The 61,872-nt window shown below is 35.6% G+C and overlaps 8 protein-coding genes across 11 annotated transcripts; 3 read left to right on the forward strand and 5 right to left on the reverse strand.

Annotated features, from left to right (window-relative positions):
- Positions 1–5,497: 5,497 nt before the first annotated feature.
- On the reverse strand, positions 5,498–14,699 carry LOC116108489 (monocopper oxidase-like protein SKS1). The gene is made up of 12 exons (XM_031394734.1): positions 14,547–14,699; positions 14,326–14,435; positions 12,858–13,128; positions 12,629–12,758; positions 12,202–12,562; positions 11,757–12,125; positions 11,599–11,677; positions 11,345–11,522; positions 11,132–11,231; positions 10,975–11,028; positions 6,543–6,681; positions 5,498–5,884 (listed from the first exon to the last, which is right to left on the reverse strand). The coding sequence occupies exons 1-12, from the start codon at positions 14,697–14,699 to the stop codon at positions 5,498–5,500; spliced, it is 2,331 nt and encodes a 776-aa protein (XP_031250594.1).
- Positions 14,700–16,243: 1,544 nt separating this feature from the next.
- Positions 16,244–18,841, reverse strand: LOC116108582 (monocopper oxidase-like protein SKU5). The gene is made up of 8 exons (XM_031394826.1): positions 18,660–18,841; positions 18,469–18,578; positions 18,087–18,357; positions 17,861–17,990; positions 17,414–17,780; positions 16,953–17,321; positions 16,583–16,839; positions 16,244–16,472 (listed from the first exon to the last, which is right to left on the reverse strand). The coding sequence occupies exons 1-8, from the start codon at positions 18,804–18,806 to the stop codon at positions 16,408–16,410; spliced, it is 1,716 nt and encodes a 571-aa protein (XP_031250686.1). The 5' UTR covers positions 18,807–18,841; the 3' UTR covers positions 16,244–16,407.
- A 968-nt stretch (positions 18,842–19,809) lies between these two features.
- On the reverse strand, positions 19,810–22,913 carry LOC116108559 (ras-related protein RABC2a-like). 2 transcript variants are annotated; one of them, XM_031394798.1, is made up of 6 exons: positions 22,594–22,913; positions 22,101–22,169; positions 21,577–21,621; positions 21,022–21,143; positions 20,710–20,838; positions 19,810–20,353 (listed from the first exon to the last, which is right to left on the reverse strand). In XM_031394798.1, exons 1-6 carry the CDS (start codon positions 22,733–22,735, stop codon positions 20,240–20,242), a joined length of 621 nt encoding a protein of 206 aa, XP_031250658.1. In that variant the 5' UTR covers positions 22,736–22,913; the 3' UTR covers positions 19,810–20,239. The 2 variants fall into 2 exon arrangements, with proteins under 2 accessions (XP_031250658.1, XP_031250657.1); XM_031394797.1 differs by having other exon boundaries at positions 21,556–21,621.
- A 6,441-nt stretch (positions 22,914–29,354) lies between these two features.
- Positions 29,355–37,133, forward strand: LOC116108549 (NAC domain containing protein 50-like). The gene is made up of 4 exons (XM_031394786.1): positions 29,355–29,760; positions 30,282–30,559; positions 30,897–31,094; positions 36,237–37,133. Exons 1-4 carry the CDS (start codon positions 29,541–29,543, stop codon positions 36,597–36,599), a joined length of 1,059 nt encoding a protein of 352 aa, XP_031250646.1. The 5' UTR covers positions 29,355–29,540; the 3' UTR covers positions 36,600–37,133.
- A 1,207-nt stretch (positions 37,134–38,340) lies between these two features.
- Positions 38,341–42,668, forward strand: LOC116108532 (NAC domain-containing protein 78). Of its 2 annotated transcripts, none has more exons than XM_031394769.1 (6): positions 38,341–38,625; positions 39,596–39,873; positions 40,072–40,272; positions 41,050–41,562; positions 41,665–41,779; positions 42,008–42,668. In XM_031394769.1, the coding sequence occupies exons 1-6, from the start codon at positions 38,457–38,459 to the stop codon at positions 42,403–42,405; spliced, it is 1,674 nt and encodes a 557-aa protein (XP_031250629.1). In that variant the 5' UTR covers positions 38,341–38,456; the 3' UTR covers positions 42,406–42,668. The 2 variants fall into 2 exon arrangements, with proteins under 2 accessions (XP_031250629.1, XP_031250630.1); XM_031394770.1 differs by having other exon boundaries at positions 38,344–38,625; positions 41,668–41,779.
- A 757-nt stretch (positions 42,669–43,425) lies between these two features.
- Positions 43,426–47,952, reverse strand: LOC116108587 (malate dehydrogenase [NADP], chloroplastic). Its single transcript, XM_031394832.1, has 14 exons — positions 47,827–47,952; positions 47,590–47,683; positions 46,919–47,005; positions 46,215–46,299; positions 45,555–45,736; positions 45,400–45,470; positions 45,206–45,296; positions 45,034–45,108; positions 44,840–44,941; positions 44,627–44,749; positions 44,167–44,235; positions 43,982–44,050; positions 43,780–43,833; positions 43,426–43,680 (listed from the first exon to the last, which is right to left on the reverse strand). Exons 3-14 carry the CDS (start codon positions 46,943–46,945, stop codon positions 43,627–43,629), a joined length of 1,002 nt encoding a protein of 333 aa, XP_031250692.1. The 5' UTR covers positions 46,946–47,005; positions 47,590–47,683; positions 47,827–47,952; the 3' UTR covers positions 43,426–43,626.
- A 3,147-nt stretch (positions 47,953–51,099) lies between these two features.
- On the forward strand, positions 51,100–54,151 carry LOC116108585 (4-coumarate--CoA ligase-like 5). The gene is made up of 4 exons (XM_031394829.1): positions 51,100–52,653; positions 53,335–53,402; positions 53,499–53,601; positions 53,700–54,151. Exons 1-4 carry the CDS (start codon positions 51,268–51,270, stop codon positions 53,823–53,825), a joined length of 1,683 nt encoding a protein of 560 aa, XP_031250689.1. The 5' UTR covers positions 51,100–51,267; the 3' UTR covers positions 53,826–54,151.
- A 63-nt stretch (positions 54,152–54,214) lies between these two features.
- On the reverse strand, positions 54,215–60,458 carry LOC116108586 (acyl-CoA-binding domain-containing protein 4). Of its 2 annotated transcripts, none has more exons than XM_031394831.1 (14): positions 60,098–60,458; positions 58,078–58,199; positions 57,850–57,927; positions 57,652–57,771; positions 57,447–57,513; positions 57,262–57,323; positions 56,896–57,035; positions 56,688–56,814; positions 56,373–56,487; positions 56,176–56,264; positions 55,396–55,479; positions 54,932–55,252; positions 54,758–54,817; positions 54,215–54,589 (listed from the first exon to the last, which is right to left on the reverse strand). In XM_031394831.1, the coding sequence occupies exons 2-14, from the start codon at positions 58,165–58,167 to the stop codon at positions 54,419–54,421; spliced, it is 1,524 nt and encodes a 507-aa protein (XP_031250691.1). In that variant the 5' UTR covers positions 58,168–58,199; positions 60,098–60,458; the 3' UTR covers positions 54,215–54,418. The 2 variants fall into 2 exon arrangements, with proteins under 2 accessions (XP_031250691.1, XP_031250690.1); XM_031394830.1 differs by having other exon boundaries at positions 58,078–58,202.
- Positions 60,459–61,872: the final 1,414 nt, after the last annotated feature.

A 61,872-nucleotide genomic window follows, 5' to 3' on the forward strand; every position in this document is an offset into this window, starting at 1 on the left:
ATACTTATTTTCTCTTGTATGAGTGTGTATCAAATCATAGGGTAAATATATTTATTGTATCGAGAGATGGGAGACATTATTTTAATAATATTTGACTTTGTTGGATGTAGCCTATTAATTAGGTAAACCAGGGGAAACGAACGTATTTTTTCTTTCTCTTTACTAGTTTGATATTTGTATGTGTTTGGTTGTTTGATTTTGTATTACTCTAAATTGTTTCAAAATTTAAGATCAAAATATTAAAACATAACTCTTATTATTCTTTTCCCTCGTAATCGAATTACTTTAACCACAGGAAAAATAGTCTATTTTAATGCACAGATCACAATAGATGACCACTGCGTTGCTATACATCAATTACAATATCAAAAGCGATATCGTCAACCCGTCACTTAAGGCTCATTGTTAAACAGTTTTTCCAACATAAACTTGGCGTCGAAATATTAATTTTACATACTTCTGGGCACCAAAAAGCTTATTGCGATGTGATGCAGAAAAAGACTTATTCAAACACTTAACTCATTCGAAAAACACATTTTTCTTGTCGTGTTTCCACTTGATTGAACAAAAATGTTCTCCATTTATCTACTAACACAGTGCAAGAATGCTTGAACAGAACATCGCTTAAAACCCTATAGGTTAAGCACATTTTTCTTGAGGAATTAGAAAACTTTAGTATAAGAACTCTCGATTCTCTTATTCTAGCACTGCTAGAATGTTTGAACCTTATGGTTCTACAACTTTTTTTTTTCATTGAAACATTGAGATAGGTGGAATTGGTACTTGAACCACACGTGATCATTATAATATGATTTGTAAGTGTTATAAAACCGAGTCTACCTAACCAAAATCAAGATTCTAACCAACCAAATAAAGATCAAAAACATGAAAGAACAACACACGATCTTTTACTGTGGTTCACTTGTTCAGGATTGAACAAGCTACGTCCACGTTGAGCTCCAGAATATGGAGGCTCGCTGCACTATTATTACTGTCACCAAAAATTACAGATCACACACTCAATCTTCCCTTCAAACCCTCACTTACAAGAATCATGATAGCACCACTCCTATACACATAAATCTATAATCCTAAAGAGAATTCTAATCCTGATTCTCTACCCACAAAGAAACACAACTTTTGGGGTGGATCTACGACTGATTTACACAAGAGTAAACTGTTCTACAAGGAACCACAACAAAGAGTTTACAGATTGAGATATTCGATTGAAAGGGACTGTACAATTTGGAAAGCTTCAGCTTTCATATGGTTGACTAGCATGTGAGTCTTCAGTCGTTGGATTGCTTGGAGATCAAAGGCCATAAATGCAAGACAGATTAGCTGAAACGGCAGCGTATCAATAAAGCCCAATATGACACTGTTTTAACAGCTTCACATGTTAACAATCTCCACCTTGAAGTCGTTATTCCAAACAGCAAACCATTAGTGCAGCAAGCTTCTCACATACTCATTCTCAGCTTTATTTAGATTAGTTGATGTGCAATAAGTTCAAGCAATGCTTGAACTTTGCAGGAATCACCACTTTTGTCCCCATATCAGCTGGATTTTCTTCAATTGGTATTTTCAGCAGGTTCAACTTCCCTTTTGAGATTTGGTTTCACACAAAATGATACTTCATGTCCACATGCTTCGTCCTCTCATGATATACAGGGTTCTTGCTTAGGTGAATGGCACTTTGACTGTCAAAATGCAAAGTCACAAGTCCATCCATCAAACTTGCTTCTTTCAAGATCCCTTGCAACCATATAGCCTCCTTAAAAGCATCAACCACTGCCATATACTCAGCTTCTGTTGTGGATAGTGCAACTAATGGTTGCAATTGTGATTTTCAACTAATGCAGTTGCCTCCTAAAGTGAAGTAGTAGGCTATAGTGGACTTCCTTGAGTCTTGATCACCTATAAAATCAGAGTCTACATACCCAACAAGATCAAGTGTAGTGCTTCTCTTGTAAAAATCTAATCCAATATGCACTGTAATACACTGTATAGCTAGTAACTCTTTGAAAAATATATGATAAAATCCATTAAATAACTTTTATAAACATATATACATAATGTAAAATCCGAAAATTCTAATTTTAATTCGTATAAATATATACACAAAATACTGATATACATTAGTAAGCACAAGGTAATCTTGAACAGTGCCGCCAAACTCCTGCCATTTCTTGACGTCCCACCCGATTGCAAATCATCTAGTACCTGCAAAACAGTAAAATAACGGAGTGAGCACTAATTGCTCAGTAAGTAAACCAAACTGCACGACTGTTTTTCCTCCGTTACTCATGTTCTGATTTTCCTTTTCTCACTTATTCTTTGCTAATATTATTCATTCCTTTCTGTTATTCTTCATTCTTTTCTGATACTCTAATTTGCTACTTACCAATGTGCAAAGACAATGAATAAAACTGTACATCGTCGAGCACATAAAAATACTGAATCATGTAAGTAGCATAATACATATGCAGAATAATAAAACTTTCCTGAGAAAACAACTTTCTTTTCTTTTCTGTTTCTGTTTCTCTTATGTTGTATCTCTTTCTTTTTTTCTCTGTTTCTGTTTCGTTTTTCTTTTCTTTCTTCTTTCTAGTTTGCCGATCGAACTAGGTTGATGCATGAATTTGGAACCCTGGCCATGTGAGTGAGTACAATCCTCATCTACATGCACTACTCACAGACTGTACAAGTAATGTATCTCTCTGATGTGGCCGCTCGCTCGTGGCGGCGTGCATGTAGGTATACTCTACTGGGTACAGTCCTCATCCACATACACTACTCACAGACTATACAAATACTATATCTCTCTGCTGATGCCGCTCGCTCGTGGCGGCGTGTATGTGGGCATCTCTATCACTCACGGGTTCCCCATCACAAAAACCTTATATCATAGTATAGAATAGAAAGAGATACTATGCACATTTCAACATGAATTTCCAAGCTATGGAAATTGTACACTTGCATTCTTTAAAAAACATAAACTTCCATATATGAACATATCATTTCATCATGGCCATTTTGTGGATGCATAATAAATTCATAGAAATATATCATCCTTAGGCTTGTTTATACATGCACAAGCTCATACTTAGGTGATATATAACATATTACACATAGCCTCCATGGTCATTCATTACATCAAATATATATGTTCATACAATCATTAAATAATCATAAATACCTCTTATTCAAACATGCTTCACAACCCTTTAAGCATCATTTTCATACTTGAAATCAATTATAGATTATTAGACTACAAATAAACTAATAAAGTGGAAGTACTTTTGAGATAGTCATTCTGCACATGTCATATACAAGAAGGCATATCTTGAGTTATACACCTCCGATTGCTATGATCTTGGTCTCTTTTTAAAGCTTAGAGAAAGGGCTACAACTTTTATGTTTATGACTCAACCCAGTTTGATAGCTAAGATGCCCAAAAATCACTCAGGAGGTCACGGATTTGACAGGGCAACCTTGGTAACATGCCTACTTTGAGGCTTTTCCATGCCTATTTACCTCCACTTACTCCCTAACCTTTCCTAACCATTCTCCCCAGTGAAAACAGGTTAAAAGATCAATAATATACATTCAAACTTCAAGTCTTGCCTTTCTCTAACATTTTCCTCATTAGGGTTTATCCAACTCATGAATGCACTTTCTCTTTGGATTTTCATCAAACACTTCATATGCACATGCAACTACCTTGTTGGCTACACTTCCACAACTCTCTAATTCAACCAAATTGTGAGCCAAAAACTCACTAATTATACCATCAAACCTGTCCATTTTCAATAATTTTCTTCACTTCAAAAATCTCAACACCAAATCTTCCACAACTTCACCAAATCTTCATATAACCATACACTACTTCTCATGGCTAGAATTAATACATCAATAAACATAAAAAACAGCCCACAATTCTCTTATACCATCACATAAAAACATGCAAAAATTCATTCAACACAAGTTTTGCTCAAATTAAGGTTCAAATTAGGTTTACTTACCTTGAATATGTGAGAACATTTCCCTTTTGCTCTAAATCTCTTCCTCTTGGACCTAGATCATATAAAAACCATAAAAATTTAAAACTTTAAAGTTTAATCACATTCCTTTTGCTAGAATCTTACCTTAGGATGCTTTAGGATTGAAAATCTCCAAAAATCCAAACCAAATCCTATGATTTTCCTTTGAAATTTAGTGAAGGAAATTAAGAGAAAATGGGGTATAGGTGGTGTTAACAAGGGTTGAAGTATGTTAGGGTTTCTTCAAATAAAGCCTTATATCAAATAATATATGCATGTATTCCCATTTTGCCCTTGCACTTTCGCTAAAATTCTATCTATGTCCCTTAGTCAATTACCATAATGCCCTCATTTTTATTGCATTCTCCATGAAATTTTATCTCTTTTCACTCCCCACAATTTCAACTAATTTTGAGTGAAAAGACCATTTTACCCTTAATGAACTTTTAGGGAATTTTCTTCACATTTGTCTAAGGTAACTTCAAAGAAATCCAACGAAGGATATTAGGGCATAAGTAAAATTATGTATCTTGATGTGGGTGTTATATGCACTGTACTATTAATATATCTAAGTAGCCATTTTAATGCAACCCAATGTTCTATTCCTGATTTTGACATAAACCTATCTAATAATGATATGACAAATGACAAATCAGGTCTGGTACTTATCATGGCATACATCATAGATCCTATGGCACTTGAGTAAGGAATATTTTCCATTTTTAACACTTCAACATTTGTTTTTAGGCACTGCAATTTACTGAAGGTAAAGTGACCAACTAAGGGTATGTTTACAGGTTTAGATTCAGCCATTCCAAACCTAGAAGTCAGTTTTTGTAGGTATGGCAGCTTCTCGTTTCTATCAATTATCATCCCCCAAATCCTTTTTGCAGAACCTAAATCTTTCATGTTAAATCAGCACTTAGTTTTGCTTTTAGTTCATCTATGTGTGACTTAGATTTGTATATTAATAACATATCATCTACGTACAACAGCAGGTATATAGGCATGTTGTTTATGCAAGCAAAATAGAAACAATTATCATATTCACTTCTAGTAAACCCAACTCCTATTATGAACAAGTCAAATCTCTTATACCACTGCCTAGGGGATTTTTTAAGGCCATAAAGAGACTCATGCAATAGGAAAACATGTTCAGGCAGGTTCCTATCCCTAAACCCAATAGGTTGACTCATAAATATATTTTCTTCCAATTCACCATGCAAAAATGTTGTCTTAACATCCAATTGTTTCAATTCTAAATCATAATAAGTCACAATTGATAGCATTAGCCTAATAGTTTTAAACTTAACTACAGGTGAAAAGATTTCAGTAAAGTCAATACTTGCCCTCTGTGTGAAGCCCTTAGCCATAAGTCTGGCTTTGTATCTTGGCGGGTCTGAGCTTGTTATGCTTTCCTTTAACTTGTAAAGCCATTTGCACTCTACCAGTTTCTAGTCAGTTTGTTTTGGGACCAAGGACCATGTCTTATTCAGCTTCAAAGACTTCATTTCTTCCTTGATGGCTGAAAGCCATTTATCTCTGTCTCTAGAACTCATGGCTTCTTCATAGGTTTCAGGCTCAACGTTTTGGATCTCTGCACTAACAACCAAGGCTGTGTAGATTAGGTCAGCATAGCTGAACCTGGTAGGGGGCCTTATCTCCCTCCTAACTCTATCTCTTGCTATCTGATATTCTGCCAAGTTGTCATTTTGGGCTTCTTCAATGTTTTCAGACAATTCCCCTTCTTCATCTTGGTCCTCATTGTTAGGCAGTGGGTAATTTTCTAGTTTAGCAGCTTCTGGTTGTTCAAGGTGCTCAACCAAGCTTGCTGGCTCCACCTCAAATTGAGATTTCTCAGCTTAATCAGACCTCTCAGAATCACTCATTGACTTACCTGCATTGTTATTAGAAAGCTTGTAAGCAAACATGATCTCATTAAAGACTACATCACGACTGATTATTATCTTGACCCCTGGAGCATCCCTTTCCTATAACCTATAACCTTTGGTCCCTTCTTGATATCCTAAGAATACACATTTTAGGGACCTAGGCTCTAACTTCCCATCTCGGGTGTGTGCATAAGCAGCACACCCAAACACCTTTAAATGGCTCAGATTTGGCCTCCTCCCTGACCATATCTCTTTAGGGCACTTAAACTATATTGCACTTCAAGGACTCCTATTGATTAGATAAGCTGCAGTGGTTAAGGCTTCACCCTAGAAGGTTTTGGGCAAACCAGTAGTGAATAAGAGACATCTAACCCTTTCTAGAAGTGTTCTATTCATTCTCTCTGCAACCCCATTTTGTTGTGGGGTTCCCTTAACTATCCTATGCCTTAATACTCCCTGATTGCTACAGTAAGTGAACTTTAGGTTGCAGAACTCCAACCCATTATCTGTCTTAAAAGCCTCTGCCTATTTGGTTTTCTACCAAGATTTTCCAGCCTTTGAACTTAGTCAAGGCTTCATCCTTAGTCTTGAGAAGGTATACCTATACCTTCCTGCTATAATCGTCTACAATAGAGAGGAAATATGTGTTCCCTCCATGTGACTTGACACTTTCTGGACCCCAAAGGTCTGCATGCACATAGTCTAAACAATTTACAACAAGATGAGTTCCTTTTTGGAAACTCATCCTGTGCTATTTACCAAGAACACATGTCTCACAAAAATTTAAATCAGAAACAAAATCATTACCAAAATAGCCCTGTTGTTTAAGTGCATTCGTGCCATTTTGGCCTATGTGGCCCAGTCTCAAATGTCATTTCTCTGTAGCAGACATGTTAGTAGACAGTAAAGCAGTATTGAAAACATCAGGATAATAGTGTCCACATAAGATATACAGACCATTCTTTTTAACACCCTTAAGCAAAACATTACCATTCTTGTACACTTCTAGGTTGGGCTTTATAAGAACAGCCAGATTCATCTAATGTTCCTAGTGAAATCAAATTTTGCTTAAGCTCGGGTATATATCTAACCCTAGTTAGTAATATTACCTTACCATTGTTTAGTTTAATGGCTATATCACCCATACCTTGGACCTCATAGGAATGGTTGTTTCCCATGAACACTGTTTCTTGTTCACCGATTTTAAGTCTTTGAAACCAATTTCTGTTTGGACTCATATGGAAAGTACAACCAAAATCTAACGCCTACTCATTAACCCTAGCAGTATTTGAAATAGTAAGTGCTTTAGAGATTTCAATGTTACTGCTTGTGCTAGCTAGGTTGCTCTCAGTACTGGTTTGTTTGTGCTTTTTAATCCATTCATAACAGTTTTTCTTAAGATGTCCTGGTTTATTACAAAAGAAGAACTTTCTAGATTCTCCCTTAGGTTTCTCATTCCCCTTACCTTTCTTTCTGGTTTTAGTGCCTAAGTTACTTTGAGAATTCTTTTTAGCTTCTTTATTATACTGCCCAATATCACACCTACCTTTACCAAACAGATTACTACCATTTCTTTTCTGAATTTTTAGTTCTAGTTCCCTCGATTTTAAGCCGAAAACTATCCAATCCACACTAGGGACTGTGCCACTATATTATAAGGCATTCTTTACAACTAGATACTCTTCTGGCTGGGAGTTTAACAGAATCATGGCAAGACCAGAGTCTCCTAGTTCTTGGTCAGTACCTTTTAGAGTTAGGCTCATCTTTAGAAATTCATCCAAGTTTTCATCTAAACATTTAGCTATGTCCATTTTATATGAGAACAATGCACCTTTTAAGAAAGCTAAATTAGGTGCTGACTGAAGAGCATATAAAGATTCGAGTTTACCTTAGAGAGTGATTGGAGATTCCAAGCCATCCACATTCTGCAGCACGGTGTTAGACAGGTTCATGATAATCGAATTATACGCTTCTTCATCTACTTCTACCTTCTTCTTCAGCTTTTCTTCAGGCCATTTGGTGGTGTCCTTTTCCAGAGCAATTCCCACCTTATTGTGTGATAAGAAGCCTTTATCTTATTTTTCCAGGTGTTAAAATCAATATTCCCATCATATTGGGAGATTTCCAGGCGCGTGATGCTCATGGTTTGGGTTCAGAAGCAAACCCTAAAGAATCAAGATTTTGATGATGGACTCGACTCACTGAGATTTTGCAAATTCTTGTTGTGTTTGCAACCCTAAGACTCTAGGAACTACTTAATTGAAAAAGCCCCAATTTTTTTTCAAACCCTAGAAAATTTCCCAAATCAAGAAAACCCTAGAATGTAAAATTTGAGGAACCCTAAACTCAGCTTTGATACCATTGTTATAAAACCGAGTCTACCTAACCAAAATCAAGATTCTAACCAACCAAACAAAGATCAAAAACAGGAAAGAACAACACACGATCTTTTACCGTGGTTCACTTGTTCAGGATTGAACAAGCTACGTCCACATTGAGCTCCAAAATATGGAGGCTCGCTGCACTATTATTACTGTCACCAAAGATTACAGATCACACACTCAATCTTCCCTTCAAACCCTCACTTACAAGAATCGCGATAGCACCACTCCTATACACGTAAATCTATAATCGTAAAGAGAATTCTAATCCTGATTCTCTACCCACAAAGAAACACAACTTTTGGGGTGGATATGCGACTGATTTACACAAGAGTAAATTGTTCTACAAGGAACCACAACAGAGAGTTTACAGATTGAGATATTCGTTTGAAAGGGACTGTACAATTTGGAAAGCTTTAGCTTTTATATGGTTGACCAGCATGTGAGTCTTCAGCCATTGGATTGCTTGGAGATCAAAGGCCAGAAATGCAAGACAAGTTAGCTGAAACGGCAGCGTATCAATAAAGCCCAATACAACACAGTTTTAACGGCTTCACATATTAACAGTAAGATTTTGAAATATGAAATTATCTAGTTTTACTTGGTTTCTTTTCAAATTTCTTGATTTTTATCCCTATATGGTTTTTCCCAATATATATTTTTTTTTTTTATCACTAGGAGTGTTCGGGCCAGCTTGCGTGTACCTCAACTAATATTTCGAGACTCTGAAAGTTCGACCGAATAATTCTTAAGTGGTCATCCCTATTAGCAATGGTGGGACTCGAACTCAAGAGCATGAGGATCTTTTTCCCAATATGTTAGAGATTGAGTCTTCTAGGATTTTCTTCCATCGTTGGAGGTTGATTTTATTTTAATTTTTTTTTTTTTCTCTCCTTTGTTTGAGTTGTCAAAATAAAGGTGTTAAAGACAAGAACAATTTTTTATTTTTATTTTTTTGGGGGGGGGTATAAATTAACTGACTATATATGGTACATGAAATAAATTCATTTATAAAAATTAAATATTTTAAATTTTAAAACAAACAATAAACCCCTAATTTTTTTTTTTTTTTTTTTTCATAGTAAGATCATTCCATGAGTATAAAGTTGACTTAGGTAAATTACCAAATATGTGAGGATCATATGTAGCTCGGAATAAGTTTAATAGTAGATTAAAAAAAAAAAAAAAAAATTGTTCTCCTCCTAGATAGACATGTTAAAATTCACATTTTTTTCCCCGACTATATTATAGTTAGAGAAAATATGTTCCCATATCATTTTATCGCATAATTCAATTAAGGATTTTTGTTAATTATAGAAAAATTAAATAGCAAAATATATATATATATATATATATTGAAAATGCAAAGGTACTTGTTGAATCATAAAATATAAATACCAAAAATTAGATATGTGAATTTAATGCTTCATGGAACATATATACATATATGTATACAATGAGGCAAATATTTGAATTAATAATTATTTATTTATTATGGTGATTTGATTTAAATTATTGATATAAATTAACACTAGTGATTCATTATAATCTAATTATTTTAAAAAGGGAAATCATAGGTAGTCGTTTTTAATACTAATTATTAATTTTTTATGATTTAATTACCTTAAACCATTGTTAAATGTTTAAAATACAAAAAAAAAAAAAAAAAAATGTCAAAATGTATACAGTCACATCTTTTAAAACTTAATTAAATAGTCCTCTATTACACTGTCGATTCTAAATATATTTCAGATTTCAAATCCAAGCCAGGCCCATGACTTAACTCTACTCTAAACAGCCCAGTATTATTGTGGTTACTATCTTTAACTATTGGCCCAATTTTAACTTCCATTGCTCTTTCTAAATCGATCAATTATGATTTTTATTTATTTATTTAGATACATTCACTCGTTATTTAAGATATACAAAATACAAATCAATCAAACTTTTCATGCTTCAACTGATTTTCATCAATTATTCTTTCCAAGCGCAAGAAACGATTAAAATAGGGAATAAATACATAGAACTATTGGGATGGGGGCGGGCCTAGGATCCCATTCCCTGATCTCAATTCCCACCCCCATACCTAGCCCAACCTCAATTGGTAAGACGCGGCAGGGCGGGGATTGCACAATCCTTGGGGTTGGGGAGTTTTCAAATTTCAATGGACCATCCCTGGCCCCAACTTTGCCTTTTCGAGGATTATCCGTCCCATTTGGGTCGGGTTAGGGGAAACGCCTATCCCTATATAGCAATGAGTAAATTATTTTTTTTGCTTAATTTTTAAACAAGTTAATTATATTTACCGATACACCCATTTTGTAAATAGTATAATTTTAAATGGTTAATTATGGATTCAACTAATTTAAATTTAAGTCTGTTAATTATAATATTTCAATTTTTAGATTGTATCTGATTTAGGTAAATTAGATTGAACATGAGGCATTCAAAGAAGACAATAAATAGTCATACTTATAGTTTTTGGGAAATCGCAATTTCAATTTCATCTGGGTATTATGCATGGATCTTCTTTACCATTAATACAATGGTCATAAGATCATGATTCCATTACTGAGAAATTAATTGTACAAGTTCCCAAATTTGTTTAATAATTTCCCTTTGTAAACGAATCAAATAAAAAATCGGAAACACGTTTACCGCCAACCAATGAGCAGAACTGTAACAATGTAGACGGCCAATATATGAAGAAACCTACAAACAAGTAAAAAATTAACTCAGAATAAACTAAATTCCTGAAAAATTATAGCAACTCTTACGGCATAAAGAATAACCATCAACTCAATTTTGTGATTACCATAATTTTTGTTGAGGTGGTGCACTATTTCCAGGAGGTGAAGCTTTGGGTGGAGGACCTGCAGATGGTCCAGGTGGTCCGGCTGGAGGTTGAAATTTTCCTGAAAATTAAAATAAAAAGTCTGAGAATCCGTTAAAATTTCCAGGGACCTTCCCTGGAAACTGAAATTTCGTAAATTCATTGGAGGAAAGAGTAAAGAAATATAACACAAACCACAGTAAATGAGATTTTCTGGAGGAAGCCGTTCTTTGGCTGGGTTAGGATCAGGATCATAAACTCTCAAGTAGAGTTCTTGACCCAGATACCAATTTTTCAGGAGTTGTGATCTCAAGTTCCACATTCCAGGATTGTCGAGAAACGCATAAACGGCAGTCCATCCTCCAGGATAAACCTGAAAATGTAACATCCTCAATAGTTTTAGCATATGTATAAAAATGTTATCTAAGATTGACATATCAGAAAATCACCTGAGCGGTGGATCGAACCACAGGATTATAAGTATTGTAACTAGAACGAAATTCAGGTCTCCATTCTCCATCCCCAAAGCTAAAACTCAAACGTTAAATTTGATGAGTTAAAAAATCATATCAAGAGAGAATCCTGACGAATGTAATAATATACTTACCCGACCACATAAAATCCAAAACCATCCAAGTGCCAGGAATCAATCACTTGTAATTTATTCTGGAACACAATTTCTATCCACCCTTTGTGGATTCCGGAGGCGACAAAAACCCCACGAACAGGATCGAGAATGGAGGAGTTAACGGGGAATTTGTCGAGTTCATAAACTCCAGAGCCATTGGCAAATTGATCAGCTAGTTTTAATGGAGTGTCTGGTGTAAGATAGGAGACATTGTTGACGGTGTAGAAAGGCGCACCATCAATAAAAGAGCTAGAGCCCCGGAGAAGAAAACTCTGAGATAGTGTCACATTTGATACATTGAAGGTTCCCTGGGGATTTGGCCTTGCAGCTCCTGTGGTCAGGTTCCACCTGATTTCGTAAAAATGTAATTAAATTTTATGACTTGTTTTAAATGTTAAGCAAATTCCTGTACGATTGAATTTACCTGATGGACTTAGCTTGATCCCGTGAGAAATTTATATCAAACGGATCAGGCTTTCCTGGGAGAAGGCCAGTTGCAGGAGTGGTGGAAGTATCATAATGAAGAACTGCTACACCAATAAGACTGTTATTTCCAGTGGCATTGGACATTTTCGGACTAGCCACGATGTAATAATCAGCCGGATCTTGATCTGCTGTAACAAGAACAGAGTAAGACTGGCCAACGTGCACGTCGAGAGAATCCAAGGTAATTTTTTCAGTGTATGATCCTTCTGTTTCAACCAAAACCATTCGATGATTTTGAATCTGGAAATTGAAACTCCACGCTGTCCCCACGTTCAATATCCTGAATCGATAAGTTTTTCCTGCATAACATATGATTAATAATCTGTTCTCCAATTTTAACTATATGGAATCTCTTCTGATTATACCATTTGTGACGGTGAAAGACTCGTGCTGTGTCGCGTTCGGATCCAAATAAGAGCCTTTTCCATTCATTAGCATCACATTTGGTAGGTTTTGGTAAGCCCAAAGCTCATTGTTCATCATAGACTTAATTTCCTGTAACAGTTAAAAACCAAATAAAGCTTTCAGGATCTTAAAACTCTTCTGTATTAATATTTAACTATTCATATAATCAATTTATGTTTCTTCATTTACCTTGTAACTTTTGTTGTACCAATCACCAATGAGAAGATCAAATTCGGCCTCAGGTTTAGGGAAAGGTACAGGGATGACAATGCGATTGTTAACCCGAAATGGGCCATACCCTCCTCCAGCTTTTTGGAAATTGAGAGAGGGGAAGTAAAAGAAGCTCCCAATTTGATCCTTCGTTTGAAACACATAAGTCCAATTTGTTCCAGGTTGAATTGCACAATTTGTTCCTGAAACTCCATCTTGCCATGAGTTTAGTCTCTGTTGTATGCCATTCCTGTAACATTCACCCCTGAATAATCAGGCAAATATTCATTCAGAGAGTTTTGATACTTTCCTGAAACTTTAAATGGGGGTGAGTTTAACATAGCTCATTCTGAATTTATCAAAAACTTTCCTTAAAGTTCCATAAGAACTAGGGTTATTCAGTTCCGGGTACCCTGCACTTTTTGAAGGAATCGAAACCGATGGTTCCTTGCAATTTGGAACCAGAACCGGAACCGACGGTTCCGGTTCCTAGGTACCCAAAACCAGAACCTGTAACAACGGTTCCGGTTCCGGTTCTGGGTACCCTATAAAATTACAATGACCCCCCAAAAGTTTTTAAAATGGCAAAAAAAACCCTTAAACACTTACAAATACCCCCCAACATGGCACTTGTTAACAAAAATAAAATTACAAATTATAAATTCAAAATTCAAAATTACAAACACCATTACTTTATAAAGGTAGATTCTCAAAAGTCAAACCAACTTACTTTAAATATTATGAAATATAAATATAAATGTATTCACATTACTTTTTTTACAAAAGTTTTTATTAACCCCCCAAATATTTAATTTTATTTTATATTAGTCTTGGTTCCTGGTTCCTAGTTCCGGTTCCGATTCCTATACTACCGTACAGTAACGGTTCCAAAAATTTGAAACCGGAACCTACTCATTGACAATTGATTTTGGGTAGAAATCAGAACCAGAACCAAACCCAGGGTATCCATCGGTTCCAGTTCCAACCGATTCTTTTGAACACCCCTAATAAGAACATAAAGCAGCCCAGAATCTGAACACACTAGTAAACTACATTATTAGAATCAGGCCAAAAGTAATAACTGTTAACAGGCGCATCCAAACCATTAGCCCCATACCCACGGTTCGAGGTGACTCGGCCTCTTGGTATCCCCCATAGCGGGATGTTGGTCCATCTAACCAACAATTCCCCCTCAGCACCTGCCCGCAAGGACATGCTCTTTAAGGGATTCAAACCGTGACATACCACTTGTCAGGATCAGGCGTTGCTGATCCCGACATTCACATCTTAATTTATGATTTCATTCAATTGAAAGGAAAGCTTGGCCTAAATATCCTAAGATAGGCTTGAGATGTAAGCAATAGTTTGATTAGCAATAAGAAAGTTCTTCAGCTTTGCTTCATCAACACTTCTGTATGATTACAACTAGAGCTAGAGAGAGACATACCAAGTAAAAAGTAGAGGTTCATCCATGTCGTTAAACACATTGACCTGAACAAGATCGTTGGTTGTGGCATTGATAAGAGGCCCTGGAAACATCCCATTGATGGTAATAACCTGTCAACAAAACAATACAAACATTCATTCATTCCGAAAATCAGAACTACAAAATTTTCAATCCCAACATTAAAAAGCATTGAAATAACATTTTCGGATTATCAAACTCACTGGCTGGTCTGCAAAAGCTGGCCGGATACTCGAGTCGATTGCGACGTGCCACTCCAGGAAAATGTTCTCGCCATTTGCAATTGTCACCAGCACTAGACCGATGACAAAGGCAAAGATAATTAGCCAAGGACGGTTGCTGCCGAAAACTGCCATTTGCATGGAGTTTTTGTGGTGGTTTTTAGCACTGTCTCATGCTAGGAAAACAAGAAATTAATGTTGAGAAACATTGTTATTTATAGCTGTTAAGTCTCTATAATGGTCAAGTACTTGAAGACAAAAAAGACAATAATTTTTTATACAGGGAACTTCAAAATGAGCAGGAAGAGCCAGGTGGATAAAGATGAAGACAAAAAAACTTAGAAATTTGAGGCAACTAAGAGCATTTAGAATAAATAATTCTGAATAATCATTGAAATGTGCTTTGCTTGTTAATTAAGCTTCGGTTTCTCAGCCTAATGACTAATTATGTTCCAATTAAGACATCAAAGCTTCCTTAATTTTGCCTTGTTTATGATCGTAACAATGTATTACTGAATTGTTTGATTTCATTTTCAAATAATATAATATATGCTTGCTTTACATTTTTAATTATATCTAGTTATAAATACCGTGCAATAATGGGAACGCCATCCTTTTAGAACGGACCCTTAAATTATACTCTTTTTGTTTCGAAATAAAAGTCATTTTAAGTAATTGTACACTTTTTAATAAACTAATTTTTTAATGTAAATTTTTTTTCTCTCTCCTACTCCATCTCTTATTCGCTCCTTTCTTGAAAATGCGTAAAAAATGTAATGAAGAAAAAACAATGATGAAAAAGTTGTGTTAAATGACGTTTGAAAGAGAGAGAGAGGAGAGGAGATGTCATAGACAAGACAATGACACTTAATTTGAAAAAAATTTAAACCTTTAAAACGTCATTTATTAAAAAACAAAGGGAGTGTAAACAAATTTTTCAAGGTCAAAAAAAAAAAAAAAAAAAGAACAGCCGTGGACAGTAATAACCGAGGCTGCTAAGTTCATGAATGTTTATATTTTCTTGAATATAAATAAATAGCTTCCCATTATGCGTAAACAAATACCGAAGAAACTATTTTTCGATTAAAAAGTACGGATTTCTACAGTTTATCATAAAGAACAAGAAATTAAATCACAAAGCATGTATGAAAATAAATATGAATGGAGAAAGAACATACAAAAGAAAACTTAGCCTGCAGGTTGATAAATATCTTACCAATATGAAGCCCTACAATATAAGCCATTATCACCGTCAAAAATTAGCCCAAGAAACAACAGTATTTCTTTATTATTGTGTGAACGAAAGACAGATTTTAACGAAAAAAAAAAAATGGTTAAGTTTTTTCTCTTTTTATACTAGTAGAATTTCACCTGACTACTTCTACTACTGGGCACGAGTTTATATTAGAATGGAATTGCTTTTACCATAAAATTAAGAATTCTCAGACAGATACCCTTTTTACTTCAATTTTTTGAATCAGATCATAAATGAGGAAAATATCCTTTAAATGAACTTACATAATATGATGAAGGCAGTACAGTTTTTCTTAATATGAAAATCTGTCTTAACGATCTCAATTCACAAACAATTATCAAATACCGTACCGGCAAGTTTGCTCAATATTATTAATTTTTTTTTAATCTTATTATATGTTTAATAAATACAAATTATTTGAACATCTACATCGTGATCGAAAAACTTTGAAGGGAGAGGAAATTAATCTCTCCTGTTATGGTATGAAGCAATTGATTACACAAATTAAATTAAACATTGCTTGTAAATGGCAATGATCATTCATGAATACGTGTTAACATGAATTATCTCTCAGTCAAGTCTTCCAAATCACAATCCTGTCCAGGGAGCAGGTGCTGGTTCACTACCTGGAGCATCAGAATCACCAAAAATTCCTGTACATAAACAACAAAAGGTTCATTTCAGTAAAGAGGATTTCAAAGTTTAGCCCCTATTAATGAGTAGTCAAAATTAAGAAAGAACTGGAGAAAATAATTTTACTGACCACATAGTAAAAGGTTTCCAGGAGGCGGGCGTTCCTTGGCAGGATTAGGATCATCATTGTGGACTCTGATATAGAGTTCTTGACCCAAGTACCAATTTTTCAGGCTTTGTGATCTTAAATTCCACATTCCAGGGTTGTCCAGGAATGCATAAACTGCTGTCCAGCCTCCAGGGTACACTTGCACGGTTGAACGAACTACCGGATCAAACAGATTGTAAGTTGTTCGAGATTCAGGCGTCCAATCTCCGTTGCCAAACCTGGAATTAGTTCAGGATGTAGTTAATAATCGAGTAGGTATGATGAACAGAATAATATGCAATGAGTTTGTGTTATCAGAAACCAGCAAAAATATCCTGAGAGTGCAACTTACCCAACAACATGGAACCCAAAGCCATCCAAATGCCAGCAGTCAATGACATCCAATTTGTTAATGAACACAAGTTCAATCCATCCTTTGTGAATACCAGTGGAAACAGAAACTCCATATTCAGCTTCAGTATTGACAGAGTTGGTGGGAAACCAATCAAGTTGGTAAACGCCTGACCCGTTGACAAATTGATCTGCAAGTTTCAATGGGGTATCTACGGTTAAATATGAAACATTGTTCACAACATAGCGCCGTTGGCCATTTATCTCTCCCTTTGAGCCTTGTAGAAGGAAGTTTTGTGACAATGTCACATTTGTTACATTGAAGGTTCCTTGTGGATTAGGTCTAGCTGCTCCTGTTGTCAAGTTCCATCTAATCAACAAGAAAATGTTAATGAAAGTTATGAAATGGATATTCATTTATTGACGTATAAGTTTCCTGAAGTAGAATAAAATCTCATTCACCTTACAGATTTGGCTTGATTCATAGAAAATTCGACATCGAATGGATCAGGACCACTCGGGAGAGGGCCACTAACTTGAGAATTGGAATTGGAATTGGAATAGTGCAGAACTCCTACACCTACAAGACTGCTAGAATCAGATGTGTTGAACCATTTAGGACTTGCCACCATGTAATAATCGGCATCATCCTGATCGGCCGTGACAAGAACTGAATACGACTGGCCAACGTGCACATCAAGCGAATCCAATGTGATCTGATTGGTGTAAGACCCTTCTGTTTCAACCAACACCATTTTGTGATTCTGAATCCTAAAGTTGAAACTAAACACACTCCCCACATTTGATATCCTGAACCTGTAAGTCTTTCCTGCATAAAATACAAGTAGAATTCAGTGCATAACTATATATAGCGCAGAGTCAAGTTTGTACAGTAGAATTTTTCTGTACCTTTTGTGACTGTGAAGGACTCATAGGTTTTTGACATTTGGTGTCCATAAGGGCCTTTTCCATTCATCAGCATAACATCAGGGACAGCATTATCGGCTGTAAGTGAAGTGTCCATCATTATTCTGGTTTCCTGTTACAGTTCGCACCAAAAAGGGAATATTTGTTAGCATTGAATTAAGTTTAGCAAAATAATATTATTCATGAATGAATTTTTCGAATTGGTCACCTTGTAGTCATTGGAAAACCAATCACCTATGAGAAGATCAAATTCAGCTTCTGGTTTGGGGAAGGGCACAGCGATAACAATGCGATTATTGACTCGAATAGGCCCAAATCCTCCACCAGCTTTCTGGAAGTTAATGGAGGGGAAGTAGGAATAACTGCCAATCTGATCCTTGACTTGAAATACATAAGTCCAGTTTGTACCAGGTAAAATTGGGCAGTTAGTGCCAGAAACTCCATCCTGCCATGAGTTTAGCCTTTGTTGAATGCCATTCCTGCACCATCAGGATTCCCACTTCTTTATTAAGGGCTTTTTAAAACAATAAATCATCTGAATCCAGAAAAATGAGATCATGGAAATTGTTATAATCTCCTGATGTACATACCATGTGAAGAGTAGAGGCTCATCCAAATTGTTAAAAACATTCACATGGACGAAATCATTTGTTGTGGAATTTATAAGGGGTCCAGGGAACATTCCATTGATGGTTATCACCTGAAAACCAAAAAAAGAAATCCATTATTTCTTCAGCACTGTAAGAAAATGGAAACAAACAATATGTGACTGGTTGCATACAGGTTGATCTACAGACACAGGTTTGATAGTGCTGTCAATGGCTACATTCCATTGTAGAAAGATGTCGATGCCACGAGCGCCTGTGATAAAGATTGTGAGCAATGTTACACACGCAAATAGCCATTTTTGCTTGCTAGAAGAGGCCATTGAAGGAGTAAGTACAATGAGAAGTTGCACTTTCCTTTGGCCTCTTTGTCTCAATGGAATGTGAAAACCAATTAGCTAATATACACATATGCATACTGTAAAGGGTGGACCTGTTCTTGTGAGAAAGTTAAAAAGGATGGAGTTTTCCAAGAAAGTGAGTGAAAAGAAACAATCTACAAAAAGGATCAACAGAAAACTGCTGTACAGCTCCGAATAAACAGCCTAGCAAAATTGGTTTTTCGCTTATCCAAGCCGGCTGATTTCTCTAGAAGATTTACATTAAAGTGGAATTTGCTAAGGCCTTGTTTTGTTCCACCCTTTTGGCACATTTTGAACCTGGCCAAGTCATATATATTTTGGTCACTGTCTTCACTTTCGACAAATGCCATGGTCTGGATCACCTCATTGGGCAGCTAGAATATTCTATTAATATATAAATGAGAAACCATATGCCTTTGTTGCTTTATGGTATAAATTGCTTCCGGGGAACAAGGTAATTCTGACCATTTATGTTAAATTGCACAAAGCCTGGAGGACGTTTGCGTGAAACCCAAAAATATATTCATGCGGGCCTAGGTCAAAGAGTACCAGTATGATACTAATTGTCAAATCTCGGTTCTAACTTGGTAGAAATTGAACAATTTAGGTCAAGTCTGCAAGGATTTGTTTTTAAGCTTCAAACAAACATATTTGACCTAAAACGGCTCTACTCAAACCTTATAAACTAAATTTCAAGTTTATTTGTTAAACGATGTCACAATTCATGTGCCTAAGCCTTGAATTTCAAGTTTATTTGTTAAGCGATGCAGAGGATGTCACCATTCATGCGCCGGAACCTAGTATTTTGAGCAAAATTGAACTGTAAATGCTACTATGTGCTAATTTAAAATTATTAGTTTTGAAAGATGGTGATCCATGTTTATGATTCTTATATTGAGTTTAAGCTCACAGTTTCAAGAAATCGATGCACAAAGTACCAGAATCCACCAGCAACAAAACGCCATTTCCACTATCAAGTGATGTGTAAAGCCTTTCAATTTGAACCACAGTACATTGCAAATCTTTTTATACCAAAACATTATTCACCCCAAAATCTGCATTCTTCAGGTATGTCACTGACCCAAATATAATGCTGACTCTAACATCTGCAGGCTGTAGATTTTACGAATAAAAATTTCGAAAAGCGAAAGAGACGGAGATTTACATGAGCTGGAAAAAAGGATTTCAATCCCTCCCTTAAGTCCCCACATAGGAACAACTATAAGTACTCCAAAATCTTAATGACAACAAACAATTATCTACACAAACTGATTCTGAATTACTTGGAGACATCGAACAATCCAGTTGTCGTTGTTCTAATTGCCGGGGGCATTTCTATATTGATTCTGTGAGTTGTATGATCTGTATTGAATCTGTGTGTCTGAGCATATTATTCAAGAACAGCAACCGCCACTACCATGAGGTGCCTTGTAAACTTGTTTGTCTTTCAAACTCTGTTTCTTCACTACTAAAGATCCTTTTTCCAATAAACTGGGTACCTCCAGCATCTGTAAACAGATTACTCTAGTTAGAAATGGAACAGATAAACAAATTAGTCAAGAAAGAAGAAGAATATTAAGCATCATTGTAAGTTGGGTTCAGATTTTACAATAAAAAAGTACAGCAATTTAGAAACATATTTCTGAAAGCAACTGGAAAAATTAAATGGTAAATTTGGATTTCACAACATCTGATAATCTTTTGAGTCTATAAGAAGTTTACTGTCAATTTAGAAAAAGTTTATGTCTATATATATAAACATCTGATATTTCTGGAACAATATGCAAACACTTATCAGAGGTCCAAAAGTCTATTAAAGGAACCCCAAAAGAAATGAACATTATACGCTTTCTTGCGCCCATACCTTATGTATGAGGTCTTTAAAACATTGCTGCACATTTTCTCGAGTTTTGGCGCTACATTCAAGAAATGAACATTTATACTTCTGTGCAAGAGCCATTCCCTCCTCTCTCGTAACAGCCCTTTCACTGTCCTGAAAACATTAACAACAATGTACCTAATCTTCGATTAGAGAATACATTACTAATTAATAATCAGTACAAAACCATGAAGTGCATATTTATTCTTAAAATGCAAATTATTTGTTAAGGAAGATTTTTGTGGTATAAAAATGACAAATACAAAAAAATTAAGGGTATCCAAACTATCAACTCACCCTGTCAACTTTATTTCCCACTAAAACTTTGACACACTCATGATTGGTGGAGTAAAGCTCTATTTCCTTCGCCCATATATCTGACAAGTTTGTAAAGGTTTCTCGACGTGTTACGTCATAAACTGAAAACAAGAATTAAATAAAAAATCAGTAAGCATCATATCAAATAAGACCTAATATACAGCATCAGTAGATACAAAAGCCAGCAACTTAAAACATAAACTCAAACACTGTAATATAAACTTCAGGTGAAAGTTTGAGAACGAGCATCTTGGTTAGAGTTTAAACTGGTTGACATAAAACCCTAGAAGAATAATAGCAAAATTGGTTTAGTTAATATAATCTATATTATCAAAGATATATTTTATCGTCAAAATGTTATTCTAATTAAGACAAATTTTGTACAAACATTTAGTGGCTTTGTGAAATAGCGTCTAAACATTTCAGAGAGCAAGCACATGAAAAATTAAAAACAATCCAAGATAACATGATAATGCTATAAAATTAATATATAGCATGACTTCAAGGACATACCGAGAATAATTCCATGTGTACCTCTATAGTAAGAGCTCGTTAGTATCCCAAATCTCTCCTGTCCAGCTGCAATATAATGTATGATGTTAACAACATAATAACACTGAATTGGCTCAAAAAATCCAAATGATCTCCAGGTTAAGTACAGTACAGAATTAATCTATTTTCTCTCTGAACTTAGACATAATTGTTGGAAATTGGTTTATCACAAGTACATCTAAAAAATACGAAAAGGCAACAGAGAAAGAAGAAGAAGAAGAAATGCTACGAAACAGAAGAAACTTATAAGACACACACACAAACAATTTGAGTTTGACAGTAATATATTGAGGTGAACACTTGATTCATTGTGGAGTTGTGGCAACCAGTCTAATTTATGAATTATAAAATCATTTTTAAATTGAAGGCTCAGCAGAAGAACAGCTAACAAAGAAATAAAACTGCGAAAACTTATATGTATGCGCAGCAATCTGTTCCATTTAGTTTAAAACTTGAACTTAAAAAAAGAAGGTTGCAAATAATCATTCATCATACATATGAATTACCAGTGTCCCAAATTGTCAGTTTCATTCTTTTCCCACCAACTGTGATCTGTTTGAGCTTAAAATCCACACCTGCACGTCAATGAAACAGTACTCAAACATCAATATATATCATACAACATTCCAGATGAAACAAAAACTCAACTTCCCCATGAAAAAGATTCTAGAGACATCAAACAAAATTAACCTTCAAACAATTCGATCAGAGAATCATAATTTCAATGCTATAATCACAAACATAAATGTAAATTTATCTTGCCACCCCAAAACAACGAAACAATTCGAAGTTGAAAGAGACCTTTCATTACTCAAAACCAGAGAAAAAAAACCCAGCTGGGTATCTCAACAATAAAGGAAAACCCAAACTCAGAAGAAATTGCTTTAACTTTTATCTGAATACGGAAGTGTTTGATTTTGTAAAAGGTTGATAAAAGCAGAAAACAAAAAGTTGGTGAAGATGATTTAAAAAGCGACGAATAAAGAAAAGTTTAATTACCAATTGTGGGGGAAAGATCCTGAACAGTGTCGGAGATGAAACTGAGAAGAAGACTACTCTTTCCAACTCCCGAATCACCAATCAACAAAATCTTGAACGAGTAGTCATAACTATTGCTCTTCCCTTTTAAACAAGAATCCATTTTTCCTTCTTCAATTCTGCCCCCGATTCAAATGAAACAAAAACATGAAACTATAGCTTCTTCTCCTTGTTGTTCAGATTTCAGCGTCATGTACTTTTCTCAGTTCATACAAAACAAAGACGAAAAGAATGAAACCAAATGAAGAAATTTCCTCAGGTTCCAAGTTCAGACAATGGTGGGGTTTGGCGGGTACCGCTTATGATAAAATATCATTATTTATTATTATTATTATTATTACTCATTTATTTATTTAGTTATTTAAATTTGTTTCAGGATATCCATTAAATTAAAAATCCGGTTATTTAAAATGTTTAATTTTTTTAAAATAAATAAAATGCCCATCTCGAGGTTTTCTTTATTATTTCTTTTAATTTTAACTTAATCTTGAAGTTGAAATTCAGAAATCATAAGATTTTGCTAATAAAAAATAAATAAATATTTTTGAAATTTTTGACTAAATGGGTTTAAATTGCCAACAAAAGAGGTTCAAAACATGGGACAAATGTCGTCTTTTCGTGAACGGAGTCGTGATTACTTTGATTTTGATGGCTCCACGCGCCTTTGCAGGCGCTTGGGTGGGACCAGCTTGTAGTTTACACATCAAAATCAAGGCGCCATCTAACTTACCTGATCTTTGTCATTTATTATTTTGTCTTTTTGTGAGTTAACTCACCCGATTTTCTTTCTTTCCTTAGAAAAGTTTTTCTAGTAATCTTGTTGGCCTTGAGGTGGCAAAAACTGAAATTATCAGAATCTAATTTCAGAATATGAGAGTAAGTTTTCCCATTTGTGTTGTCCAGTTTTAATTAATTACCCTATTTAATCAGAGATTTGAGGCTGTTAATCTAGCTTAAAATGGATAAGGTTTACGGAGAATTGTGCTAATGGTGACACGTGTAAAACATGCAGAAAACACGTAAGAATTTATTATGCAAAATGATGACACGTAGCTGTCCACGTCATGGTCTCTTTGACCCATGATTTCAGCGCCTCATTCAAGTGTCGACTAGCGATATAGGGGAGACCGTTGGATCAATACTTGAGAATCTCATCTAACGGTTCGTTTCGTTTTATATTTCTTGCAAGTTTTCTCCTCTTTTGATAGATTGAAACTTAAACAACCGAATCACCGATGCCTAAAGAAATTACAAAGACAAAAATTCATGGTACCGCCATGGGCCATGATCACTTTCACAATATGAAGTTAGACGAGCGGTTTGCTTACCCCTAGTCTTAATTGAGCCAAAAAGAAAATATAATGAAGGCCACGTGGCTATATGACTATCGGTATCTTTTAGTTGTAGGTGACTGTTGAATCTTTGGTAAAATATGTGGACCCCTGTCGAATTTTTTAACAGCCCATGTAAACATATCAAAATCGTATTTATTTATTTAAATAATATTCAAACTAAGAATGTCTAAATCGCATTAATTTATTTTAAAAAATTGCACACGTAGAAAGTTTAAGGGTAATTTGCTTTTATGTCAGAGTCAGAAACAGTTATCACATGTCTTTTGTTAATTTGGAGAAGTATATAAGAGATGAGAACTTAAACCACCCACCACCTCTTTTGTTAATTTAGGACCTATATTGTGTTGATGCTTGATTTTAACACCAACAACTTATATATATAAAGTGCTAAGCAGATTTAAAAATTACACGTGATATGGAAATATGCAATGAGAGAATAAATAAGAAGCGATTTTTAAAGTGGTTCGGATGCTCAAAAGCAAATCCTACGTCCACTGTGGTTGTATTAATAGATGGTTATAGTCAGGTCATATATAGCGAGCTGAATTACAATCAAGAGAGAGTTTAAATACAGGGAGGGAGAGAGAGAAAGAGTATGCTTTGGAAGACTAAAGATGAGTCAATCCCTTAAATGAGAGAGGAGCTCTCTATTTATAGTTGGTGGATCCATAGTAGTAATCATGATTTTGCAGTCGAGCAGGTGTGATACAATTCCTAACCCGCTTCCCATTGGTTGTCTGCACCGGAGACATCCTTAAATTGTATAGGGATTAGACAGGTAGACAATTCCTAACCACTCACAAGCTTGGCATTCACCTGTCACACTGACGATAGCCATACCTCCTCCGTCCTTGTGCAACGTGGCAGCGTCTAGATGACACAAACTCTTCCTAAACTCTGATTGGCCCTTACAGACATAAGCTCACGTAGCCCTGATTTTTTTACGCATAACAGAAGCCCCCCAGTTTTTAATGTTTAAGGATTGAACCTTGAGAACTTCATGATTATACCGTGACTTGACTTATCCAGAATGAAGCTTGATTGAGCTAATCAAGCTGTAAGGAGGTCGCAACATAGGTCTCTAAGAATAGCACAAGCAACTTAAAGCGGCCTTCTCCCACAGGTTCAGTGACCTGTGTCAAACCCTACTCAGTGCCATACCAACATGCTTTAAATCTCATCCGTAGCTCGCGACCTGAGAATACTTAGCACATTTTTATCGAAAGCAAGGAATCACATCGTCTCGAAACCGATACACGGCGAAAAGTGTTTTACTCTAACGACCTCTTCAGATGTTATCCATTGCGCTTGACAGCTAGTCTGGCCAATTAAATAATCTTTATTCTAATAGACATGTCTATTACATAATAAGTGTCAGTCATACGCATTAAATGCAAGCCATGCTAAAACGACATTCCCTTTTAGAGCATTAAATACGGATAAGGGCGCATTTAATGTGGAGGAGGTAATCGCGCCGACGCTTGGTTGCTCCAATGGAGGGAAACGTTAATTGGCATTCACGAAGCATGAAGGTTACTCTTCTCGCTGATTAACGACACGTGGTCATAATCAATGATGAGAAACATATCTCACCCAAGCGTCGCTTGCTTAGGGAAACCAATCGTCGTTTTTCCCCCTATAAAACCCCAGGCTCACCTTGAACTTTATCACAAAACTCACATTTTCAGATAGAAAAACAAAACTCTTGCACAATCAGTCTGCTATTCTTCCAGTTGATGTGCACTCTCCGTTACAACAGGAAGTTCATGACCAGCTGTCAAGAGGTAAGGAGGACTTCTCCTTCAGTTTCTTTTATTATTTTGTTAATAGCTTGACTTTGCGGTAATAGTGGGTATGAACTACCTGGTAAGCATTTATGGTGCGTATTTCTGGACAACGGTAAGAAGAGAGCTTTTTTCTTTATAAAAAGTGAGAACTTAGGCCACGAATCATTAGGGATTCATTCCCAAGGTTTTTAGCTAGGGGTTAAGGAAGGTAAATTAGGGTTTCTTTTGCTCTTCCACGTCATTGTACGGAACACTATATGAAGACTGAGTTTTCTCTACATGTTTCCCCTTTTTCAAACTTTAGGAGCAATTGATACTTCAGTGACCAGAGCAATAGAGGGGACGAGCTCACAGGCATTAGGTGCCCCAACAAGTCCCATGCAAGACGTCTTATCAGTGGCCACCCGAGACGAGATACAGAAAGTGGTGGACCAGTTCGCGTTTAGCATGGATGTCTACCAGCATAGGACATACACCGCTCGGAATCCCCCAACTAGAATGGCTGCATCTCCGCAGCAATCTTTAAATGTGGCGCGTTGATATCTTTTCATCCCTTCATTAGATCGATCCTTGACCACTTCGAGGTCGCGCCATTATAATTGACACCTAATGCGTATATGATAGTTGTCACTATGTATATCGCATGTGGCGAAAATGATCTTGGCGAGCTGACAATGTTGGAGCTCACATGCACTTACTATCTAAAAAAGAGCAAAGATAAAAACTCTTTTTACCTCTTGAAACGATCTACGATCGAGGGAGGAATATTTGGTTACCCCACTAACGTCGGGGCTTATGAGACCAAATTTTTGTTTTTTGAATATGATGGTGTTTGCCAATTTAGGGAGCCGAGCAGGTTTTCCTTTCCTTTAATTTGTGAACTATTCCTTTTTCTTCAGCTCTTGTATTTAACGAACTTTTCGTCTCTTTGCAGGAAATAAGACAACCAGATTGATGGTTCTGACAGATTTTAACCGAATTGTGACATTCGGTCATCTACCCGAGCAGAGTCGCGACGCAAGATTGCTCATGACTATTGCCAACCTAAGAAAGTACGATTTTTTCAATCCGAAAGCATCTTTGGAACCCTTAGCCCGTAAGTATCTTCACACTTAGAACCCTTTTCGTTTGCCTGAGGTGACATTTTTGCTAACATGCTTTCATGGCAGGCAACGACCATACCACCTAGGGTTCCAAGGTCGTCGACAAGGACTAGGGGATTCGTATTTTCCTAGGTTGCCTCGACTGAGCCAGTCGAGGCGATCCTTGGCGATATCCCCACGGGAGGGATACAAATTGGCGCCGAAAGGCAAATACCCACAGAGTGGCATGGGGAAGCTTCTTGGCTCGCGGCTACACATACCACTAAGCAGAAAACCAAGAAGAGGAAGCAGCTGCTTGTTGAGAAGGAATCAGAGTCCAAGTAAGAAGGCTTAAAGGTGCCGCCAGAGGGATCGCAACCTTACTAGGCTTTTTGCTTGGGAGTGCCCTCGAGGAGCGTGCCAAGCACTTCTGTAGCCCCCGAGAGCTCACGTAAAGCAGAGAGGGAAGTCGCGGTTGCCCAAATGAGAGCGGGCAAACAACGGGTTGATGATATGCCAATTCCTCTGAGGTTAGACACGCCTGTGCTAGGTTCTCATAACATATTGTATGAGAATATTTGTCAACTACGTGAAAGATTAACCTATTAGGTTATGTTACCAAATTATCTATCTTTTGTTAATTTGTAGAAACACATACTAAATTAGAACTTAAGCCTACTTTGATACTCTCGTTTTGTTATTTGGTAAGCCATTTTTATTAATTTCAGTATGAGAACTTAACCCTACCCAACTATGTCTGGGTGATCGAGTAATTCGATAGAAATTTTTTAGTATATTATTTAAAAGGTTTTTAGTTCGAGCCCCTCTTCGATTGCTAATAGGAGTAGCTGTTAGAGCTATTATCCAATCGATAGTTTCGGAGTACCAACAAATTTGTTGAGGTGCACGTAAACTGACCCAAATATCTCCAGTCATTAAAAAAAAAAAAAAATGACCTTGATACCCTTTTTGTTAATTTTGCAGCCACATATCGATTGAGAACTCAGGTAATCTGATACTACTTTTTGCGGCCCCTTGTTGCAGGTATGTCTCTTCTACATGGACGCTTAGGCGTTTTAAGCAACCCAAGTTTAAGAAAGACTGGGCTTGAAATGGGCTGTGATCTTAATCTTATCGGACCGGTTGAAGTGAGCTTGATCATCGAGTACGAATCCCAGAACCGAACTGAGTTGATGATAATAATGGCGGTCCCACGGCAGCTTTACTTGCCTTAAAGGAAAAGTAAGTGTAAGTTGTCATAAAAACGTGCTTTTCACTCTTTGGAGTTGGGTCATAACTTTACTTCAATCACTGCAGACAATTACTCAACGGTCAAAACTCAAAACATATTTGCCTTCGATTGCTTTATAAATTCAAAATTAAATTTATTTTTTTAGCAATTTCTAAAATTGGCTAACTTTTTTACTAAACTATTATTATTACACTAAACAAATTAAGATATTAGGCAAATATGCTTATATCATTAATGTCATAAATCTGGTATTTTGCAAAGATAATTTCTTTAAAAAATAAGACAACACAAACAAAATATACAAATAGCTTGTATATTTTGTTCATTCTAAACAATATCAAAATCATTTTTCTTATTTGTATAAAAATTATTTGTAACATAAAATTTTATGAACATTTTCTATATTTAATATTGGTTTTTCTTTCCTAACTTCTCATAAAATTGGAATAAATTAAAAATAAATCTAAATAATTTTTCAAATTGATTAGAATAAATAATAATTCAAACATTTGTAGTACTTTTTTCAATGTTGAAACAATATTTTACTTGTATCTATAACTTTTGTATGCACCGATGATTAAAAATAATACTATATGCAAATGTGATAAGTTAAAACACAGTAAGACTACACTCACAAACACTTCTCACTAACTTTCTCTTATAAATGTTATGTATCGACTCACAATTGATCAGTTCGTAGGAGTCCTGTTTGTCCAATAATAAATCCCGCCTGATCAAATCAATATGAGGTTACTAAAAGGTGTTAATGAGACTAATATTATTCATTAAAATAATGATATGACAATTATACTTTGTAAGTATGTTAGTCTTTAATATGACAAATAAATTTGTGCACACTTTAACTATTTTTTGAAATTTGAAGTTATCAACTAAACAAGTCTTCAATAATTACACATTATTAATAGTTCATAAGATTTAAATTCAAGATTTCTTAAATAATGCAATAAGAGCCCTAAACGAAATTTAAACTATTTAAAGGTATTGAACATGACAAATATTAACCATTATTACAAGTGTCGACTTTTGAAAATGGATACAAAAATCATTTAGAACTTCAATAAAATTTCACTAAAACCCATACATAAATTTATGAAAAAGTAAAATTTTAACCAAATGGGGTTTGCTCTGATTAAATTTTTGTGTTAATGACTTTCATTTGTTGCTTTAAAAACGCATGATTAACAACTAAAAATTGGTTAGCACAATAATCTATACAATGCATCTTTTTTGATCAAACGACAACCAGTCCATACTCCACACACTGATTTTGACCATAAAACGCAGACAAAAAAATTTCTTGTAATCGAAGGCACCATTTAACACTGCGGTTCCTTCACCACCAATCAATCCCAATCCCTCCCATTTCAGCCTCCAAAAACACCAAACCCTAACCCTCCATCGCCATTCCCAAATGGGTCGTGAAGCTCTTGCTTTCACAACACCCTCAACAAAAACAACCGCAACACCCGCAACAACAACAACTACGGCACTTGCTCCTGGCTTTCGTTTTCACCCCACGGACGAGGAGCTCGTCAGCTATTACTTGAAACGCAAGGTCTGTAACAAGCCCGTTCGCTTCAATGCCATTGGCGAGTGTGATATTTACAAGCACGAGCCTTGGGACCTCGCAGGTTAGCTAATCTTTGTTTTTTAGTGTTTCTGGTTTATTTATTTTTTATGGGTTTTTGGTATATTTACCTGTTTTTACAATATTATGCTTTCTTTTTTTGTTTGGGCTTGCTTTTTAGCATTTCTCAGCTCAGCTATTTGCTGTGTATTTTTTTGGGGTTTTTTTTTTAGTTGATATTTTCAATTTTTTTCCTGAAATCTTTTTTTTTTGGGCAAAAAATTGAAGGTTTGCGTGTTTGGAAAATGTATTTGTAGTTTAATTTTTTTTTTAAGGTGTTCTTTTGGGGCGATATTTTCAATTTCTGTTTGGGAAAAAAAAATGCTGGTATTATTTACTCATTTGAAAAGGGTTTAATTTTTGGTTGAAGATTTTTGTGTTCTGGGAAATTAAAATGACACTTTAAAAGCGTACCGGACAAGTCATTTTATTTTTGTGATTGGATTTTTGATAATTTTTTGTTATAGATTTTTGTTGAGTTGGATGGAGATGTATTTTGAGGTTAACTTGTTTATGGGGTTTTAGTTTATTCGAGGTTGAAGACGAGGGACCAAGAGTGGTACTTTTTCAGTGCACTGGATAAGAAGTATGGAAACGGGGCAAGAATGAATAGGGCCACAGGGAAAGGATATTGGAAAGCAACAGGGAAGGACCGTGAAATTCGTCGTGATGTGCAACTTATTGGAATGAAGAAGACCCTTGTATTTCATAGTGGGCGTGCTCCTGATGGGCAGCGGACTAACTGGGTTATGCATGAATACCGCCTTGTTGAGGATGAATCCGACAAGTTTCGGGCTGCACAGGTTAGGCTGTAATGAATTTTTGTTGATGGTTTTGATTTTTGCTTCAATAAGAAAGTAAACACATTTGGGATGGGATGAAGTACATTTTGGTTTAGTACTTGTGACCGGTTTTAGTTTGATTTCTAAAAGAATGTGGGAATATATATGGAAATATTAGTATCGGTGTTGTGGATTAAATTATTTTGGTTTTGATGACTTCTGTCAGCAAACTTGAGGAATTGAATTTGCTTCCTTGGGGTTCTAGATAATGTGAACTGTAAGTACAGAAATTCAATATTTTTCATCTCAAGAATCAAAATATCTTATAAAAGTTTCTTTTCTTGTTTTTTTGGAAAAGGATTCGTATGTGCTGTGTAGAATATTTCATAAGAACAATATAGGGCCACCCAGTGCAAATCGATATGCGCCGTTTCTGGAAGAGGAATGGGATGATGGCAAGGCAGCTATTCCAGGAGAAGATGTTAGAGATGATATTGTAGCTGGTGATGATGCATGTGTTGAGAGGAATGGTGTTGAAACAATGCATGTTGAGCAGGTGTGCTCCACTTCTTTCTTTCTTCTATTTCCCTCTTTCCGGTTCAATTTTCAAGTTATGTTATTCTGCACATGATTCATTGAGTTGGGATGACATGAAAAATATATGATGGCTAGGACAGATGAGCACAAACAGTAACAATCAAGCAATTAAGATAATCAAAACAGTTAAGCAAGCCAGGAAGCATAAAAAATTTATTCAAAATTCTTTGCAAATTTCTGGATTACTTTGCGCACTCAATTTTCTTTAAGTTTATTCTTTAGTTTTATTGATTGTATGAACTACTAGGAATGATATTGTATGGACAGTGATTGCAAATGAGTGTTGGCATAAGTTTTCATGTCAACTTGGGCAGCATTTAAATTGCCCTTAAGTTCTTCCAACAAGGCATTTCGCTCCAGCATTTGCTGGTTAACATCCTCAACAGCAGATTTCACATCTGTGAACTTCAAAAGAACAGGGGGATCTCGGCCATAGAGTGCTTTAAAAGGAGACATCTTGGTGGAGCTATGCTATGAAGTATTAAACCAGAATTCAGCCCAATGAATCCACTTAGGCCATTGCTTAGGCTTAGAACTAGTAAAGCACCTTATATAGGTTTCCAGACAATGGTTGACCACCTCTGTTTGCCCATCTGTTGGGGATGGTAGGCTAAACTGAATTTGAGAGTGGTGAAGGCTTCGTTTGGTTCAAAATTTGGGGGTTTTGGGAAAAGTTTTTTGAAAAAAGTTAAATTGGGCGGGTATTATGAGGTAGGATTTATAAATTAATAAAATATCCCCTATGTTTGTTTTTTTACAAAATACCCCCTATAATAAAACATTAAAAGTTAACAAAAACACCCCTAATCCACCCTCAAATACCCCCAGCCGGCCACCACCACCGGAGGTGGCCGAAGTCGTCTTATCGGCACATGACCGGCTGGATCTTGCCGGTCATGCGCCGCTATGGCCTTTTCCGGCCAGATCCACGGTTTGGCCGACAAAGGCTAGATTTGGCCGTATTTGCTCTTAACGACAGCCAACAAACGGTCGTCGTTGATGGTCAACGACGACCGTTTGTTGGCCGTCGTGACCGACTGTTACGGCCAAAGATCTGGCCGTCTGGCCATTGACGGCCAGATCCACTGTGGATCTGGCCGGAAAAGGCTAGATCGGAGCACTACCGACCAGATTCAGCCGATAGTGCGCCATCCTACCAGATTCCGGCCATTTTCCGGCGGTGGTGGCCGGAATCTGGTAAATGTGGATTGTTGGGGTGTTTTTGTAATTTTTAAAAAAATATTTAGGGGTATTTAATTAAATTAACAAATTTAGAGGGTTTAAAAAAAATTGAATAATATTGAAAGTAGTATTCCCAAAAATGAGAATTTTTGGGTATTTTACTGTTTAACTTTTTTGGGAATACTAAGAGTAGTATTCCCAATTTTGAACCAAACGAAGCCGAAATAATTCAGTCCAAAATTGGCTCATAAAAAGTCGGTCTCGCTTAGAAACTATTGACTTAGGAAAACCGTGGAGACGAACCACCATTTTAACAAACATGGCAGCTACCTGATTTGCATTGTAAGGATGACAGAGTAACATGAAATGACAGTATTTTGTCAATTTGTTCACTACTACGAAGATCGTATCGTACCCGAAAGCTCTAGGGAGACCATTGATAAAGTCCATGGATAGATCATCGAAGGCCAAGTCTGGAATGGGTAGAGGTTGTAACAAGCTAGCAGGTTTTAAGGCTAGGTGTTTATTCTGTTGGTAAATGCCACAAGTATTAACAAAGTGTTTGATATCTTGTTTGATCCCATCCCAAAACAACACTCTTGTGACTCGTTTGTAGGTGCTAAAGAACCCCAAATGGCCACCACTCGGTGTACAATGGAACTCTTCAAGCAACTTAGGGAGAACTAACCTACCCTTATACAAAGGACAGCCATGTCGTAAGGAGTAGTGGAGTTTGGATGCTGGCTGTAGCAAAAGGTCTTGAATTATTTGTTTAAGCTTGTCATCTTGTAAGGCTTCAACAGCTAAGTCCTCATACCCTTGGAAATGAGCAGTGGAAATGGCATTAAGTTCTTACTCTAGTTCTCTGCGAGACAATGCATCCATGACCTTGTTGGAACCCCCAGGATAATAATGGATCTCAAATTTGTAGCCCAACAGTTTCGAAATCCATTTTTGTTGTTCTGGTGTGATTGGTCGTTGCTCCATCAAGATCTTAAGACTCTGTTGATCAATCTTGATAATAAATTCTCTCTATCAGGTAGTGACTCCACCTATGGACAGCAAAGACAATTGCTATTAGCTCCCTCTCATAAACTGACTTCTGTTTGGAGGTAGTGGAGAAAGCCTTGCTAAGAATGCAACTGGTCGACCATGTTGAACTAACACCGCACCCATCCCTTGACTTGAGGCATCTTTTTGGATTTCAAATGGCTGTGAAAAATCAGGAATAGCCAGAACTAGGACTAAGGTCATGGCTTTCTGAAGGTGTTCAAAGGTTCTTTGCGTGTCCTCAAACCAAGAAAAAGAATCTTTCTTTAGCAATTGGGCTAGGGGTTGTGCAATTTGTCCATAGCCCTGGACAAACTTGCCATATTAACCTGTGAGGCCAAGAAAGCCTCTCAAGCTCTTCACTGTTCTCGAAATAGGCCATGAAAGCATACACTCCATCTTGGCAGGATTAGCTTCCACCCCTTTTGTCAAGATCAAGTGCCCCAAGTATTCAATCTTTGCTTGTGCAAATACGCACTTTTTGCGGTTAATGACCAATTTGTGTTCCTGCAATATCTGAAAAAACCTGTCTTCAGTGCAACAGGTGAGATAAAAGATCAGTGCTGTGGATTAGTATATCATCGAAAAAAACCAAAAACAAATTTTTGAAGAAATGGCTTGAAGATATCATTCATCAATGCTTGGAGTCGAAGGGGCATTTGTGAACCCAAAAGGCATTACCAAGAACTTGTAATGCCTTTCATGAGTTTGAAAAGTGGTCTTGGGCACATCCTCTTGAATTTGAATCTGGTGATAACCAGATATAAGATCTAACTTGGAAAAAATGGCGGCTCCCCCCAATTTGTCCAGCAACTCATCAATGGCCGGAATGGGAAATTTGTTAGGTATGGTGATTTCATTCAAAGCCCTCTAGTCCATACAAAACCTCCAACTCCCATCTTTTTTCTTAACTAACAACATCGGACTCGGAAACAGACTAATATTGGGTTGAATTGTTCCATTAGATAACCTTTTATATTTTTGATATCCTCTTTGCCACTTCCCATGTCTTTCTCTAACCCATTGATCATTCCTTCCATTCTTGTATTCACCATAACCTGCACAAGGCTTTGATACCAATTTGATAGGAACCCCAATAACCTCAACCAGAATTCACACAACACACAACAGAACAAGCAACAATTTCTGAATATACTCTGTATTTTGTATTGATTATCTGCAGTATTTGAACAGCCCAGAAACTAAGAACAGAATTGTAAGAACAATAAGAACAAAATTGAAAGGAAAACAAAATTAAGATAACGCTAGCTATTCGAGGTGCTAGGACCCTCCACACTAATCCTTTGCTAAAATATTCTCTAACTTTACAAATCATATACCCAGATATATATATACAACTAATCAACACTTTTCTCACTGCTACTGCCACTGCCACGTGGCTATGTGCTAACAAACTTCCCAAAAGGCCTACTAACTAATTGTCCCCTTTCTTCCTTTTCCTGTAAACATGTGAGATGGGTCTTGGTGTTGGTGGTGTTCTATCAGACAGTAATAATTGCGTGAGTAATATTACACTTCTCAAGTTTGTATTCCCAATTTTGCATCTCAAGTAATGTTGCTTTAGTTTTAGGCTGCCATGACACTCATATTTATTTTTCGTGTGGCATTTTTAAATAAATGACATGTTGCTTGGAATGCAAAAATTATGATACAAACTTGAGATGTATAACATTATTTTAAGCAGAGGGATGCATTTGAAATATGCAGTAGCAACTCAGCACGACTATTAAAGTCCATAATTAAATATGTTGATTGCACTGATAGAAGTAATGATGCTGCCGTCCATCAGTAGTTGTATCTGACTATTGTCAATTGATGGGAGAACTAAGGAGGCCCTGGTTGATTATCTTTATGTGATAGTTTTATAAATCTAAATATAATCATGTATCTACCTACTGAAATGTCTCTACACTCATTAAAAAAGCAAGTGAGGCCTTTAGAGTTTATGCGCAGACCTTGTGGTGAAGGAAAACCTACAAAGATTGACAGAATAGATTGCTCAGAGATGGGAATTTTAAAAGTCTATCAGGATTTGTATTCCTCTCAGTCTCTCGGGTGAAATTTCTTTTATGTCAGGTTTCCTGCTTGTTAGAAGGATGGGCGAAAATTTGGGACAGAATAGAGTGCTCAGAGATAAGATGCTCATAGCTCTATATATGCTATGGAAATAAAATTTGAGAGAACAGGCATAAAGAGATCCTGAGGAGTAGATGTTTTTTTTTTTTTTTTTTCCTGAAGTCTTATCTCTTTGAAAATTTTGATTCAAGTTTTTCTCTCTCTGTCTCTGTCTGTATATGACTGTGTGCTTAGTTTTGTTTGGTTGTTTGTATTTCTATTTTCAAGATTAGTTATAGTGTCTGAAATTGCTTCTAATGCTAAATGTATGTTCCACAAAAATAGTGTCCGTGGAATACAGATTGTGCGTCCTGGGGGTTGGTAGTCCTGATTAATTACTTCTCTCGTGGTTAAAAACTTGAATTAGTGATTGGAGAGTTGGACTTACACGATATAAATCATTCTGTTTGAGTTAAAGGGAATTTTAATGGTGTGAAACCCTGAATTATTTAATGGGGCGTTTGCAGGATTTTTGTACAAATTCTTTGATATTTGATGATTAGCCATGGTTAATTGATTTATTACATTTCTATTTGATGAAGAGTTTCTTTGTTTGATGACTTCTCCAGATGTCACTTGTTGAGGCATTGCTATTTACTTTAATTGCTATGCTTACAGTTCTGGTTGTGCTTGTCTCCCATATCCTTTTAGTGATAAAAAAACCTTTTATTGTTTTGTCTTTATAAACCTCAACTTCCCAAATTTGGTGTTAAATGTTGGCTAATTGTTGCAGGATTCTCAATCAAACAATAAGGAGCCTATTAATGTTAACGAACTTCCAAAAGAGGCTCAAAATGTTTTAGCAGTGTGCAAGAGTGAAAGGAGAGATGAATGTCCTTCACTTTGTGTGCTCAATACACAGGCAGCTCTTCCTCTTCTTCAGTACAAAAGAAGAAGGCAGAATGATTCAGGTTCTAACCGATCAAATGGTTCAGATAATTCAACTGGGACAGGACACGATCCTTCCTCGTCTACCACAACAACAGCAGAAACAACAATGACAAATGCAGCAACAACAACAGCAATATCTGCATTGTTGGAATTCTCTCTGATGGAGTCTATTGAACCACCCAAAGAGAATCCGCCTGCTCTCTGAACTACATTCGGGGCTGATGGTTTTGATTCATCAGTGCCCCCTAGTTGTGTTAAACTCATCAAAGATTTGCAGAAACAGGTTCATAAAACCGCTGTTGAGAGGGAGACACTAAAACTTGAAATGATGAGTGCTCAGGCCATGATTAACATTCTTCAGTCGCGAATCGATTACCTGAGCAAGGAAAACGAGGATTTGAAGAGGAGGATTTGAAGGGGGGGCAAGAAAAATGCCTACGCGTGGCGTTGAATGCCCCTGTAATCTTATTGTTTGCTGAATCAAGTATCAATGTGCCCCTTTTTCCCTCTCCAATGAGTGTATTCGATAGCATGTTTGTAAATTTAGGATGCCCTGTTGTTTAGTAGTAAGGTTATCAAATTGGTGGACATTGTCCAGCAGTATTAGCTAAACTTGATACTGAGACCTCGTTTAAGTCTGTAACAGCTGCAACTTTTATCACTGTTGAATCTGTCGACATTTCCATCTGTTGGAACGTTGCCTCAATTTTTCTTAATCTATCAGTAATTAATTATTTTCGGGTGCCTCTCAAAACCCTGCTGCATGAATGAGTTGATTTTATAATTTTGAGTTAAAATTACATTAATTTATGTAAAGTTTGATTAAATAACAAAATTTTCTTTCAAATATTTGTAATAATAAAAAATTGTTTATCATTAAGTTTGAGTTGTTAAAATAAATAATAAAAAATTATTAAATTAAAGTTGTGTAATTTCAATAAAATTGAGATTTCATTTGGAAAGCGTAATATTATTTATAAAAATAATAAAACAATAGGTTATAAAATTTAATTAACGTGGGTTTGTTTTATGTATTACAAATAAAAATGATATTAATTATTTATAGTCTTTGTTTTAAAGCGTGGAACATGTATATAACTAAGTTCATATTTTGTTTTATCAGTAAAGTTGATTTTGAGAATAAAGAGCTTGTACATTGTAACGCATGTCACATGGACCTTATATTATATTTGAATTTGAATTGATTTTTATCAATACGGTCCACTTGGAGCATCCAGAAGGGCACATCCGTCATTTTCTCTATATCTCTCTTACAAATATCACTTACGGACGCCATTACGTCAGTAACACGGAACGACGAAGCAACCGCACGCCATTGGCTCTCCACGTGCACTCTAAAGGGAAAGCCATGTCCGTACACGTGTCAGACTATCCAAAGTCCACATCAGTACCACGTTGGCTACACTCACACACAATATAACCCCACAAGTAACTCTATCAACGCCCTTCTTTATCAAAAGCTCGCTTTGGCTTCGTGGACTATTCATTTCTTCATCAGCACGATGTCTTCTTCTTCTTCTTCTAGCTTTCTCCCCATAACTCACTAGAAATTAACCAAAAACCTAAACCCTAATTTTAAAATTAGCCTCAATTTCACTAATTTTAGTTCGATAATTGTTGAATTATTATCCAATTTGGACTCTGTTATCTTTGTATTGGCTTTGATCANGACGAAGCAACCGCACGCCATTGGCTCTCCACGTGCACTCTAAAGGGAAAGCCATGTCCGTACACGTGTCAGACTATCCAAAGTCCACATCAGTACCACGTTGGCTACACACACAAAATATAACCCCACAAGTAACTCTATCAACGCCCTTCTTTATCAAAAGCTCGCTTTGGCTTCGTGGACTATTCATTTCTTCATCAGCACGATGTCTTCTTCTTCTTCTTCTAGCTTTCTCCCCATAACTCATTAGAAATTAACCAAAAACCTAAACCCTAATTTTAAAAATTAGCCTCAATTTCACTAATTTTAGTTCGATAATTGTTGAATTATTATCCAATTTGGACTCTATTATCTTTGTATTGGCTTTGATCAATGGGCTGTGACTCGGAAGCGAAGTCTCTAGCACCGGGGTTCAGATTTCACCCGACCGATGAGGAGCTGGTCTGGTACTACTTGAAGAGGAAGATTCTGAACAAGCCGTTCCGGTTCGACCCGATCTCCGTCACCGATATCTACAAGTCTGAGCCGTGGGATCTCCCTGGTATTCAATTTTGAAGCTCTTTTTATCTTCCTGTTTTAGTGATTGTTTTTTTGGTTTGATTTAGGGATCTTATGTGTTAATAGATTTAAATTTAAATTTATATATATTGTTTTGTTGTTAGTTGTTAGATTAGTGTGTTAGGTGACCCTTACGGTTTAGAAATATTATGGTAGAACATATTTGAATACCTATGGTTTGTTATTTTTGAATAGTGATGTTAGATTCTACATGTTCATGTGGGGTTTATAATCTTGACTTGGGGGATTTAGAATGACTTTTTTGGACTACTGGATACGTGTCTTCTGTGTATAAATGTGTTTGTCATCTTTTGTGTCTACGAAAATAATACTAAATGTCAGACTGTAAACACTCTTATTTTATAAGTTTTCCATTCTACGATAAACTTTATTTTATGACTAATTTTGCATTCTACACAAGAAGTCATGCTGATGTTATTATAAATTTGATGTTTATTTGGTATTGATAACTTCTGTTATGGCAGAAACTTCACTGTCTTCTGTAGAAATATTTTCATACATTTTATATATATGGGTTTTAATGTATGTGTAGTGTAGATAATGGCGCTTTTTTCTTATAGGTTGGGGTTTTTATTTATAGTCAAGAGTATCTGCTTGAAGTAGCATTCTTTAATGTGATGGATGGATGTATAAATCAAATATGTATGGGAAATACTATGTTACTGTTTTAGTTACGTTTCAGGGCCAGTCCAATCCATTTGATTGGAATCTTAAATTATGTATAGTATTTTTTTTATTTCAATTCAGTGGTTGAGAGCAGCCCTTTAACGTCACCGGAGTGGTATGTGGTATGACCCAGTAAGTAATTATAATTTGTATATGTGCATTAACGTATATATGTTTATACATGTTTATGTTTTGTATGTATTTGTATCTACTTATGTCTACATAAATCTTAGATCTTAATCCTTTTTGGTTTTCTCCTGGTTCAGATAAGTCGAGGTTAAAAAGTAGGGACTTGGAGTGGTATTTTTTCAGTATGTTGGATAAGAAGTATGGCAATGGGTCGAGGACAAACCGAGCCACTGAGAAAGGTTACTGGAAAACAACTGGAAAGGATCGAGTTATACATCATAACACTCGGATTGTTGGAATGAAGAAGACCCTTGTTTATCACAGGGGGAGGGCTCCACGTGGTGAACGCACCAATTGGGTCATGCACGAGTACCGGCTGACTGATGAGGAATTGGAGAAAGCTGGAGTCGCACAAGTGAGATTATAGTGAACTTGCAAATTTTTTTTTTTTTATTATACAATGTTTTGAGTACTTGTGATTTTTTTATTGCTGCTCTGTTAGTTGATTAGTTATTGGATACAGTCATAGATTTTTTTTTTTTTTTTTTTTTAACATCTTTGGGTTTTTTTACTCAAGACTGGAAGCTGACTGGTCATTGGTTGTGGTGGGAAGGATGCATTTGTTCTGTGTAGGATATTTCAGAAGAGTGGATCAGGGCCAAAGAATGGGGAGCAGTATGGGGCGCCATTTGTTGAGGAGGAATGGGAGGATGATGATGTGGTTGAGGCAGCATATATGCCAGGTCAAGAGATGGTGGCTGATGAAATAGCAGTTGGTGATGATTCATATTTTGAAACGAATGACCTTGACCAGGTTCGTAATTTTCTCTAATTTGTTATTTGAGTTCAGATTAGACTTCATCTGGATGGTGAATTGCATTATATGGTGGTATATTTTAATTGTTAGTTATGGATTGGAGTAGATAGTGACTATAATTTATGTGAAATAAAACTTGAACTGATACCTTGAAACAAAAATTGAATTGTATATCAAGAGTATTTGGGATAACATTTGTTTTGGTGAAAAAATTATAGCTCTGCTTGAATGTTGATGTGGAAGTGAGTGAAAATTGATTCACATTAGTTTCTTGGTTCTTTTAACCTACATTCTATACGACTGTATGTACAAAGCACTTCTTAATACTTTAAAATTTCAACTGACGGGTAATATAGATTTTTTTTTTTTTAAGAACCTGTGGATCTTATAGTGTCTTGCCTTGGATTTAGCAAACTCTACTTTGCAAATTCAGTGAAACATAGAACACCCACATATTGAAATCGAAGTAGAACCCAAACTTCTATATTAAAAAATGGAAAATTTTGCTGCGAAGTAATGAGAGATATTGATAGTTGGTGTAGAATTGTCAGTGTTTTCTGAGAATTTAACTTTTCCTATAAACTTTTCAACCATGCTAAATCTTTTGACAGCCTGTTTTGAACTGTCTTCTAGATTTTGGTCTCTTATATTTTTGCCATAGAGGTGGTTGTGGGAATTTTTCTCTTTCATGGACATGTCCTGCCTATTTTACTTTCTGATATTTCTTATTTCAATACTGTCATACAAAATTCTGAAATTTTTCCTTGGTGACAGAAACTTGATTCCGCCAACCAATCTGACAATGCTTATCTTCCATCCAATTTCTATTATGGGGATTCAAGCAACCATGTTGAGCATTCTGAGGACTTGAGCAATTATGATCAGAAGCCCATAATAGGCGTGGGTGAAACACCAGTTCCACAGCTGCAAGTTGAGCAGAATTTCTGTGATTTACCAGAGCAGTATGAGTTCAATGCGAGACCAGTGGAAAATGAATATATCATTGAATCAAACAACAATGTTGGTCCCGGTGATGTTAACTATTTGCTTGATGAGCCTTACTTGGATGCTACTGATAATCTGCCATTCAATGATGGGTTATACCTGGAAGCTAATGATCTTTCAAATAACATCGAGGCAGATTCAGGAGGTTTTGACATGGTGGATGAGTACCTTAATTACTTTGATGCTAATGATGACAACTCAGAATATCTCACTTTTGATGCTTCTGAAATTATGGAGGGCGGAAACAATGTTTCTGACATCACACCACTCTTAAGCCCGAAGGTAGAAATTCTTTTTCAAACTTCACCGTATGAAGCCTCTTTTTTATTTATTTATTATTCACTATAAAATTTCAGTATAATGTAACTTGTTACTTTGTGATAGCAGGTGAATGGAGTAACTGAGCAAGTGCCCATGGCTAGCCATATGTCTGAAACACATGGTAGCAATGAGGCGTCTACTTCAAATCAAAAGCCAGAGACCACAGAATTCGAACCAGGTAAAACTATATGTTTGTTTTGAGTTGGAACCACTAGTTGTCTTTGTTAACTATACGTTCATTTGAGTTGGAACTGCTAGCTGTCTTTGTTATATGCTATATATATACATGATAATTGGGTTAATGCGTAATGCTAAGTTTTGTCATATCTAGATTGATTTGTCTGCTAGTTTGATTTTCGCAACTTGTGTTTGTAGTAACAGGATATTTTTTGTGCTTCCGTTGCAGATACCAAGTACCCATTCCTCAAACAGGCCAGTCAAATGTTGGGTGGCATTTCTGCACCTCCTGCATTTGCTGCTGAATTCCCAACAAAGGAAGCAGCTATTCGGCTCAATTCTTTGGCACAATCTTCCAGTTCTGTTCGTGTTACTGCTGGTATGATCAGAATAAGAAACATGACTTTAACTGGCACTGGGGTGGACTGGTCAATGGGAAAAAATGGGAATGTCAATATTGTATTTTCATTCAACGTGTTGCAAAGTGATGTCAGTCCAGTCAACTCGGTGCTTTCTGGTAAGACGACAGGATCGGTGGTTTCCCGGAGCTTGTTCTTCTTGATGTGCTTTTGGGTCCTAATTCTTACATTGAGTTATAAGATGTGTTCCCATGTTTATTCCAAGTGAAGCAGTGGCACGACAACTGGTATTTGCAGGTTGAAGGTTAAGTTATTAGGTTAATTGGTAGTGAAAACTGGTTATAGATTAACTTAGACAGCATTTTGCTGCAGATATGTTATTTAATTAAAATGTTAACTGCCAAACTGAATTGGCATCTTATACCTATATTTTTCCATTTGTAATCTTTCACATCCTTACTATACACAAAATCTTTTGTTTTTTCGTTGCTTTCAATACTAGTTGTGTTTTGAAGTGACATGTTATTTGCAGTAAGCATTGGCAAGACTTTGAAATATGATTTTTATATGTGCCAAAATCTCAATTGACTTGTTTTAGTTTATTATAAGAACTGTCTTTATTTTGTGATCTACTCCTGATTTGAATGATTTTTAACGACTGGTGTCCGTCTTTTATGTGACTTTTTTCGTAAGCTTTAGAAATTAGAAATCGCGATTTTTGTATGTTATTTATTTTTAAATTAAATAAAAATCCCTAAATTATAATCTCAAAATCGAGCATGGTAAAGGCTCAGCTTATCAATTAAGAATCTACCACCAGGGTAAGTTCTATATATTGGCAAGGCAAAATTTAACTACCTTGCTCCAGGTGGTTTTATTCTCCTGTTAGTGGCTGCTGTTTTTTCTCTTGGCCGTGTTAAGGGCTTTTCCTTAGTCTTCCTGAGCCGTTTTGGATGTGATAAAGGTGTTTACTGTTTTTCTTTGTTTAGGCGCCGTCCCTTCTTATTTTAGGGGCTTGCTTATCCGGTCCGTCCTGCTTAGGTTGTAATTTTTTATTCTCTATAAAATTTACCAATTACTTAAAAAATTTAGCTACCTTTGGTTGCCATCATTTACAGAAAGTGTTATAAGGCATGGCATGACTGAAAAATGTGCATGATTTATCATCACGATAACAGCAACTAATTTTTTTTTTGCTCAAGGGTAATGTGTAAGAGTATACTTAATTTGAAAATAATTTATATTGTGATTATACATCAAACACACAAATGAGGCATAGCTACTCCACTAGAGACCATTTCAATCTTTTATTGAGCAGTCCAACTTTGACACCTTAATGGCTTAATCTTATCACTATCTGACAAGTTATTTTAACACTCATAAAATATAAATAAATAATCAATGTATTTTCGATTCCATTTTCTGCTTTCTGACCCAGCAACTCAGTTGCATAGCTGTTGGATTAATTCCTAAAGATCCCTAACTAAATTTACATTTCTCCTGGAAGCATTGTATCCTCAGGCAGATCACAGAAAGCAACACCCTGAAAGAAGAAATAAACAACAGTATAAGATATCAAGTTAGGAGTATTGTAGTAATGACAGTAGAAACAAAGTGACTGGTATGTTAATAATATATCTACCTCTCCAATAAGGTGAGCCACACATCGTTTCTCGGCCAGCAGCTCAGCTTCGGTCTGTTAAGGAAAAGACACTTACTAAGACGGACACCGTAATTTTCTCCATTTAGATTCATAACAATACCGTTTACTGTATAATGAAGTGTTCCTTAAAAATGCTTCTGTAGGAATTAAAAAAGTAGGCAATAGAATAAAGGGAACATACCTTAGTAATCCGCTTGAGAAGGTAGTCGTCAAATATTACATCCTTGACAAGTTCATAATCACCATCTCCCTGAAGAATGGATGTAACTTTGTTAGACACGATCTCAAACACACACAACCACACAGATTTCTGTATGTGGAGAGAAAATAAAAGCCTACCAAGTGAAATATCAGACTTAAACTTACTTTTGATCTGCATGGCATGCTGAAGACAATATCCTCTGCTATACCATAAGGATTTCCGTTCGTATAAACCTACATGGGCATAGTAGAAAATGTAAGAGAGAATATATGACTAAAGAAACCAAAACTAAATGACGAAAAAGTCTATCATTGTTTAATTTAATTATTGACATCTTTAGTGATTAGATGATGAAAAATTCATATTCACCTTGGTGGAATCTAACCTTTTATGAACAAGGAATTTAGAAGAGGAACAGAGTTTAAACTCAAACACCACCCTTAAGTTTAATTCGTTGATATCCAGAATTTTCAGGTTATTGAATATCATGCTATTTCTCCCTAATAGGGTTTTTGGGCTTCTGAATTCTATTTTCCTTCACCGAAACAGGTGATTATAATGAATCTCCAACTATATAATTACTTGAGAGTAATAGCATATTACATTGAGTAGACATGAACTTACTCCAGATGAAAACCAATCACCCTCAGGGGTGGGGGTTACTAGAGACTTAATGGCATCAGCGATTGACACAGCAGTGGATGCAGCTGAAGATCTTCCCCATTTCTTAATCAGTACACCACCTCTCTGCAAATCAAATCAACAGTTGTTCACTGAGGTCCTTTTACATTCCAATTAAAGACAAATTAATTAAGATTAAGTGGTCTACAATCTTACCTTCTGGATAATTTCAGTGAAGTCTTCTTCCAACCATTTGTGATCCTTGATAACCTCTTTCACAGGTAAGCCATTGATCCTAGCATTTAGAAAGTCTGGAACCTGGTAAAAGTTAACATACAGAACTATTTTAGAAGAAAATTGGTGCAAAATTTAACTTATGCCTGCTTTAATAACAGCATATCTCTACTGACCTGAGTGATCGAGTGGTTTCCCCAGATGGTCATATTCGACACTTTGTCATAGAACACACCTGCTTTAAGGGCAAGCTGCACAAAAGCCAAAGCATAGAGTGATGATTGATTACAGTCGAAAGGATTACAACATTTACAGTATAAAAGGTTTATCTGTAAGAGTTCTGAATACCTGGCATTTTGCTCTATTTTCATCTAATCTAGTCAAAGCGTGAAAGTTCTTTGCAGGTATGTTGGGAGCATTTTTCAAACAAATTAATGCACTGCACAGAATAAAAATAGAATTACCAACCAGGGAACACAAAAGGGAACAATAACCTACACACCAACTATAACAATAATAGTCCAAAAGTGAATCTTCCTTACTTGGTATTACAGGGATTGCCCACAACTATAACCTTGACATTTTGGGATGCTACGGCATTGAGAGCTTTTCCCTGTAAGTTGCACATCAAGATCAGAATAAATAGTTGATTTAAAAGTACTCCTAAGTAGTGCAAAGAAGCATATATGGATCAGACCTGTTCTGCAAATATCTTGCCATTGATGTCTAATAAGCCAGCTCGTTCCATTCCCGGTCCACGAGGCTTTGCTCCAATCAGAAGAGCCCATTCTGCATCTTGGAACACCTCATATGGATCTATTCCAATACTCACCTCCCTCAATAGAGGATACAAGGAATCCTCAAGTTCCATTGCCACTCCTGCATACATAAAGAAATAATTTTGAAGAAAGGAAAGATTTTATCAATTTAATTATTAGATGTCTTAAAAATGAAATTTAAAGACTAAAACGATAGCATTCAGATATCTAGAAAGGAGGAGATCAGTTTCAATATATATGTTGTCATTTTACTTCGCCGCATATAGGAAAATATTCTAATTATATATGTTGACATGTATTGGGAAACAGGGCAAGGCACTAAAGTTTGCAGCCCAGATGAAGCAACCAAAAACTAAGATGGCAACGCAAGGTGTCCCAGTGATCCAGTTTTTTGTAAATGTTTACATCCCAGAAAGGTATATGTAAAACAGTTTAGGACTACCTTGACTCACCTGTATGCCACACGCAGTATAAAAATGCATACCAAAGTTAGTATGCTTCACACTGTTTTGAGACATGATGACTACATTGATTGACCAACAGTGTTATTATCTGTAAGTATAATTAGAGAACCACACCTTCAAGAGCTTGAAATGACCTTTCAGATCCAAGCAGTTTTAATGCAATCGGTTGATCTGGCCCAAATACCTCTCCAGAAGCAAGCTGGAATATGGAAACAAATTAGTAACGTCATCTGCAACCCACAGTTATTTACATAACTAAGAACATATTTTTTTCCAATGGAAATATACCAAAAAACTTTTGAGTTCAATGAACTTGCTGTACCCTTACAAAATAGAATAAGCTCGTTGTATAAAGAAAAAAGGATGGCACTGATCATAATGAATGACACATAACACTATCAACCACATTTTGATTTATCACTGAATTTTTGGACATGCAGAGGAATTCTATCATTCAGCTTATTTTCATTATTAAGCACCAGAAAGAGTTATAACATGAAACAAAGCCATCACATTGTTGATAGTAAAGGATTATACGATGTTATGATATAATCCTAATAATCATAATGCACTATTAATTATCATCAAGGTTCCATCATATTGATTTATACAACTCAAGGATGTTAGAACAGCACAAATTCTAACATCAACCAGAATAGGGTGGACATTCAAGCTGTTCGAAATAAATCCAAATTTTAGAGTAACCGCAAGTTACTTCTAATGTTTAGCTGCACTGACATGCGACAATTTTAAAAATTATATAAAATAGATGCCATACATCGTGAAAATATAAGAATGAGACTACGAGAATTTCTTACTTTGAAAAGTAAATGATTGGATATCATTCCAGCAGCACCTGAGACTGCAATATTAATAAACTTCTTCCAGGATTTTGTCTCCTCTTCCTGTAAAACAAATTTTACAAAGATTTTCTTGATATTCCAAAAAATAAAAAATTGAACAAATCAAAATGAAGATAAGGCTAAATGACAATATTTCTCCCCCTAAATGCCATTAAGCTAACAAACATTTTTCTATTATATCAGTTTATAGTCTTACACTGTTCAATCCAACAGTACCGATTTGCATTGCTAATAATTTATAGTCACTAAACAGTTATACACATCAATAGAAAGATCTATATGTCCTCCAAAAGCATCTAATAATTCAGACTCTTGGTAATCCAATACACCAGAGCACAATTCTGTATTCTAGAGATTCGCAACCTCGCCGTCTACCTTAACATATGTTCTTTAGACACGATATTAAGAAAATTTCTAAGAGGATTGCATACAAACAAACAACATATAAAAGTATTTGTATCACAAAGCCAAGATCCCCAACTATATGTCAAGCAAAACTACAAGACAACCTTAATAAAATTATTAAATCCAGCCCTGGAAATAACACAAAACACATACATGTACATGTATAAACAAATATTTATATTACCAACTTTAAATATACAATTAAGTAAAATTAAACTTACAGCCTTGAGATCATATGTTTGACAGAAAACACCATAACAATCATTTTTCCTCTGGGGTTCCTCAGCTGGAACGGCTATCGGGGCTTGAACTTGACTAAAACACAAAAACAACCAAAACCCACATTAAATCACTGAAATATATGTATATAACACTATAAAAAATTAAGTTCCAAGAGATGATTGAGATAAATGTATATTTCTATATATATAAACATAAAGTTTGAAACTTTGGCTTACTTTGGTGTAATTGAGCATGAAACAGTAGCGTTTCTGGGCCGCGTGATGGGCCGAAAAGCTCTGCGACGAAGATAGGAGAGATGGTTGGATGGGAGCGAGAGCTGTAAGAGTTGAAACGGGTAGTTTTTGTATCAAGGATGATGCACCTCTGCCACCACCGCCATGGTAGCAAGAAATATAATAAAAGAAGAGAAAGGAGTGTTTTAGAGAGCAAAAGAAAAACTTTAATAGAGAAAGTTGAAGTCTTGATGTTTTTAAGGGATATGGAGAGTTTGGAGAAGAAAAGAAGAAAGCGTTGAATAGTTGGAGGGAGAGGAGATGATTGTTTGAAATATTGTATAAGGCCATGCAGACACATGTAAGGTAACGTAATCCAGAAAATCTAAGACTCACGGTTGTGGGTTTTAGCTGTCAAATCTTTTACTGCTGTTTTTGACTGGCCGGAAGTTTTGATTTGAGGTTGAATTTGTGGATGTGATTCTGAGGAAGAAACCCCACTTTTGAAATACTATTATTGAGATTTTTAATGAATTTGATAAAACTTTATGAAAAGAAATTGTGAGAGTTTGTATCTCTAGATTAATAAAACCTTTATGTATACTCTAATCTATAGTGGCATGCCCCTTCTGAGTAGTTTCCCATGTAGCTGTGAGTGAACACAAGACGGAGGCTGAGAGAGAGCTGTTAGTCTTTTTCAGTTTGCGTGAAAGAAGATTTGTTGCTCTTTGCTCAACCGCCTGTCAAGTCCGACCCCCTGAATCTAATCCAACTTCAGTTGTGTTTTTCCTCTTTATTCTATTTAGTTGTTGAGGTTTTTATATATACCTCTTCTGAAATTCTTTTAGATTTTAGCAAGCCCACGTTTCATAAAAGCTTGTAATTTTCAGGATATTCGGGAATGTATTTAATTTTAATTGTCTTTTATTAGAATCAGTCAATCACTTTCTCTTTTTACAAAAAATAAATATTAAATGTTCTTATAATTATAGAAATCCATTCTGGTCATGTTGCTTTGAGGTAGAATATTTTATTTTACAGCTAAGAAGAAAAAAAATTAATAAATTGACTTTCCATTCTCCAATTCTTGGTCTGGCAACTAGCAAAATTAGTTGGAAGTCTTAAAAGAATGTAAAGTATACCCAACTCTCAATCAATACAAAATATACAATCCATAGATCTTGAATATATTTGGGATCTATTAGAATTTATTTCTTTTGAATTGTCCAAAGTTTCATCAATTAGAACTTATAATAAAATTAAAAATAAATCACAGCCAACAGTTTTAAAACCCTAAAAAATTAGTTAAAATACGCATAAATTGACCAGATAATAAAATAAAAAATTGATATCTTGAATGATTTAAAAATGATTATAATGTCAAAGTTCAATTATTCTCAAATAACCTCTTTGGTAAAATTGTAATTTCATAAAGAAAAGTATATTATATAACTGATTGTCGTCACATGAATTTAGTCAACAAGAAGAAAGAATGATTATGAAAATAAGATAAGAATTTAATGGTGAAAAATAGGTGACAATTTTAAATTATAAAATATGCTTTTGAGGCCCTAAAGGTCTCCATCGTTCTCTAAATTATGTATTATTATCTTTCTTACTTTTTCAGAAATAAAAAATGAAAATCTAGTTACGGTAGTGTTAAGTGTTGTGCATGATTTTCCCACGGTCAGACTCGCGCCAGCTATTTGCAAACTACACCAAGATCGGGCGATCAAGGTCACCTCGCATGTTACTCCCGTAGCAGGGGACTTAGCCAATAAGCTGTCGGTCCTAAGTATGATTATTCTATACTTAAAGTATAGGTAAGGACTGACTTAGATATGGATTATGGTTTTTTTTTTTTTTTTTTTTTTTTAACACCAAAGGTGTCTAGGCTAGTTTGCACGCACCTTAATCAATCATTTGAGGTCTTAAAGTTGACGATCAGGTAAATCTTCAATAGTCACCTTTATTAGTGCATATGGAGACTCGAACTCAGGAAGTCATGTTGGACCCCTTTACTCTTTTACTATCAGGTCATCTAATGGTAGTTTATGCGTGTAATTCACCCTGTAATCTACCAACGTTCAATCACTGTCATAAGGCATGTATAAAGAGGGCATCGCCTCCAACTTGAGTATAGACACACAGCCCTGGAAAAACACATTTAAGCAAAGAACCTACTTAGTAAAGCCTACAAGCCCGCTATTATGGTTCCCCTCTTATAATCTATTTTGCACATTGTTTTAAAACCTGGGCAACCCGTTTTGTTGCTCGGGTCACGGGTCAACCGATGACGTCAGCGACAATTTTATTTTAAAAAAATTCTATTAATCCCTCAAATTTAATATATTACAAAAATTTCCCAAAAAAGTTCAAATGAGTCCCTAAAATTTTTATTTATTTAAAAAATGCCCCAAAAAATTACCAATTAATCTCTAAACTTTTGATATATCTCCAAAACACCCCTATAAAATTACAAAGGAACCTTTATAATTTTGAAATATTACAAAAACCCTCCTAATACCTGAATCGGACCGGAGAAGCTGACGGGTCTCGATCTAGCTGTCCGGTCTAGTTTTTAAAACAGAGATTTTGCATGTAATCCAAGTCCAAATAATAAGATAGAAGTGGACATAGGCTTGGTTTTAATCCGCCGAACCATTATAAAAATCTCTTTTGTCTCTCGTTATTAAGCACAAACTCTATCACCTAACTGATTATCCATAATCATGCGCACACCTACCCAGTGCTGTCTTGGTCGACTGGGTATATCTGATTATTACGGATTTCGTAACAACAATAAGATTTAGTTGAAATAATTATATTAATTCTAATAGATATAAAAAAAAAAAAAGAACAAATTTATCTTCTCTTAATTCTTTTTTCAGAACAAAATGGTGGAGGTAATGGGCTTTTTTCATATAAGTACGTGTAACCAATGGCCCATCATGTACTAACCCAACTCTATATCTTTAGTGTAAAGTTTCAAATAAAATAGAATAAACAAACGTATACTATGTTTATTCAATACAAATCGAGCTCTTATGGCATGCCTAATTGTTGTCACACCATTGAATCTTGTGATTGCATCCATTTGAATCCATAAGGGACGGCACCATTACATGTTACAGTATCCAAAATACAAAAACTATATTATGGTATATAAGATATAGGGACCTTTATGTCTTATTATTACTCCACTTAGAGCATCAAATACGAACCCAATGCCGAGATACCATTATGACTCGGTCATATCGTCCTTGCCGGCTACTATGCACATAATTTTACACTAATTTACATCCTTAATCAACGTAATTATCGATGTTAATCCCCCACTTTAAGACACTCATAAACCTCTATTAATAACACATTACATTCCACACAACTAGCTCAGTGATACTTACTAAAACCTTGACAATATCGGCCGGTTTATCGTGCTACATGGAAGAAGAAACCGGCGAATTTCGGCAGCATTTCCTTAAAAGCGGTTTTGATCCCGCCACTGGAGTATATCATTCACTGGCGCGACTCGGTGAAGAGTACAAAATTCCTACAAGGCATGACCTTGACACGGCCACATTTGTGTTGTCACAGTTCCCACATCCAGATCACGCCGAGTCACGAGTTGCACTCATTGACTCGGCCACGAATCAGCGAGTCAGCTACGGACAACTCAGGCGTTCCATTCGTGCACTCGCTTCAGGGCTTTACCACGCGCTTGGAGTTCGAAAAGGTGATGTTGTGTTTCTTTTATCGCCAAACTCGGTCTTGTACCCGACTGTATGTTTAGCGATATTTTCACTGGGGGCGATACTTTCACCTGCCAACCCGATAAACACCGAATCCGAAATTGTTAAACAAGTACGTGACTCGGGCGCGAAACTTATCATCTCGGCTCCCGGAGAGCTACACAAATTGAAACAAGTTACCGTGTCAACAATTATCACTTCCCACACTAATCAATCAAAGAACGAGTCAGTATCCGTAGAAGAGCTCATTGAGTGCTGTGACCCGACAGAGTTACCGAAAAGCGAGTTGACTCAGTCGGACACGGCGGCTATACTTTACTCGTCGGGCACGACCGGGACGAGCAAAGGAGTTATATTAACTCATTCAAACTTTTTATCAATCATGGTGCTCATGAAATGGACGGTAAACGTCACCGATTCCCAAAATGATGTCTTTTTGTGTTTTCTCCCGATGTTTCACATATACGGGCTCGCGTTTTTCGGTTTGGGGCTGTTCTGTTCAGGCATCACGGTCGTCGTAATGCAGAAGTTTGACTTAACGGCCATGCTCGACGCCGTTAAAGTTCATAAAGTCAACAACATTCCGGCAGTGCCACCTGTCATTCTGGGTTTAGTGAAATACTGCAAACCCGGGAGCGATTTGTCGTCGTTAAAGAGAGTCGGTTCGGGGGCGGCGCCGTTGAGTAAAGAACTGAGCGAGGCGTTCAGGAGAAAGTTTCCGTGGGTGGAGCTCCGACAGGGCTACGGGTTGACCGAGACTTGTGGAGCGACGAGTTTTTTTGTGAGCGATGAGGATGCGAGAGCGCGGGCGGGGTCTTGTGGGGCGTTGTTGCCGAGTTTTTGCGGGAAGATTGTGGATGTTGAGACAGTAGGGGGGCTGGGGCCTTGTAGGAGAGGGGAGTTGTTGATTAAGAGTCCGACGATTATGCAGGGTTACTTGGGGAATGAGGAAGCGACGAGGGAGACGATCGGGGAAGACGGATGGTTGAGGACTGGTGACCTTGGGTATTTTGATGAAGATGGGTTTCTCTATGTTGTTGATAGGATTAAGGAACTTATCAAACATAACGGCTATCAGGTATTTTGAATTAATAATTATTATCTTAAAACATTCAAATCTAGTTCAGTTAGCTCAGTTTTAGAATTTGATATAGTATTTACTATTTAAATATAATTTTTGTTTTCCGAATAATAAAAACAACAAATTTTATGAGACTGTGTAGGGTATAATTGAATCGCATTGTTTTTGGGAATAATTTTTTAATACAAATTAGAATAAAATTGTTTTTTTATAGTTCTTTTTTTTTTTTTATCTAAAGAGGGTTTTGAGTATTATTTCAAACACATTTTCAAATAATAAAAATATTAAGATACGACTCAAAAAATTAATCCTCTTTTAATTTCTTTTCTTTGACTATTACAAATGTTAAGATTTTTTTATTTTATCTTTTTTAAATATAACAAATATAAGTTTATTGTCTTGATTTTCTTAAAATATCCATTAAAAATTATTATTAGTGTTCAATTTGTGTTTGATGGTATTATTGAGTAGATAATGACATTGGCATTGATTATTGGTAAGTGTTTAATTGTGTTTGACGTTATTATTGGAGTTGATAATGAGTTTTTGGATTGACATTTTCGATTTAGTCAAGTTTATCTAATAGTTATTATGATATACTAGTATTATTAGATTGATAATATAATACTAATCTATAGTTATCCCTTTAAATTAATACAAATGTTGATGTGAATGCAGGTGGCTCCAGCTGAACTGGAAGCACTACTTCTAAGTCATCCAAATATACTTGATGCAGCTGTTATACCGTGGGTTGCCCTGCCTTAATTAATTATCATCAATATTCTTTAACCTCCAGCAAAATTAATAAGGGAAATTAACAATAATAGTATAATGGTTTGCAGGCTTGAAGACGAAGAAGCAGGGCAGATACCAATGGCATATGTGGTGAGAGCAACTGGTTCTCAGCTCACTGAAGACCAGGTCATTCAATTTGTGGCCGCCCAGGTTGGTCTTCTTCTGCAAAGTTTCTATTGTTTTTAGATATATAGCTTCAAGTCTCCAAGAGAAATCTTCTTCTAATTTCTTATATTGAAATATTTCAGGTGGCTCCTTACAAGAAAGTAAGAAGAGTGGCTTTTATTAGTGCTATTCCAAAATCAGCTGCAGGCAAAATCTTGAGAAAGCAACTGGTTTCACTAAGCCAACAGCAAGTTGTCGCCAAGCTGTAGTTCATTTCCTTCTCCCTTGTGTTGCTCGGAATAAATGTGCTCGGTGTTACCGCCTGAAAACGAAAGAATCGATGAACTGAAATCTTTCGTTAGAATATATAAAGATTTAGAACCTACTTGTGAATTGGTCCATTTTCAGCTGAAATACAGTCAAAACCTGCTTGGTTGTTGAACTGCTATTTGAAAACAAAAAAAATTCATCGCCAGGACGGTAGAATTTATAATTCAAGCGACTCAATAGAACAAAAATAAAAGAAATCATGAGGGCAAGAATGGAAAGTTTACAGGAGAGTATTAATGTTAACATAACCAGGAATTGATTAAATGGAAAAATGAAAAAATAATAAAATATCTATGCAACCAAGATAAAGAACAATGTGACCAAAATCAATCATATTTCTATCCATTTAAACTAATCTTTAAAAAAAACTCCTACCGGGATCAAAAGTTGGCATACAATTTCAGAGTTGTGCCCCAATAATAAATAGAAAAGACAGCTGTGAAGTCTCCCAAAGCTTATAATCATATATATTCCAGTGGATGTGTAAGTTCACGCATGCAGACAGTCTGATGTTTGAATTCGGGGTTGATTTCTATTGGCTGCCAGCAATCCATCGCCAAACACCACCTGAACTTTGCCTCTCGACAGCCGTAGCTTGTTCCATCTCCTGTTCCAATGCAGACTTTTGTCTCCTATGTATTTGCACTTCATTTTCTATGGTCTGCAACGATTCCAGCATCTTCTGTAGCTCGGCAATTTGTGCCTGAAAAATCGCCATCATCCAAACATTTAGCAACAACCATATATGACTAAATTCACCCAATGACATGTTGATTCCAAATGTTAGCCCGGTTAACCACCCAAAGACCAAATAGAGGAAATAAAGAAGGTGGAATAAAGGTAATTAAACGATAAAATTTGAAGGGGATACCTCCAATTTAAAGCATCTTGATCTCTCGGTTACCAGTTGACCTTGGACAGATTGGAGTTCCTGCAAGCGAACAGCAAAGCAGATGATGAATATTTCAGATGATAAACACTCAAACTTCACTATAATATTCATCTACTTAGTGAACGAAAAGTAATTGTGTCATCAAGAGCAGACCTTGGACAATTCACCATGAGTACTGTTAACTTCATCAACCTTTTCTCTGAGCCTGGAATTTTCATCTCTGGCTTCTGCTAGAGACAATTCCAAAACTCTTTTCTCTTCTTTGATTGCGTCAATATCAACTGTAACATCTTGTTCAGAAAGATTGCTCCCGTTTCCATTAGAGTTCAAGATTAATGATTGAGGGAATTCCAACTTTTCAGATTTGGCCAAGGCATAAGCAGCAGTCACAGAAGCAGCAGCTGCTGCTGCTGCTGGTGACTTAAATATCTTCGGGAGTGAAATGTCTCTTGGTCTGAGTTGCAAAAAGAATACCTAGATAAAAGCGCATGCATGGAAACCATAGAAATTTTACAACAATGAAAATGAAATCAAAAAGAAAGATGGAGGTTATACTTGCATTGAAGTCAGCACCGTTTATTTGAATTTCATACTAATCGTTATATAATACAACATACCTCATTATTATATTTCCCATTGTAGCCACCAAATGCAATCAGATGCTTCACTCCATCAAAGACTGCTGTGCTTACACTGAGGCCCTGCTTATAATTTTATGTTTAGAAATCATGCGGCATGGAGGTGAAGTTAAAAATTCCAACAAAAAAATTTACAGTACAAGTTATACTGAATATAATTCAAGGAATCTCAGAATATATATTCAGGTCCAGAGATCAGTAAGGTACTAGAAGCCTTTCATATCAGGTGTAGTAATACAATACATGACAAAACAAAATAGGGTTGCTTGGAGCCACTAGAAGACAAAAGCATCAGTACTCTGATTTTGAGTAACCCTCTTTCCATGCTCATACAGTGTATCATTCAACTTAACTAAAGGAAATAAACCAGATACACAAATCAACTAAATACAAAAATCAATAATAGAGGACAAATGGTATATCCTATAAAACTTGACAAGATAAAAAGTATTGGCATCTACAAAGTGATATCTTAAAATACTTTATGAAAATAATAAAAGCAGATAAGGAGTCAATCATATTAATAATTCAAGACTTAAAAGTCACATATTGATCTTAACTGAAAGAAATGTATATTATATAACTATATAGCATATTAGCATTTGTGTTTATATAGAACATATCTCCTTTACCCAGAAGGTAGATTTCATTCATATGCACCATTGTGCCTTCAAAGTGCTCTAGATTCTCTTTTAAGAAAATGCTCTTAAAATATGGCTAAAAAAGAAACAAAAATTGGCAATTGTACAAAATACTGACCTCACTAGCAAGTGGATCTCTTTCCTTCACATTTGTCAAGACCTTCCAAGCCAGCTTAGACATATCCAGCACAATGGTTTCTGGGCAACCTATAAGGAAAGATTAGGTCATGCATCCATAAATGCTATCATTATCCAAAAGAAGGCTTGAACGAAACAAATGCCAAGAGAAATTATATTCAACAATTTTCTACATACCGTTGCGGTTATCTCCACCACCAACGATAAACCAGTCATCATCAACTGCTATACCAGTATGACCTGCCCTGGCAGTTACCAAATCACCCTGTACTTCTGGTTGAGACCATTCATTCTGCAAAATGGGGAAACCTCATCAGGCTGCAGAGTGGTGGGAGAGAAAGAATTCTAGCTCTAATGAACCAAATGCTATATCTTGTGATGAGCTCACGTTTTAAAAGAAGAGTAATAGTACTTTTACAAACTGTAAGTATTGACATACTAATGTCGACATGATCACAAAGCACAAGAAAGAAAAAGATGGTAAATACTTACAGTTTGCAAGTCCAGTACATGAAGATCACTGAAGAATATTGAATGGGAACACCCACCAAATACTAAAAGGTATCGCTCTGCATGTACAGCTGCAGTGTGATCATATCTGGGAGCTGGGGGTGTCTGCCTATCAAAAGACAAGAAAACAATGTAGAACACTTCTGAAAGCATGCATAAAGCTCTCCTTAAGAGAACAAGAGATTCTTACGTAGTCTCCACCGTGTCCCAAGTCATTGTCTCCAAATCAAGAACATAGACATCATTTAGTAATTTCCTGCTCCTGTCTTCTCCACCGAAGATAACTAGTCTAGAACCAACCAATGTCACAGAATGACCCCCACGAGAAGCCTAGAATAAACTCCATAGGCATACCAACAAATTTCCATTAATGAAAAACTGTCAAGACTAAATCCTACAGGTATAAAATGAATTTGGTTCTTTTCGTCGTTTATAAAATAAATTACTAAAACTTTTAATAAGAAAAGCAAAAGAGAAAAACAATAAAATCTTTTGACAATATTTGAAACATAAGGACATGTGTCAAAGCACATCTATAAACAAGATAGATAATTACTGGAACTTTTCCGGAGGTCTCCATGACACCGCAGACGTTGGTTTCAAGATCAATATACCACACTACATGAAATCAATTAGCATGACATAAGTTCCAACCAACCATTTACAGCACATAATGAAAACTTTCAAAAGAAATCACAGGAATTTAAAACAGAACCAAAATTGCCTCCAAAAGAAACAAACCTATCATGCCAACAGAAGATTTTTTTGAATGCCCTCCAACGATTAAGAGTTTGTTCCCCCACTTAATCTGCCAAAAAAAGTAAAACATGAAACAAATACAAAATATCACAACAAATTGTGCTATGAAAAGATAAAAGTTGGACAAAGTAAATTACAGATGTCATTGAATGTGTCTGAATGTAGTGTTGGACATAAATATTCTTACCATACTGTGATCAGACATGGGTGGAAGAACTTCTTGTGATCCACTGTCTTCAGTCTTCTCAGCATTTAACTCGGTTTTGAGTTTTAGATTGGACCATGCACAACTTCTAAGATCAAAAACCTGCAACGATTACCGGATAACATGTGACTTACAACAAAGAATTTTTTCATATACAAATCAAGCCTGAATATTAAATACCTGAACATCAGATAGATATCGACCATTACGGCTCCCTCCAACAATGTATAGTTTCTCACCAACCACCGCAGCAGCATGCTATGTGAAAATACAAATAGCACAATAAGTATCTGACTCATAAACAACAAGCAAAAATTAAATAAGAATGCCCTTGTTGATAGTCAAAGATAATGTACTTAGCACACGTGATCCAGTACCCCAAAGGAAAAAAGAGGAACTTAATATCACCTTGTATCGGGCTGATGGTCGTGAACTGGAAACAGGGAGTGCCATCCACTCCTCATAGGACAATTCTGAATGCCGATTACTGATATCCATATCTTTCTTAATTTCTTTGGTTTGCAAAAAGGCTTCTAACAAGTCAATAGAGATTGTTATTGCGGCAAGTAAATAATTATCTTAATAAAAAGTGACTGAATACACAGGATAACCTATGAGAATCCAAGGGTGGGATACAGGGGAAGGGAAGTCTTTGCCAAAAAAGATAAAAAGTTTTTCACACTTTCTTCGTATTTTGGAAGCAGCAAGCGAAAGACAAGCTATATTGCAGGAAAAAAGAAGTAGCTAATATGATATAGAATTTAATGATTTTTGTTTCCACTACCTTGTTTCTAGATCAAAGTAAAACCACATTGTTGAAAGCAAACTAAAATAAAACCACCTGCTCTTTTGAAGTTGATTCATAATTCAACACTATAAGGTGATTTTCACTAACAGGTTGAACATTTAGTCATTTACAGAATAGAATGAACCATAAATGGAGATTGATATGGTAAAATAATTCAATCACCATTAAAAAAATGAAAGACAAACATTACGATGAAATTTTCATACCAATTAACTTAAATATGATTTCCCAAAAGTAAATACCAATTTCTTCTCTCCAGGATAATATGAAAAGATAAATCAGTAATGGGGCAAACAAGAATAAAAGGTGGACACGCCAATTGAAAACTTGTTCCCTATCATAATATATATATTTAATTTTTCTTTTCAAAGCATGAGCTGCAGTCAGATTCATGTCATTTTCCATGACTTTTATGGTAAGAGTTGCCCTTTATATTAACAAGAACTTCACTCACAACAAAACTGCTCTCAGTTGTAGATGATCACACTTTAGCTATCATCTGAACCTAAAATCTCAGCCTTTTGAGCAACCTTTACTAACATTGTGCCGACCATCCATCATGCAGGTAGCCAAAAAAATCATATGCACCTTTTTCTCAAACTTCTCATGAGAAGTTCAATATGCATATGCAAGAACAACCTTTTAGTTTATTTATTTATTTTTCACTATCCAAGTTACTGATTTGGCATTGTCATATTAGCATCCAGCAACCAAAATTTCTCTGAATAAGAATATATTCCAAATATTCACACCTGGAAAAAATATCTCTACATTTCTAAAATTATATCATAACCTTTTCATATCAAGTAATATATCAACTGACTTAGTATCATCATATAAATGATAAAATGATGTGGTAAGTGATGCATTAATACCAAATCAGTTGAAACATAACTTGGAATCAAAATTTGGAATATAACTTAAATTTTTTAACTCAAATTGAGACATTCCAGATTCCTTTGTTTACAACAAAACAGCTCTATATTTTTATCTTTAATCTCACAAACTAAGCCATTTTTAAGCTAACTTCCCAATGAATTCGACAAGATTGCATCAATTAAACACAAAGATTTTTAACAGCCACATCCCTTGGGGTTTCATGCAATCACATGTGAAATAAACAACTGAGGAAATAACCGCACCATTAAATTTTATATGTTAAAATAGATAATAATAACGATAAAACACGAATGCAACAGGCAAATTTCATTCTCCTATCACCAACTATCATTTGCTAACACACACTTTTCTGTTAATTTAAGTGAAACGATCATAAACTATTAAATGACTGTATATAAATTCAGAAGAGATTTATACACAATGAACTAATTCAAAAAGTTTAAAAACAGAAGTTTACACTGGTCTAGTACAACATGAACAAGGAAAACTCCGAATTATTGAATTGCAATTTCCATTTTATTAACCTTCGTTTTCTCAGCAACCAAACATAGATTCTAAATCTTATTTTCACGAGTTCGCTTATAAATTCAACAAAATTAACCGTTAATTCAGTTACTCATCAGAGATCCAAATCCATACATGTTTCAAACTTCAACAAACAGTATTGACCAGAAACTAAACTACAAATCTATAATATCGAAGAAAGAGCGGTAAACGTACTTAAATTGTTGAATTCTGATGAAATCAGAGGCGTTTATGAATGTTCGAGAAATGGATCTGGTCAAAAATGCGATCAGATCGACGAAATCGAACGGTGATGATTCTCGGGTGAACCGAAGAATCGTACACACCAACACCAGCAACAGCCTAGAGATCTCAGTCTCTGGCTAAGAGTTTGATGAGTCTTCGTACGGACAAATCTTTAAAGCTCAAAATCGTCCGTTTCTCTTGCTACTCCATTTATATACACACTCCTCAGCACTGGCTGTCAGATTTTTTTTTTTTTTTTTTTTTAGCATATGAGTTAATTGCATATACCTTCCCTAGGCTTGGAAGTAACAGAAAACATGATTTGGTTAACACAAATACCTTCAGTCTTTTAATTTTTCTGTTAGGATTGTTTTACTTATACTCTCTCTAACATAAAAAACTGACAAGTTGCTCCCCCTTCATAGTTAGCCACTTACACCCTTTGATTGTTATCAATTTTTGGTGTTAAAGTTAACTGAAGGGTAAGATAGACGTTTTACGTTAACACCCAAGCCATATGTTAAATATTTCAAAATAATAAAAAATATTTAGAAAAAGTTTATTTAAAACTATATATTTAAGATTTAGAGTAATATTATATATACAACATTTTTTATACAATATGATGTGACAAAAGATATAAATTTGTTGATGAGTGGGTGAAAGTTTATTTTTAATTTAAAATCAACTAATTGAAAGTTTATTTTTAATTTAAAATCAGCTAATCATTTTTTGCTATTTTATGTTATATGAGAAATATTATATAAATTTGTTGTATGTGTAGTATTAATATTATTTTTGAAAGAATTTCCTTTAAAAAAAAAAAGATGTAGGACAATTAGAGATTTTGAACCACCATTCTTGGATCGTAAGAATCAAAGATCTTTTTTCTTTAAAAAAAATATTATTGAATTTTCTATCTACAAAACAAAAAAAATTAAGTATACTTTAATTATTTTTTCTTGGCAAAATATTTTAATTTTCAACTTTGCCCTTATCTCAATCAATTCAACACCAAAATTTGACAGTAGGAGCCTAAGAAGTATAAGTGGCTAATTATAGGGGGTAAGTTGTCAATTTTTTATGTTGGAGGGAGTAAAAAAACCACAACAGAGTTGAAAGAGGTAGGGTGTTTATATTAACCTAATGATCTTTTCTATAAACCTGTGAAATGTTGAAACCTCAAGGGAGGTCTAGGTAATTAACTTTTTAGTAGATTCCGTAATCTCTCCCTTATAATTTAAGATTAATCAAAAACATTTACTTTTCTTTTTTTTCTTTGTTTAGAATTTGGATAATAAATTGATTTTTATTGAGAAAAATCTCATGTATAGTTGATATGGACAATACTACACTTCTAACTTCGACGTGACAGTTCACAATTGGTCAACTTATAATGGATATTGTCTATTCACAATTGATCAACTTGTAATGGGTCTTGCTTACCCAATAATAGGTTTTGCTTGCTTAATTATAAATTGACAAATTGTGAATTGTCACATTGGAGTCGTGAGAAAAAGATTATAAAATTAGATTCTAAGTATGTCACATCAATGAATAGGTGCTTGTACAGCCGAGTAAGTTTTTTCTTAAATGTAATTATGCAAGATGAGATTTGAAACGAATGTCAATATAAATGAAATCTATACTTATCATGAAGATAACGTGTTAGTAGTTAATAGGTTGTTTTGCAATATTCTCCAATTGGTTTAAAAGTTAGTTGGGTGATTATGGTACATGTGTGA

The sequence above is a fragment of the Pistacia vera genome, unplaced genomic scaffold, assembly GCF_008641045.1.
Source record: "Pistacia vera cultivar Batoury unplaced genomic scaffold, PisVer_v2 Contig566, whole genome shotgun sequence".
NCBI classification, from domain to species: Eukaryota; Viridiplantae; Streptophyta; class Magnoliopsida; order Sapindales; family Anacardiaceae; genus Pistacia; species Pistacia vera.

Bases quoted from the DNA above. Each gene is read 5' to 3' on its own strand.
- LOC116108489 (XM_031394734.1), bottom strand. From the start codon at position 14,699: ATGGCAGTTTTCGGCAGCAACCGTCCTTGGCTAATTATCTTTGCCTTT. The intron at 14,436-14,546 runs GTGAGTTTGATA...TTTTGTTGACAG, and splicing joins CAGCTTTTGCAGACCAGCCA to GTTATTACCATCAATGGGAT. The intron at 5,885-6,542 runs GTATAGGTATAC...TCTCAATTTGAG, and splicing joins TAGACGATTATAGCAGGAAG to GTGGAGCCAGCAAGCTTGGT.
- LOC116108582 (XM_031394826.1), bottom strand. From the start codon at position 18,806: ATGGCCTCTTCTAGCAAGCAAAAATGGCTATTTGCGTGTGTAACATTG. The intron at 18,358-18,468 runs GTATGTACATCA...CTGATGGTGCAG, and splicing joins GAGCCTCTACTCTTCACATG to GAATGGCATTCAACAAAGGC. The intron at 16,840-16,952 runs GTAAGTTGCACT...AACTAATTCCAG, and splicing joins TTTGGGTTCCATGTTGTTGG to GTTTGGCAACGGAGATTGGA.
- LOC116108559 (XM_031394797.1), bottom strand. From the start codon at position 22,735: ATGGATTCTTGTTTAAAAGGGAAGAGCAATAGTTATGACTACTCGTTC. The intron at 20,839-21,021 runs GTGAGTTGATAG...TAATGTTTTCAG, and splicing joins TGGGAAATAAAGTTGACAGG to GACAGTGAAAGGGCTGTTAC. The intron at 20,354-20,709 runs GTATGGGCGCAA...ATCTGTTTACAG, and splicing joins TTAAAGACCTCATACATAAG to ATGCTGGAGGTACCCAGTTT.
- LOC116108549 (XM_031394786.1), top strand. From the start codon at position 29,541: ATGGGTCGTGAAGCTCTTGCTTTCACAACACCCTCAACAAAAACAACC. The intron at 30,560-30,896 runs GTTAGGCTGTAA...TTTTTGGAAAAG, and splicing joins ACAAGTTTCGGGCTGCACAG to GATTCGTATGTGCTGTGTAG. The intron at 31,095-36,236 runs GTGTGCTCCACT...TAATTGTTGCAG, and splicing joins AAACAATGCATGTTGAGCAG to GATTCTCAATCAAACAATAA.
- LOC116108532 (XM_031394769.1), top strand. From the start codon at position 38,457: ATGGGCTGTGACTCGGAAGCGAAGTCTCTAGCACCGGGGTTCAGATTT. The intron at 40,273-41,049 runs GTTCGTAATTTT...CCTTGGTGACAG, and splicing joins AAACGAATGACCTTGACCAG to AAACTTGATTCCGCCAACCA. The intron at 41,563-41,664 runs GTAGAAATTCTT...ACTTTGTGATAG, and splicing joins CACCACTCTTAAGCCCGAAG to CAGGTGAATGGAGTAACTGA.
- LOC116108587 (XM_031394832.1), bottom strand. From the start codon at position 46,945: ATGATATCCAATCATTTACTTTTCAAA. The intron at 45,471-45,554 runs GTCTGATCCATA...TGCAACTTACAG, and splicing joins GCAAGATATTTGCAGAACAG to GGAAAAGCTCTCAATGCCGT. The intron at 43,681-43,779 runs GTAGATATATTA...TTCTTCTTTCAG, and splicing joins TGGCTCACCTTATTGGAGAG to GGTGTTGCTTTCTGTGATCT.
- LOC116108585 (XM_031394829.1), top strand. From the start codon at position 51,268: ATGGAAGAAGAAACCGGCGAATTTCGGCAGCATTTCCTTAAAAGCGGT. The intron at 52,654-53,334 runs GTATTTTGAATT...ATGTGAATGCAG, and splicing joins TCAAACATAACGGCTATCAG to GTGGCTCCAGCTGAACTGGA. The intron at 53,403-53,498 runs GTGGGTTGCCCT...AATGGTTTGCAG, and splicing joins CTTGATGCAGCTGTTATACC to GCTTGAAGACGAAGAAGCAG.
- LOC116108586 (XM_031394831.1), bottom strand. From the start codon at position 58,167: ATGGATATCAGTAATCGGCATTCAGAATTGTCCTATGAGGAGTGGATG. The intron at 57,324-57,446 runs GTTTGTTTCTTT...GATTTCATGTAG, and splicing joins ATCTTCTGTTGGCATGATAG to TGTGGTATATTGATCTTGAA. The intron at 55,253-55,395 runs GTATGTTGTATT...GCTTTTATCTAG, and splicing joins ATGGGAAATATAATAATGAG to GTATTCTTTTTGCAACTCAG.